The sequence below is a fragment of the Aethalodelphis obliquidens genome, unplaced genomic scaffold (genome assembly GCF_003676395.1).
Source record: "Aethalodelphis obliquidens isolate GAN/ISIS:26980383/991018 unplaced genomic scaffold, ASM367639v1 scaffold12, whole genome shotgun sequence".
Classification (NCBI taxonomy): Eukaryota; Metazoa; Chordata; class Mammalia; order Artiodactyla; family Delphinidae; genus Aethalodelphis; species Aethalodelphis obliquidens.
In genome coordinates, this window is record NW_020837956.1 from 15,154,449 (window position 1) to 15,226,537 (window position 72,089).

The window sequence follows — 72,089 nt, forward strand, 5'->3', positions numbered from 1 at the left end:
AAAAAATGGTTACAAATTTGAAAAAGCAGGCATATTTTCTTTACCATAATAATTATGGGAAAATCTCTCTTACTAGTAATGTCTCAAAATTTGCTTCTTAAACCATTCAAGAAGATTATTTTTATACCTGCCTTCTGGAGTGATTTATTTTTGAAGGGTGGTAAATTGTATATTTACGTGTTTGTTACCCGAACAATGAACAGTTTCTCCACATTGTGTTTTGCTGCCAAATTAATTTATTTAGTAATAGATAAACTTTCTGTGTCAATTAGGAATCCTGGTTGAAGGATCAGACCCTGACTGGGGAATTTACTGGAATGATACTAGTGGGGAGGGAAATATTCATGAGAAGGGGCAGGTGGTAGGTAGGTAGGGGTGCTGTCTAAAGAGTCAGGGGCATAGCAAGCTGTCCACAGCCAGAGTGACCAGAAGCAGCCATGAATGACCGCCAACTGCACCTCTGTCTTCTCACCCTCCTCGGGATGGAATTCAGTGTCTTGAGAGTTGGCTTCTGATTGGCCAAGCTTACATCATGAGCTTTCTCCCAGCTATATCATGGAGAAGAATCTGTTCCTCTTTTCTTTCATAGTGAAGCCCGATTGTATTAATTTTCCAGGGCTGCAGTAACAAAATACCACAGACTGCGTGGCTTAAGCAACGGAAATTTATTTTCTTGCAGTTCTAGAGGCTAGAAATCCAACATTGAGGTGTCAGGAGGGTTGGTTCCTTCTGAGGGCTGTGACGAAAGAATCTTTTCCAGGCCTCTTTTCTTGGTTTGTAGATGGCCAGCTTCTCCATGTATCTTCACTTAGTCTCCCCTCTCTATGTGTCTGTGTCTAAATGTCCTCTTACAAAGACAGCATTCATATTGGATTAGGGCTCACTCTAATGATGCTATTTTAATTTATATCTTTAAAGGCCCTATCTCCAAATATAGTTACATTCTAAAGTACTAGAAATTAAGACATCAACACATGAATTTGTGTGGGTGTGTGTCGGAGGGGCATAATTCAGCTTATAACACTGGCATTGCTCTTCCATTGACACAGTACAATGTGCAACTTACCCCGAACAAAAACTGGGTTGCTCTTACAAAGAGGGATGGCTTCGGAGCAGCTAAAAAATGGTAAACATCATTCTACGTTTTTTTTTTGTAACCATATTTATGGAAATTAATTTTTATTCCTTTAAATTGCAAGAAAATGCTATGTACAGAAAACTTGAAAATCTAAAAGAAATCAACCACATGTAATATTCAAGGTTGGTAAGGGTACAAGAAAATGAACATGTCCTCTCTACTGGTGGGAATGCAGGCTTTTATATGCCTTGCTATCATTCTACTTTTATACACTGCTGAAGTGGAGTTGTGTCACTTAAACCTCTCTTCAAGAAAAAATTTGCTGTTCAGGTGCAATAAGTGCAGTTAGCAGACAATTTCCTGCTGTTATTGGCTTCAGCTTTCAAGCTATGGCTCTGCTCTTTTCGGGCAGCCTCCAGCCAATGAGTGAGCATGGCAGGGGGTACTAGGGCCTGGCCATTTCTGTCCAATCCTGACCTCCTCTAATGGGCACTCTTTGCTTCGGAGCTGCCTTTTAGTTTGTCTAAGACTTGGTCAAATCTACATAGTGATCTGAGCTTTGTTTTCTCGCTGTCTTTATTTTTCATAATTCTTTGTTACTCCGTTCATGGGTTTGCAAATCTTTGTGCTTTTCAGTGATGTAAACCTTGTGGTTTTAATGTAATATTTGTTTTCTTTCATTATCTTATCCTTAATGACATCATGGAAATTTTGTTGTATATTTTTCTGAAATCGGTTAAGTTATATTATTGGCAGTTCACTATCTTCAAGCCTAATTTGGGACTCCTTAAATTAGTGACTCATTTAATGCCCAGATAGAAAGTAGGGGAGAGAGATAGAGACAGAAAACAGGGAGATGTCTCCCTCTGAGTATTTGTATGGTAGAATATAAAACTGAGGGACTATTGGTGACCGTGGTCTGTGCTATGAACTTACGAGCAGAAGAAGGACTGAAGTTAGAAGAGTCAAGCAGATAGAGAAAAGTAGACTGAGAGAGGGAGAGTCTGTTCTGGCTCCTTACAGAAGGACTAAAGGACTCTTTGGTCCGGTCAGGGATAGGGCATCCGGTCCCAGCTCCATTTCTGAGTCTAGGCTGATCTTCACTCTGGCTTTGGTGCAACCCTCTAGAAGTCTTCTAATGAATTCCCTTGACTTTGCATCTATTAGTTTAAATTGGGTTGCCATGTTTCGCAACTCAGAAAGTTCTCTCTATCACAGAGCGTCAGCACTTTGCATAACATAATAGGCACTCAGAAAATTTTAGTAAAATCTACACCTTGTTGCATTTTTTAGGTCTTTCAACTATGTCTTCTTCGTGGTCACAAAACTTCTTTTATTGTTTGAATTTATACAGTCTGAAGCTATAGATATGTGATAATGCTAAGCGCAGTGTTCTGCAATCTGTTGTCACTTATGAAATATTACTTAGCAAAAATAATGACAGGGATGGGGGAGAGAGACTATTGGACTACTATTGGACTAAAGGAAAAAATTTCCTCTTCATTAAAGAATTAGATTTTAGGTAAAGAATTTTTGTTTATCTGAAGAGTTCATTTTCCAGTTATTCTTTGGTAGGGCAAGGTTTTAGGTTTACAGTGGGGCAGGGGAACTAGACAGAAACAGCTTCCCTAACTGAGCTCTGAATCTGTACATAGACCAGCAGAGAAATTGTCAATGGAGTTGACAATTGTCAATGGAGTTCAAACTATCTGAGAAGAAGGGTGGCATTCTTTTATTTGGATGTGGTCCCTAGGTCACCTGAGAACATGGGTTTCTTCATGTAGTCCCAAAATGGGACGTAATATTCCACGCTAGAGGCAAAAATTCAGAGGAATTAAAATTGGTAGACATGGATGAGTCTGTTCTTACAATGATCTAATGGTCCAAATATACTGAAACCTAGGTGTCTGAGGATAAAAGTGCTTAGTTTGACCTCAGACACCATGAGAGCATCTTCTGTCCTAGGTAGCAATCCAGGGTATCTTTCCTTCCCTAGCCAATATCAGGCTAGATTTCCTCTTCACTAAGAGATGAGCTTTGATTTTCGCCCTGCTTTTTCCAGGTGTTTCACACTCATATGCTGATCTGGAGCCTTCATGTTGATCCCTGAGGGCAGGCCTCATCTTGAATATGATTTAGGGGATTGACTGGAAGTCCATGCTCTGACCATAGGTCTTGGAGTCACCTTCCAAGTTCTCTGAGATGGCTCCTCAGCATCTTGGCAGCAACATCTTATCCTTTTTAATCTTGTTACTCTGTGCAACGAGGCATAGGGGTCCTGAACTTGTTCTCCTGATCATTTTGTTGCAATTAGGAAATGAGTGAGCTCTGCCTTTCTGCCTTTTTTCAGCTGTTGTTTTTAATGATTCCCGACTTCCTCTCTGATCCTGGAACCTGTGAGTGGAAGATGTAAGACTATGAAGAATAGAAGCTGGTGGTGTTTTCCAAGTGCATATGCAGGCTGTATTTCATCTATTAATTCATGATGATGGTGCCCACAAGGGCCAGAGGGATCTTCATATCATCCCCAAGCCCTTTTAACAGCTGACAAAAACCAGATCTTATAATTAACAAAGAAGATAGGGTTTTCCATATATAGCCCATGCAGCTCATACCCAGGGCCTGTGAGATTTCTGATGGAATTCTCTCTCAGTTATTATAATGAAGCTACATGGTTAATGCTGTCACTTGGACATTGATAGAAAAAAATGTGTGCTTGACTAGACTCTTAAGTGTAATGTCTAAGACAAGATAATTGCAAGCACATCTTACTAATTCTTGATTACCTATTAATGGAAGAGAACAAGTAGATGGTTTATTTTGGAAAAAAGTGAGTAACACATCATTCTGCAGTGCCAATAGCTCATACAAGCAATGGGAAAGAGTGGTGGACACAGGGCTTTGGAGATCCTTTCCTCTGACTTTCAGTGCCAGTTCTGACCCTTTCTGATGGTGTGACTCAACCCCTCTAAACTGGTGATAGTCTTACCTATCTCATAAGGTTTTTTTGCTAGAATTACATATGATAATACCTATAATTTAAAAATATTTATAGTATTACATTATAAATCCAAATATTTGTAAAAACATCTTGCATATTGTTTGGTGCCTGATAGAGGGTAATTTATTCATAAAAACTTCTTGAGCACCTACACTGTATACAGGCAGTTTGCTAGTGCAGGGGATGAGAGGACAGATAAGTCACAGTTCTTGCTTCCAGAAGGTTACAGTCTAATCAGAGAGAAAGATATATAAATAGACATTTTTAGTGCAATGTGGTGAGGGCAATCACAGAGAAAGACATAAGGAAGTTAGAAGCACAGATGAGAGACGTGTAACAAGGCTGGAGGTGGAGGTGGGATCAGGGAAGTCTCTGGGAATAAATGCCTGAGCTGATAGTGAGCCAGAAAATAATGAATAAAGATGAGATATATCCATTTTCAAGATGATATCACATTCAATATTATATGAGTTTACTTTTTATTTTCTTTAATTCACATTGAATCACCAACATTTTTCATATTTTTGGTCAATTATTGGTGGTTCCAGGACTCAATTTGTTGGTGTTAGGGAAGGAGGAACCAAATTTATGGACCATTGTGGGTTTATAATTGCATATTAAAATTCTTCACATTGGTCTTTAAAAGACCAGCCAAAAGACTAAGAAGAAAAAAATAAGACTAGAAAGACATTAAAAGTGGGAAATACCAGGTGTTATGAAATTAGACTCTGGGAAGTATAAACTGGAGGGAAAATTAAGGCAGTAAATATTACTGGTATGTCCACATACCAGTAATCTTGCTTTCTTGGGGTGGAAGCTGCCTAGCAACAGAGGCACCACTAGGCCCACTCTCCACAACTGGTCAGCCGTTTAAGGCTGGAGTTGTTGAGATCAGGGGTTACAGTTTAGGCCCTCCCTGGTTTAGAGCAGTTTACGGATTATTTAAAACTAAGTGCTTTAAAGTCCTGGGACACGCAGGACCCAGAAGACTCAAGGCAGAGAGCTCTGGGAGTTGGTTAATAGTATGCAGCTTTGTTGCCAGTTAAATAGATTTTTGTGGACTAACCTTGGAACTTTACCATCTTTATAACTTTTGACAATGGGTAAATTCATTCTAACTACCAACAGGCGTTCAGAACACAATCCAGCCATAAGATAGAGTAACTTAACCATGTCTTTTTCAGGCCTTGAGGTAAGTCTATGGAAGTCTGGAGTTTGTACCTAAAATTCGTAAATGCCATTTAGTGATTGTTTCTTCATTTTTGTGCTCTGTTGTTAATACATTTCCTGAGTATTGCATCTCTAGAATCCTCTCAATGCCTTTTCAATTAACAATTTGATTGAATAAAAAATCAAGTAGCATTTATGGGATTAAGTGTATAGGGCATTTTGCTGAGTAGGTTTATAAAATAGAGTTCTGAATTTCAAGATGCTTGCACCATAATATCATTCCAAGAACAAACCAACCCTTGGGCCAGGCCTTCAGGAAATCCAAACATCTGGATTAAAAAATATGTCAGGAACAATCAATCATCCAGTTTTGTCAACATGATGCCAAAGACCTAGATTATTGAAAAGATTTCCAATCAGATGTTATATAGTCTGTGGATGTACCTAGAATCAAAACTAAAAACACACACCAAGGAATAACATGCATCAACAGTTTTCCATTTGAGCCCATTGCATACATTTTTGCTTTTTGAGCTGGAACAAGGAGAAAGTTAAGTTCAGAATTTATGCAGATGATGGAGGTTTTTTTCCTTACAGTGACCTGTAAGATAGTCACTAAAGAATAACTAAGATAGTCATTAAAGAATAACTAAATAATTAAAGAATATTTAAATAGTATGTTGAAAACATACTAGGTGTTAGCAGAAAGCAATATAGAATTTTGGCGGACTCTATGTAGACTGTTTATTTGGGATTGTACAAACTGAGAAGCATTTAGTCTTTTACAGGAAACAAATGGAATTTTTTGGTGTTGTTTTAGTTTAAAAAAGCTCTATTTTTGAAATGTTTTAAAATGTATTTATTTTATAATAAAGCAAAAATACTTTTAAGTGCTAACAGCTACCATTTATTGAGCACGTACTAAGTGGCTTGCTCTGTACTAAGTACATTTCCTGAAATAAACTCAGGAAATATGTACTGTTGTTATCCTTCTCTTCCAGATTAGAAAACTGAGGCACTGAGAAGTTCAATAATTACTCAAGACTTCACAACTCTTAGATAGTAGAGTTGGGATTTGAAGTCAGGCAGTTCATCTCCAGAGTCTGCCTTATCCACTCAAGTAGACTGTATTCTAGCAGCCCTGCCCTGGGAATCTGGGGCAAATCTGAAGTAGGTTAACAAGGTCTTCAATAGAACAACAACTGGCAACAACAATGGCAATAATAATGGTAAATAAATATTGAGGACTTAATATGTTATAGTGATTTTATCTTTATCTCTAATTTTTAATACTCCTCTTACATTAATACATTGTACAGATAAGGACGCTGCAATGTGGAGAGGTTGGGTAATGACCAATATCACCATGTTCTTACGTGGTGGAGCCAGGAGTGATTCCTGGTCCGGGGTCAGATTATTAAAACACTAGGCTCGTGTCTTCACTCCCTGCAGTTGTCACAGTGTTTTGGGGTCCTCTGTGATGCAGGTACCCAAGAGATGTTCTGGGTATCTCCTTTGGTCACTCTTCTCAGTCCTCCTACATCCCTTTTAGGCAGCTCTTTCTCTTGGTCCCGTTCATGGTCTAATTCTTAGCAGTGTCTTATTCCATTTCCTTAGGGCTCTGTTCTCGAGAACACTGTGGTTGCCTGGGCTTGGATTTTCCTTCAAGATAGAACTTGATGTTTAGCTATGGGGAGTGTGGTCACTTGACAGCCTCCAGCTGCTAATGCCTTCAGGACCCACTTCAGTTTTCCAGATGAAGCTATGCTCTTCCTGGGCAGTGACTAGCCAGCTACTGAGCACAGAGGTGCTAGGACCCGGCCGTTTCTACCTGATAAAGCGTTGTTCCACTGCTCCTCATTGTGTTGGCAAGACTTGGTCAGATCTGTGTGGTGATCTGATCTTTTCCCCATCCCATCCTGCTTCCTCTCCCTTTTTATTTCTCTCAAGCATTAAACCACCCTTTCTCCAGTCACAACACAATAAACCTCTTGCACTCCTAACATCATCTTAATGCCCACTTCCCAAGGGACCCATTGGTACTACAACTGAGTGGGTGATCTATCCAAGGCAGAAGATGAGTTTAAGTGGGGGTCGTGTGCTATCCATCTGTGGTAACACATTATTCACTGACAGGAGGTATCTGTCATTAAGCATAGAGTTGGAAATATGAATGGGAACCTTAGGAGTATGATAGGGGGAGAGAGAGAGAATGAGAGAGAGAACGAGAGACAGAGAATAAACACATGTGGGTGGTGAGCTCAAAGGAAGACTTTTAGGTAGATATTTAGTCTATTCTGTTTATCCATAGGTCTGTCATTTAGCCCTTCTTTATTTACTCTTACGCTATAGTGTTGAAGAACATTGTAATTCATAGGTTGAAATAAGCACAAAAACCCCATCAAAAGCACTAATTTTGGTTTTATTTTATTATCAATCTATAGTCAATTTTCAAGTACTCACAAAGTGCCTAGAACAATACCTGATGCACAGTAGTGAGTTCTCAATAAATATTTATTGAATAAATGAAAGAATGAATAAAAGTTTAAAAAATTCAACACATATACTTTTGAGCCAGTAAAAAGAGTTCTTCAGGATGGCTAATCATGACAGTTGTCAATAGATAGAAAATTTTCAGGCCGAATAAAAGGAAAACTTCATTTTGTACACAAAACCATTTGCCCTAGCCAGACAGTATCCCACAGCATAGTTAACATCTGAAAGCCTGTATAAGGAAGTGGACTTAACTCCCACCCTCTGGGACTTGGATTGTAATAGGACTTCCTGGTCAAATGAAAAGTCAAGTCACTGTTGCGGCTGAGAAACCAAGGGTTGGCTTATGACGAGGGGAACCCCCAAAATAATCTGAATGTTCATACAATCTAAGAAAAATAGCAAGTTTTCCATGTATCTGGCTTCAAGTTATATAACTACTTCTTCAAATCAGAGAGCTGCCCAGAAGCCCTTCCTATTCAGAAAATCTGGAGATGCCCCTGCATTCTTCTAAAAAGTGTATATGACCTGAATGGGTTAGAGGTTGTGTTGGCAGATTAGAGAACTCTCAGGGAAGCACCTTGAATTCTCAAAGGGAGGCAGTTATGGGATTGCAATTAAAGGTGGGAAGGGCTATGATTGGCTCACTTGGGAGACTCAGCTGACATTGGATTGAAGTTCTGAGACACAGCTGATACTAATGCTCCTTGTAAATTGTAATTGGTGTAGGAGTACTGCTATGCAAAATTCCTCATATAATCTCACTTTTAGTGTTTTGTGGTGTAACTTGGCGATGCAGTAGAAGACATAAGTATATCTTATCCTATTTGAGAAAGAATTTGGACAGCAATACAGTTTCGTTAAAAATTGGAGCAAATTGCAGTTTGAGGAGGCCAATATAAAATGGTAGAGAGGATAAAAGAAAATGGTGAGGGATTTCCCTGGCGGTGCAGTGGTTAAGAATCCGCCTGCCAAAGCTAGGGGACACAGGTTCGAGCCCTGGTGAGGGAAGATCCCACATGCTGCGGAGCAACTAAGCCCGTGCGCCACAACTACTGAGCCTGCGCTCTAGAGCCCACGAGCCACAACTACTGCAGCCCATGCACCTAGAGCCCGCGCACAGCAATGAACACCCAACGCAGCCAAAAATAAATAAATTTAAAAAAAAGATAGTGGTGAGTAAAATAAATTGGAACAAGTGTGTTTTCATTGTATCAGATTGAAAAATCACTAACGTAATACTAGTTCTCCTTATGCATAATTAAATAAAATGTTCTTATATTAATTTATCAAATTGTAAGATTATTTTATGCAGTTTGAATGCCAGTGAAGGGTCTCACTGGTGAGGAAAAATGGAATATTTCAAAAGAAAAACATTGGATAAAGAATATTAAAAAAGGATATGTGAAAAATAATGAGGGATAGTCAACTATGGCAAATATTTCATTCCGATATAATACAGCAAAGTTGATTTAAAGGAAATTGATAAGAATAAAATAAATTTAAATCTGAGATGTCAATCTCTAAACACTGTAACTTTTAAGGTAATGCCAACTAAATCATTTGTTACTGATGTCAGAACATTCAGGTACTTGGGGAAAATGTCATTTTAAAAATTATGCTTCTACTATGTACTGGTTATGAATTATTCAGTAAATATGTGGGGGTAATATTATTTACAGCTCATTTCCTGCCAACTTCTGTTTTTCACTAAATTTTTCTTTTTTAAACTTGAGGCAGCTTCACAATGTAATTGGTAATAGAAGCAGATGGCGCATCTTTGACCCTTCTAGGCAATCAGTTATTTTCAAGATATGGGGACAGACAGCATGCACTAAAATCAGCCCTATCTTCTTTAGCTGTCAAAGAGTAGACTTGGTCATAAAATTTGAGTAAAGAACCTGAGAGATCTTCTAGTACAATTCTTGTATTTTACAGGTGAGAAAATGCTTGGTTAGAGAGGCAGTAAATTGATCAGCTCAAGGTCATGTAGGAAGTAAATAGGACCAGATCTCAGCCACTTGACTTAGTGTTAGAGTTTCCTTGCCCCCACTTCTAGTATCAAGGCTGTCTTTTCTGTTTGGGGAGATTAGAATATTTATATATTATATAAAATTATAAAACATTTTAAGCATCCTGAAAATTAGCAAAAGTAATATAACTCTGGAGTACTTTCTCACTCAGTTCTGTCAAAACTTAAAACACTGCCATATTTTCATCAGCTTTTAAAAAATATATCTTGATAGCCTTTGTCTTCTTTTATAGATCAGAACAACTACATTCAATTTACACTGAAATGATAGCCGTGGAGTGTTTTGGTAACTTTAAAAATCAATTACATAAACACTCTCAATTCCCTAAAAATAATAAATAATGAAAATGAAATATTATTACTGATATTAGTAATAAGTAGACATCATTGTTCTGCTTACTGTACGACAGGCACTTATTTACATGTATTGTATTATTTTATATAAAGTCACATTTTGTTATTCTCTGAGGGTTCAACTCATTTTCTTCTAGACAAAATTATCTATCTTTTGTTATTATTCTTTCTGGCTGAAATAGTAATGTGTTACGTAGGCCTGTTTTTTCTGTTGGGCCAAAAGGCCGCTAATAGCCTAAGCAGTTTATTTGTATGGGAAAAAAACAAGTGCTTTATTTTTTGGGTGATGCCACCTCCTGTTGAGCTCTTCAACTGCAGGAGCAGAACTGGTGCTAGATTTCTGTGTCTATTAGTCCCCTTAGTTGGCCATTCTTGTTTAGGGCCAACCCATACACTTTATGGTGGTGACTCTGATAGCCAGAAAGAGCACTCTCAAGGCTGGTGAGAAGTATTGTGAAAACATTTGAACCTGCTTTTGGATGGGTTTATTGAAATTATGTTTGAATATTGATTACACCCAATGATGTTCTGAAAATTCACATCAAAGAGAATGAGGAAAGCATGCTGTGAATGAAGGCTGGGCAGAGGAGAAGCTGGGAACCCATCCAGATTTTTCTCACAGAAATCAAGCCTTCCTTGAAACAGATCCTGAATCAAAATGTTTGGTTGTCAAAGCACATTCCTGCTGAGAATGAGATGGACTGAGAGCTAAAGCGACTGAGATGAAAGAAGTGTAATGTAAGGTAACAAAAAGTCTTGTCTGCCTCCAATAATTTCTACATCTTCTCCCTCCTGAAGTTTCCCCCACAGAGTACAATAAAGATGGTGACTTTGTCATCCTCACCCACCATGTCCATCACCTTATATTTCACCCATCTTATACTTCTCACCTTTCCCCAAATCAGGTAAAGACTTTCACATTTCCTGTCATTTATTCATGCCACTTATTTCCTGGCCTGAATTTCCTTTCTTTCCTTTACCTGGAAAACTTCTACTACAGTCAAGTTTCAGGAACGCAACTCAGGAATAGGGTAGTTAAATAGAGATAAACAAAACTACATATTTAGACTATTCTAATTTGGATCTCAAAAGTCTAAACTCAAAAAAGTGTCTGCTACATAGTATGAACTCAAGATGTGTTAGTAGTTTTTCCTTATGGCAGCACACGGCGGCAAGATGGTGGTGCAAATTTCCAAGGAGAGGAAGTTTGTCACCGATAATATCTTCAAAGCTGAACTGAATGGGTTTCTCACTCAGGAGCTGGCTGAAGATGGATACTATGGAGTTCTGAGTTACACCAGCCATGACAGAAATCATTATCCTGGTCACCAGTATGCAGAATGTTCCTGGTGAGAAGGGCCAGCAGATCTGCAAACTGACTGCTGTGGTTCAGAAAAGATCTAGCTTCCCTGAGGGCAGTGTAGAGCTTTATACTGAAAAGGTGGCCACAAGAGGTCTGTGTGCTATTGCCCAGGCAGAGTCTCTGTATTACAGATTCCTAGGAGGACTTGCTGTGTGGAGGAGGGCCTGCTGTGGTATGCTGCCGTTCATCATGGAATGTGGGGCTAAAGCCTGCATAGTCATGGTACTGGGAAACTCTGAGGATATAGCACTAAATCCATGAAGTTTGTGGATGGCCTGATGATCTGGGACTCTGTTAACCACTATGTTGACACTGCCATGTGCCACGTGCTACACAGTCAGGGTGTGCTGGGCATCAAAGTGAAGGTCATGCTGCCTTGGGACCCAAGTGGTAAGATTGGCCTTAAGAAGCCCTTTCCTGACCTTGTGAGCATTGTGGAACCCCCAAATGAGATAACACCCACCACTCCCATCTCTGAAGAGAAAGGTGGGAAGCTGGAGCTACTTACCATGCCCCAGCCAGTACTCCTAGCATAATAGGGTATCCTTGGCAGCTGGATCTGGAGTCTGGATGTTACTCTGTAAAGACCTTTAATAAAATAAAATATTTTTTAAAGACCTGTGGACTGACTAGACTGTACATTCAGTGTTCAGACTGAGGGTCATGTTGCTCCATGGGAGCATTACTTTTTTTTTTTTTTTTTTGCATCAGCTTTTATTTTTTTATTTTATTTTATTTTTTTAACATCTTTATTGGAGTATAATTGCTTTACAATGGCATGGGAGCATTACTTGATTGATTCTTAGAGCTGTCTGGCTCACAATGTTTCTTTGCTTTCCCTGAAATCCTCTTGGTTTCAATTGTATCTGTGAGGCAAGGGCCAGAACAGGAGGACCCAAGCAGAGGTAACCAGAGAAGTATCCTGTTGAGGGGTAAATCTGGTGATGGTGTAAGCTGATTGCTAACAGGAAAGCACCTTGATTAACTCATCTGTAGTTCAGGGTTATAGGTTTAGAAGAGGGATATGTTTAAGATGATTTTCTGTATTGCACATAGAAAATGAATACAGCAACCATTTTATTTGGGGGTTATTCAGAAAAAGATTAGTAGAATGAATGAAGTAGATAATGTTTTTTATGTTTAAGAGTCTTGATAATTTTTGTTGGACTATGAGGTCTTCTTCCACAATATTTTACCTGCAGTTAGATCCTTGTGTAGTTTCATCCAAAAGCTTTTGAGATGCCATGAGCAGCACTTTACCTGAAGTGTAAACTTTACCACCATTGACCTGTGGATCACAGATTATATGTTTACCAGGCTCTGGTATACTTAGCTAGGCCTGGGCGCACTTGCTTGTGTCCTACTCTTACCTCAGGGTGTAGATCATGGCCCTTTTCTGTCTAGCCATGAACCAAAGGTCCTGCTTCTACAGACTGGCACTGGAAATTGAGACACTCCTGCCTTCTCTGACGTGGAATGCTCCTGTCCTGTACCATAGTTCAGTGGTGAAGGACATGGGCCCTGGAGTCAGATAGACTTGGGTGGGATTCTAGTTCCTTTATATCTAAGCTTAGTGAAGGTTTTCAACATCTCATTTGTAAATTAGAGCTAACAGTAAATTCCCGTATTGTGAGCATTAAATAGTAATGTAGAAACCACTCAATATGGTGCACAAGGAAGTGATTAATACTTCTTTGACTTCTAAGATTCCCAATAGCCAATGTCCAGAGCCAGCTGAACATTGGCTGTTGGGATGCCCTACTAGGATTCTGGTTATTGACCTTTACATGTCAGACCTACTGTTGAGTAAGCAGTTCTCCTTGCAGTCTATCTTCCTTTTGTTTCTCTGTTCTCCTCTAGCAAGATCTTAACAAGGAAGGGATGGGAGGAGCACAGAAGCATCTCTCTGTCTCATAATTTGTCTTGGTTTTGGCCTCGGTAAGACAAAAGACATTGATTATTTTAGAACACAGTAATTAAGTAGGTAGGGTACAGACTGCCAATAATATCAAGAAAGCAATTCATTAAGCAGAGTAGGTGCTGTTGGTTAATAAACTGGCTTTAAACAAAAATTTGCCATGAGTGAGCCAAAATCTTGTATAATTTGTCTAAAGATAAGGAGGAGTTGACCTCATTTCTCAAGTATTTCCAGATATTGTCCATAAATGAGCATAAAATAAATATTCTTGAAAATGAATCTAGGATTTTTTTTTTTTTTAATAAACTGTGACCCTTAAAATGATGCTCAGATCTTGAGGAAATAGCACTTGTGTTCAGCATACTTCATTGTCTCGCTCCAGTGATGGGGTAAAATGACCATAAATTTTACAGTCAGACAGGCATGGTGTTTAATTCTGCTCTGGTATTAACTTATTATCACTGAACCTTTGTTTTCTCTTAGGTGAAATAGCTTTAGTTTTCTCTATTTTACAAGATGGCTGTACAGATTAAATGTAGTAATGCCTGTCAGGTTCCTTGTGTCATGCCATGCCCAATTTCTATCTTTATCTTTGTCTTCCAGACCTATACGGAGAGCATACTTACGTTAAATGAACTTAGTGAAAACACACAACTTATCTGAAAACTACTCTGCATTCATCCCCTCATACAAGAAACATCAATGTGATATAATGTTCTAAGATAGGACTTGCTGACTATCTGATCTTTTTTTACTTTGGGCAGTGCAACTCAAGTTATGAATAGGAAGGAGGGAAGTGAAGTGATTGAATTCATTGACTTGGATAAATGGGAAAAGGAGTGTTACTGAGCATATGCTATCATGAGTGAAGTTGTTACCATGTACTATTCATGGCACAAATAATTATTGAATGGCTAGGGCAAGGAAGGCACTGTCCTAGGTGCTGGGGGTATAACAGTGAATGAAACAGGTCAAGTTCCTGGCTTCATGAAACTTAAGTGCTAGTGAAGGGATACAGAAAATAAATAACTCAGTAAAAGATAGTGCTATAGAGAGTGATCATGATGTTAAGAAAAATAAAGCAAAATAAGAGGGGCAAGAAGTGCTGGGGTAGGTGTGGGATTTCTATCTTATGTAGCGTGGCCAGAGAAGGACTTTTTGATAAGGTGACATTTGGGCAGGGGTATGAAGGGAGTGAAGGAGAGTTTGGAGATGTTAAGCCTCAGAGTGTTCATCCCAGAGAAATAAGTTGCAGAGACGCTTGAGGAAGGAGGAAACATGGACTGTTAAAAGCTTTCATCAAGAAGAGTGGTGTGATTGGTGCAAGAATGAGAGCTTAAAAGATGAGATCAGAGAAATGAAGAATGAATGCACTGTTGTTCCACAGGAGCAGTTTGTAAGTTTGTGGAGTGTTTTGTGTTGTCAGAATGATTGAGGTGTGCTACTGTTATAGAATGGGTGGAGGCCACAGATGCTAGATAGATGGGATGGTTCCGCACAGTGAAGAATTGTCCTACATCTTACCCACTTTTCACATATCTGAATGGGTATTTGTAGAGTGTAAGGCTGCCACATACAGTTGTGTGAGTTGTGGACTGCAAAATTTTTGGAAGCACCATTGACATGGACCTGTTGGCATGGTGTCCCCATAGGACTGTGTTGTGCACAATCTGTACAGCTGTAAGTGACATCCCTGCACATAGTAAAACACTGTTTATAGTTTCTGGAGTCTAAAACCTAACTCCGTTTTACGTGTAGACATTAACCTGGAACGGAAGTTGTAGAGCAGATTTAAGTTTTGGGTGTGTGGTTGACCCTATGATCGTCCCGAAATGATGCTATGCTCTGCAAGTGAAGGTGTTTAAAATCATGACTACCTTGCTCAGTATTGGCATTTGCTGCTGGTTCAGCTGAAATGGAAAGGAGTTGAAGCTGAGAGCGGGGGAGGTGTGGAGAGGGAAAAGTTAGGAGGAAGAAAAGCAAGAAGGAATTCATGTTTCTGCACATGTGGGGTTGTGTTTTACTCATTTAAAACATAATTAAGCGACAGGACCAAGTTCTTTTTATTAGGGATACCTTTGGATTTGGGGCCGCCTGCCCTCCCAGGTCAATGGGTTTGAGTGGTGGCCATGAAATTCACACTCATCATGTACCAACACTACAGCTTTGCAACAATGCTTCCTGTCATCTAACTTTGCCCATTCCAAACTCTGTCTGAGGACTTTCCTCTTACATCACATTTTCTGGGACATTGTATTAGTTTCCTCTTGCTACTGGACATATTACCACAGATTTAGTGGTAATCTAAACAACACAATTTTATTCTCTTACTGTTCTGGAGTTCAGAAGTCTGAGACACACTAACTGTGCTAAAATCAAGGTGTAGGTAGGGCCATGTTCTCTCTGGAAGCTCTAGTAGAGACTCTATTTCTTTCCCCTTTCCAGCTTCTAGAGACTGCCTGCATTCCTTGGCTTGTGGCCCCATCCTCTATCTTCAAACCCAGCAGTGTAACATCCTCAAATCTCCTTTTTTTCTTTAACGTACACTCCCGTCTCCCTCTTATAGGGGCCCCTGTGATTCCATTGGGTCCACCTGGATAATCCATGATCATCTCCGCATTCCAAGATCCTTAACTTACTCACATCTGCAAAGTTACTTTTGCCATATAAAGTAACATATTCATAGATTCTAGGGATTAGGGCATGTGTGTTTTGGGGGCACCATTAATTCACCTATTACAGAAATTGACACCTAAAATACCCAGGTCAAGGAGAGGACGGAGGTGGGGGTTTGGTGGTGATGGTGGCAGTGCTGAGCTAGCGCCACATATCCAGCAAACTGAACTGTTCAGACACACCATCATTTCAGACCAACCCCCTCCCTTCCCATGGTCATGATACCATCTTAGTGATGTGGACATTTTGGTAATCATTAGTGCTGATCATGAAATATTTTTAGTCCTCCCTTTGGGCACATGGACAACTTGCACTTCTCTGCCCTCTTAGGGTTAGGTGTGACCACGTGACTTGCTGTAATCAATGAAATGAGAACAGAAATGACAAATGTCAACTGTGGGCTGAGTTTTAAGGGCTGGTGCATGATTTGCTGTGTTCTCATTTTCCTGCCAGAGCAAACATGGCAGCACACAGATTAAATCTCCCTTGGTGTGGATTCCTGAGTGAAAGTAAATGGAGTAGGGCCCCCAGTAGATCCCTAACGGACAAACACCCTGAATGATAAATGAAATTTCTTCTTTTAAGCCATTCAGATTTGGGGGTAATTTTTACTGCAGCATAACCTAGCCTTCCCTGACTGATATAGGCATCCTCCATAAGAAACCAATTTAGGGCTTACTCCCTATCCTGATCCTTCCCACCAAGGCACCATTCCCTGATACCCTCCCTATTTATCAAGGAAGTCTTTTAGGGCCTAATATAACCCGACCACTTAAATCCCAGTTTGGAGGAGGCTGTTCATCTATAGCTCCATTCACCTTTCCAGAATTTATAGACCAATGGTCAGAGTGAGCATGTCAGTCTGGTCTGAGAGAAGTACACTCATAATTGTATCTTTTAAAGACCACACAACTGTTCTACTCAGTAGCCACTGTGGATTTCCCATATAAAACTCCACTGCTTTCCTCCACCTAAAGCACTGAGTCACTTCTTTCTGCACCTCCTGGTACCACCATTATTCTAGTAGTTGGTAGAATTTCAGCTTGCCCTCTGACCTCTTTCTTCTGACCTATGGATACCAGCTGCCTGGGAGGAGAACAATGGGATGAACTTGTGGCAGCCGACTCCATCAGTCTTCCTCATGTGTGTCCACACCAGCCCTGGCCTCTCTGCTGAAATTCCACCAACTACACTAGAACCTAATAATTAGTGCTGATTTCCCTGAAACAGCCCAAATATGCTTGAAAGAGTTCCTCAGCTCCATTGGCCCCATTTCATGTATCAGCAGTAAAGGGTAGAGCCTGAAGAACAGTCATGAGGATGTACCTCTGACTTAGGAGTGCACCAGCCTTGGAAAACTCAGACCCAGCCCTGCTAGGGGAGGCATTCTCATGTGGTGAGGTCAGCTCCATCCATGGACTTTTAAATAAATCCTGCCCATCCACCCAATGCATTACTGAGGATGTATAAAAACCTGTCTATGCAATTTCTCCGAACACCCTCCTGCTTACCTTGCTCTCTTTTCAATCCAGGCTCTGCTTCCTACCTCAGGATCTCCTTACATCAATGACCTATTCAGATGCATCTCTTTAGTTTTAACCTGAGTCATTTTACTTAGGATAGGAGCTTAGACTACTCTTCTGGCTCATGCACCTGCAGCTTTAGTAGAGAGGGGCTTTTGTCTCTAACCATCAGCCTGGGCGACCAGCTTGTGTGGACTCCTTCCTAGTGCATGGGTACCAGCTAGTGCCGATCTCTGAACTTAAAAACTCTCCTCAGTGGTGTCAGACCCGATCAGGGCTCACAAATAGGACAAGATTGAATTTCTCATTTTTTTAGGTTAGCTTGACCTGAAGTCAAGAGTTCAGACATGTACTCAAGCTTACACTCAGAACTATTAGCTTTTAGATGCATCCACCCTTTCTAAGAAAGTAAATCAGGACTTCCCTGAAAGAGAGGCAGGGAGACTAATACCTTCTGAGAATATCGAGGTCATGATGCTCATGTTTTAAATCATGTTGGGGCAGGGGGATTCTTACAAACTAATGGGTAAGAAATTGCTCTGCTTCTCAGTGACTCTCCAGTGTCTTCCTAAAGCAAGCGCATAGAGGGAATCATGAGCAGATGTAACCACCCAGCACAGTTGTGCGTTCCTCATTTATTACAGAGCTTCCGTGCAAGGAGAGGGGGACAAGCAGGCAGGGATAAAAAGGGCAGCTTTTGTGTCCTTGAGCAACTCCTGGGAGTCGCTACCAACAAATTGGATAAAATTACAATTAAGACACTTGGGAAATTGAACCAGGAAAGTTCATCCTCCCATATTGAATTTTAAGGTGATTTCCAGTCATGGGGCAGGATAAAAGGAGGTCATTTTGAAACTGTGATCACGTGGGAATATTGGTGTGAGGTTTGGGAACTTCTAAGAAACAACAGGATGCCTTGAAGAATTGTATTAGTTTCTCCAATATTTGTTTTCTGTGAAATTTATTCCATTGAACCTTTGAAACAAAAATAAAGGGAAATATATTTTTGCTTCATTTTCAGTCAGTTATCGAGACAGAAAAATTCAGATTTCAATAATTCTAGACTCTTAACATCCAGAAATTCAGAAGTAATTTTGCTAGCCTCTGAATATAGAGAAACAAAATAAAATAATAAAATAAACTAAATCGCTAACTCGCCAATACACTGACTTCTGTTTTATCTTGTGATTTGCCTGGACTCCAATAAACTACTTCTTTCCCCCAATTTTGTGTGTGTTGATCCAGAATCATTTTTTGATTATTGTTAGATTGACTGAAGGCATGTGAAACATTTTCATTTAAAACACAAGAAAAAGAAAAGATGTGAGGATGCAGCAGGGGTGAGAATAGAAAGCATGTGTACGGTGGTGCATTTTGTTTCAATTTAAAATAAAAAATTGAAAACAGTTTAATTCTAGTTTATATCTCTTGTCTTAACTACGTGGAGTGTAACTGAACAAATAGAGATGAGATGCTTTATTCATTATTAAATGACACTTTGGCTAAATTAAACTCTTTATAAATAACTTGTGTGTGTGTGTGTGTGTGTGTGTGTACAGAATTCAGTGACTTTGTACCATATGACCATGATGACATCATCTCTCCATCCCCCCAGCAAATTACTCAACAAGGTGGGGATTTTCTGTTGATAACAATTTCAGCTCTAATGGAAAGAAATATTTATCTGACAAACCACAGCACGTTAGGATTGCTAAAGGAGTAACAAGGATTTGTAAAGAGCCCTAAAACAGACTCGAGATCAGGATTTGTGGGTTCAAGTCCCAGCCCTGACATTAACTGCTGCTAACCTTGCCCAAATCACTGAGACCATTGAACCTCAGTTTCTTTTTTTTTTTTAACATCTTTATTGGAGTATAATTGCTTTACAATGGTGTGTTAGTTTCTGCTTTATAACAAAGTGAATCAGTTGTACATACACATATATCCCCATATCTCTTCCCTCTTGCATCTCCCTCCCTCCCACCCTCCCTATCCCACCGCTCTAGGTGGTCACAAAGCACCGAGCTGATCTCCCTGTGCTATGTGGCTGCTTCCCACTAGCTATCTATTTTATATTTGGTAGTGTATGTATGTCAGTGCTACTCTCTTACTTTGTCCCAGCTTACCCTTCCCCCTCCCCGTGTCCTCAAGTCCATTCTCTACGTCTGCGTCTTTATTCCTGTCCTGCACCTAGGTTCATCAGAACCATTTTTTTTTTTAGATTCCATATATATGTGTTAGATTACGGTATTTGTTTTTCTCTTCTGACTTACTTCACTCTGTAAGACAGACACTAGGTCCATCCACCTCACTACAAATAACTCAATTTCATTTCTTTTTATGGCTGAGTAATATTCCATTGTATATATGTGCCACATCTTCTTTATCCATACATCTGTCGATGGACACTTAGGTTGCTTCCATGTCCTGGCTATTGTAAATACAGCTGCAGTGAACATTGTGGTACATGACTGTTTTTGAATTATGGTTTTCTCAGAGTATATGCCCAGTAGTGGGGTTGCTGGGTCGTATGGTAGTTCTATTTTTAGTTTTTTAAGGAACCTCCATACTGTTCTCCATAGTGGATGTATCAATTTAAATTCCTACCAACGTGCAAGAGGGTTCCCTTTTCTCCAAACCCTCTCCAGCATTTACTGTTTGTAGATTTTTGGTTGATGGCCATTCTCACTGGTGTGAGATGATAATCTCATTGTAGTTTTGATTTGCATTTCTCTAATGATTAACAATGTTGAGCATTCTTTCATGTGTTTGTTGGCAATCTGTATATCTTCTTTGGAGAAATGTCTATTTAGGTCTCCTGCCCATTTTTGGATTGGGTTGTTTATTTTTTTGATATTGAGTTGCATGAGCTGCTTGTAAATTTCTGAGATTAATCCTTTGTCAGTTGCTTCATTTGCAAATATTTTCTCCCATTCTGAGGGTTGTCTTTTCATCTTGTTTGTGTTTTCCTTTGCTGTGCAAAAGGTTTTGAGTTTCATTAGGTCTCATTTGTTTATTTTTGTTTTTATTTCCATTTTTCTAGGAGGTGGGTCAAAGAGGATCTTGCTGTGATTTATGTCAGAGAGTGTTCTGCCTATGTTTTCTTCTAAGAGTTTGATAGTGTCTGGCCTTACATTTAGGTCTTTAATCCATTTTGAGTTTATTTTTGTGTATGGTGTTAGGGAGTGTTCTAATTTCATTCTTTTACATGTAGCTGTCCAGTTTTCCCAGCACCGCGTATTGAAGAGGCTGTCTTTTCTCCACTGTATACTCTTGCCTCCTTTATCAAAGATAAGGTGACCACGTATGCGTGGGTTTCTCTCTGGGCCTTCTATCCTGTTCCATTGATCTATATTTCTGTTTTTGTGCCAGTACCAGACTGTCTTGATTACTGTAGCTTTGTAGTATAGTCTTAAGTCAGGGAACCTGATTCCTCCAGCTCCGTTTTTCTTTCTTAAGATTGCTTTGGCTATTCGGGGTCTTCTGTGTTTCCATACAGATTGTGAAATTTTTTATTCTAGTTCTCTGAAAAATGCCATTGGTGGTTTGATAAGGATGGCACTGAACCTGTAGATTGCTTTGGGTAGTAGAGTCATTTTCACAATGTTGATTCTTCCAATCCAAGAACATGGTATATCTCTCTATCTGTTTGTATCATCTTTAATTTCTTTCATCAGTGTCTTATAATTTTCTGCATACAGGTCTTTAATCTCCTTAGGTCGGTTTATTCCTATATATATATATATATATATATATATATATATATATATATATATATTTTATTCCTAGATATTTTATTTGTTTCATTGCAGTGGTAAATGTTTTCTTAATTTCACTTTCAGATTTTTCATCATTAGTGTATAGGAATGCTAGAGATTTCTGTGCATTAATTTTGTATTCTGCTACTTTACCAAATTCATTGATTAGCACTAGTAGTTTTCTGGTAGAGTCTTTAGGATTCTCTATGTATAGTATCATGTCACCTGCAAACAGTGACAACTTTACTTCTTCTTTTCTGATTTGGATTCCTTTTATTTCTTTTTCTTCTCTGATTGCTGTGGCTAAAACTTCCAAAACTGTTGAATAATAGTGGTGAGAGTGGGAAACCTTGTCTTTTTCATAATCTTAGTGGAAATGGTTTCAGTTTTTCACCATTGAGGACGATGTTGGCTGTAGGTTTGTCATATATGGCCTTTTTTATGTTGAGGTAAGTTCCCTCTATGCCTACTTTCTGGAAGGTTTTTATCGTAAATGGGTGTTGAATTTTGTCAAAAGCTTTTTCTGCCTCTGTTGAGATGATCATGTGGTTTTTCTCCTTCATTTTGTTAATATGGTTTATCACATTGATTGATTTGCATATATTGAAGAATCCTTGCATTCTTGGGGTAAACCCCACTTGATCATGTTATATGATCCTTTTAATGTGGTGCTGGATTTTGTGTCCTAGTTTTTTGTTGAGGATTTTTGCATCTTTGTTCATCAGTGATATTGGCCTGTAGTTTTTCTTTGTGTGTGTGGCATCTTTGTCTGGTTTTGGTATCAGGGTGATGCTGGCCTTGTAGAATGAGTTTGGGAGTGTTCCTCCCTCTGACATATTTTGGAAGAGTTTGAGAAGCATACATGTTAGCTCTTCTCTAAATGTTTGAAGCCGTCTGTGAAGCCGTCTGGTCCTGGGCTTTTATTTGTTGGAAGATTTTTAATCACAGTTTCAATTTCAGTGCTTGTGATTGGTCTGTTCATATTTTCTCTTTCTTCCTGGTTCAGTATCGGGAGGTTGTGCATTTCTAAAAATTGTCCATTTCTTCCGTATTGTCCCTTTTATTGGCATATAGTTGCTTGTAGTAATCTCTCTTGATACTTTGTATTTCTGCAGTGTCAGTTCTTACTTCTCCTTTTTCATTTTTAATTCTAGTGTTTTGAGTCTTCTCCCTTTTTGTCTTGATGAGTCTGGCTAATGGTTTATCAATTTTGTTTACCTTCTCAAAGAACCAGCTTTTAGTTTTATTGATCTTTGCTATCGTTTCCTTCATTTCATTTTCATTTATTTCTGATCTGATTTTTATGATTTCTTTCCTTCTACTAACTTTGGGGTTTTTTTGTTCTTCTTTCTCTAAGTGCTTTAGGTGTAAGGTTAGGTTGTTTATTTGAGATATTTCTTGTTTCTTGAGGTAGGATTGTATTGCTATAATCTTCCCTCTTAGAACTGCTTTTGCTGCATCCCGTAGGTTTTGCGTCATCGTGTATTCATTGTCATTTGTTTCTAGGAATTTTTTGATTTCCTCTTTGATTTCTTCAGTGACCTTTTGGTTATTAAGTAGTGTATTGTTTAGCCACCATGTGTTTGTATTTTTTACAGATTTTTTCCTGTAGTTGATATCTAGTCTCATAGCATTGTGGTCAGAAAAGATACTTGATACGATTTTAATTTTCTTATATTTACCAAGGCTTGATTTGTGACCCAAGATAAGATCTATCCTGGAGAATGTTCCATGAGCACTTGAGAAGAAAGTGTCTTCTGTTGTTTTTGGGTGGAATGTCCTATAAATATCAATTAAGTCCATCTTGTTTAATGTATCAGTTAAAGCTTGTGTTTCCTGATTTATTTTCATTTTGCATGATCTGTCCATTGGTGAAAGTGGGGTGTTAATGTTACCCACTATGATTGTGTTACTGTGGATTTCCCCTTTTATGGCTGTTAGTATTTCCCTGTGTATTGAGGTGCTCCTGTGTTGGGTGCATAAATATTTACAATTGTTACATCATCTTCTTGGATTGATCCCTTGATCATTATGGAGTGTCCTTCTTTGTCTCTTGTAATAGTCTTTGTTTTAAAGTCTATTTTGTGTGATATGAGAATTGTTCCTCCAGCTTTCTTTTGATTTCCATTTGCATGGAATATCTTTTTCCATCCCCTCACTTTCAATCTGTTTGTGTCCCTAGGTCTGAAGTGGGTCTCTTATAGACAGCATATATATGGGTCCTGTTTTTGTATCCATTCAGCCAATCTATGTCTTTTGGTTGGAGCATTTAATTCATTTACATTTAAGGTAATTATCGATATGTATGCTTCTATTACCATTTTCTTAATTGTTTTGGGTTTGTCATTGTAGGTCTTTTCCTTCTCTTGTGTTTCCTGCCTAGAAAAATTCCTTTAGCATTTGTTGTAAAGCTGGTTTGGTGGTGCTGAATTCTCTTAGCTTTTGCTTGTGTGTAAAGGTTTTAATTTCTCTGTCAGATCTGAATGAGATCCTTGCTGGGTAGAGTAATCTTGGTTGTAGGTTTTCTCCCTCATCACTTTAAATATGTCCTGCCACTCCCTTCTGGCTTGCAGAGTTTCTGCTGGAAGATCAGCTGTTAACCTTATGGGGATTCCCTTGTGTGTTAATTTGTTGTTTTTCCCTTGCTGCGTTTAAATTTTTTTTCTTTGTATTTAATTTTTGATAGTTTGATTAATATGTGTCTTTGTGTGTTTCTCCTTGGATTTATCGTGTATGGGACTCGCTGTGCTTCCTGGACTTGATTGACTCTTTTCTTCCCCATATTAGGGAAGTTTTCAACTATAATGTCTTCAAATATTTTTTCAGTCCCTTTCTTTTTTGCTTTTCTTCTGGGACCCCTATCATTTGAATGTTGGTGCATTTAATGTTGTCCCAGAGGTCTCTGAGACTGTCCTGAGTTCTTTTCATTCTTTTTTCTTTATTCTGCTCTGCAGTAGTTATTTCCACTATTTTGTCTTCCAGGTCACTTATCCGTTCTTCTGCCTCAATTATTCTACTATTGATCCCATCTAGGGAATTTTTAATTTCATTTATTGTTTTGTTCATCACTGTTTGTTTGCTCTTTAGTTTTTCTAGGTCCTTGTAAAACGTTTCTCGTATTTTCTCCATTCTATTTCCAAGATTTTGGATCATCTTTACTACCATTACTCTGAATTCTTTTTCAGGTATACTGCCTATTTCCCCTTCATTTGTTTGGTCTGGTGGGTTTCTGCCTTGCTCCTTCATCTGCTGTGTGTTTCTCTGTCTTCTGATTTTGCTTAATTTACTGTGTTTGGGGTCTCCTTTTTTCAGGCTGCAGGTTCATAGTTCCCGTTACTTTTGGTGTCTGCCCCCAGTAGCTAAGGTTGGTTCAGTTGGTTGTGTAGGCTTCCTGGTGGAAGGGACTAGTGCCTATGTTCTGGTGGATGAGGCTGGATCTTGTCTTTCTGGTGGGCAGGTCCATGTTTGGTGGTATGTTTTGGGGGTGTCTGTGGCCTTATTATGATTTTAGCCAACCTCTCTGCTAATGGGTGGGCTTGTGTTCCTGTCTTGTTAGTTGTTTGGCATAGGGTGTCCAGCACTGTAGCTTGCTGGTCATTGAGTGGATCTGGGTCTTGGCGTTGAGATGGAGATCTCAGGGAGATTTTCACAGTTTGATATTACATGGAGCTGGAGGTCTCTTGTGGACCAATGTCCTGAACTTGGCTCTCCCACCTCAGAGGCACAGCCCTGATGTCTGGCTGGAGCACCAAGAGCTTGTCATCCACACGGCTCAGAATAAAAGGGGGAAAAAGAAAGAAAGAAAGAAAGAGGAAGATACAGTACAATACAATAAAGTTATTAAAATAAAAAAAATTGAAAAAAATTTTAAAGTAATAAAAAAAAAGAAAGAATGAAAGAAGGAAGTGAGCAACCAAACCAAAAACAAATCCACCAATGATAACAATGCCAAAAACTATACAAAAGAACAATCAAACAAAAAAATGGACAGAGAGAACCCTAGGACAGATGGTAAAAGGAAAGCAATACAGACAAAATCACACACAGAAGCATAAACATACATACTCACAAAAAGAGGAAAAGGGAAAACAGTATATATATCCTTGTTCCCAAAGTCCACCTCCTCAATTTGGGATGATTCGTTGTCTATTCATGTATTCCACAGATGCAGGGTACATCAAGTTGACTGTGGAGATTTTATCCGCTGCTCCTGAGGCTGCTGGGAGAGATTTCCATTTCTCTTCTTTGTTCGCACAGCTCCTGGGGTTCAGCTTTGGATCTGGTCCTGCCTCTGTGTGTAGGTCACCTGAGGGTGTCTGTTCTTCGCTCAGACAGGATGGTGTTAAAGGAGCAGCTGATTCGGGGGCTCTGGCCCACTCAGGCCGTGGGGAGGGAGGGATACGGATGCGGGGCGAGCCTGCAGCAGCAGAGGCCAGCATGACCTTGCACCAGCCTGAGGTGCACTGTGTATTCTCCTGGGGAAGTTGTCTCTGGATCATGAGACCGTGGCAGTGGCGGGCTGCACAGGCTCCCAGGAGGGGAGGTGTGGCTAGTGACCTGTGCTCGCACACAGGCTTCTTGGTGGCTGCAGCAGCAGCCTTAGCGTCTCATGTCCATCTCTGGGGTCCGCGCCGATAGCTGCGGCTTACCCCTGTCTCTGGAGCTCCTTTAAGCGGTGCTCTGAATCCCCTCTCCTCGGGCACCAGGAAACAGAGACAAGACAGAATCTCTTGCCTCTTCGGCAGGTCCAGACTTTTTCCCTCACTCCCTCCCGGCTAGCTGTGGCGCAGTAGCCCCCTTCAGGCTGTGCTCACGCAGCCAACCCCAGTCCTCTCCCTGGGATCCAACTGAAGCCCGAGCCTCAGATCCCAGCCCCTGCCCACCCCGTTGGGTGAGCAGACAAGTCTCTCGGGCTGGTGAGTGCTGGTCGGCACCGATCATCTGTGCGGGAATCTCTCCGCTTTGCCCTCCGCAGCCCTGTGGCTGCGCTCTCCTCTGTGGCTCTGAAGCTTCACCCCTCCACCACCCACAGTCTCTGCCCATGAAGGGGCTTCTTAGTGTGTGGAAACCTTTCCTCCTTCACAGCTCCCTTCCACTGGTGCAGGTCCTGTCCCTATTCTTTTGTCTCGTTTTTTCTTTTTTGTTTTGCCCTACTGATGTACTTGGGGAATTTCTTGCCTTTGGGGAGGTCTGAGGTCTTCTGGCAGCGTTCAGCAGGTGTTCTGTAGGAGTTTTTCCACATGTAGATGTATTTCTGGTGTATTTGTGGGGAGGAAGGTGATCTCCACGTCTTACTCCTGTGCCATCTTGAAGTTCCTCCAAACCTCAGTTTCTTCATCTGCAAATTGGATGTGATGACATTTACAGCCTTCCTAACTGGTTCAGGCTGTCATGTGTCTAGCCTGGATTTCCTTTGTTTCCTCTTCTGTTCACACAGAGCGGCCTTACTGCCCTCCTGCGTACTTCTGCCCACAGACTTATTTGCAGCAGTAAGACCCTGATAAAGAAGCTCCTTTTTTACCCCAGCTTCCCAAGTAAACTTGCTTGTGCCTTTCTTAGAGGCGGTAGGGGCTTTCCATATTTTTTGATAGAGATTTCCTGACGTCCTGCGGCTCTCTTTACAACCACACTCCCGAGGTTAAGGGTCATGCCCTGCCCTACCCCTTTCTCTCCACAATGCCCAGCAAGGCACCTGGCCCACAGTGGCACTTGCTACATTTTTGAGGGTTGAATCGTTGCGTACCCTGCTTGTCCCAGGCCTGCTGTTGTTGTTTTGAAAACCACAAGAAAAGAGAGTTTGATATTTACAGAAATAATACTAATACTTTGAAAATTTCTTTGCTGTTTCTGGATTTCTGCTTGCAGGGCTGTATGGATGGGTGATGGCAAATCTCACCGTCTCTCAGTTTCAGATACAAGAATCTGGTGCAGTCATGTAGCTTTTTCTTTCAGGTTAACTAAGCTCCAATTCTTGTAGTCATGATTTATAGGCCCCATTTTCCATCTTTTTAATCATTTTCATTGCTTTTCTCTGGAACTACTCCAAGTTCTCCATTCACTTAAGTTTCAGGCTCCAAACTGGACATGGTATTGAAATACTGAGTGAAACAATTATCCGCATGTTCCTATAGTCAATATTCTTATTTATACATAAATACTTTTTTCCCCTAATCAGTCTGCAAATATTAACTAGGCACTTATGCTGTTCCTGGCATTGGGCTTCAAAGCTTTGGGCAATTTCCAACGATGTGATTCTTCTCTGTGAGATAGGCTTTCTTTGGTGGTATTACATGAAAAACATTATACTTATAAGCATCTGTATGGTAGTTATTTATATAACAGGAAGTGGCTTTCCATGTCAGTATACTTGCTGCCTCTTATCTGGTTTGTTTACATGAAATTAATTTAATAGCTCACCTGTTCCATGAGTATAACAAGTTTACTCCTCATCCCACATTACACTGTAAATTAAAGAAGCAGAAAATGATCTAGTGATTTTTTTTTGCAGTATACACTTTTTTGTGTGTGTGTGTGTGGTATGCTGGCCTCTCACTGTTGTGGTCTCTCCCGTTGCGGAGCGCAGGCTCAGCGGCCATGGCTCATGGGCCTAGCCACTCCGCAGCATGTGGGATCTTCCCGGACCGGGGCACGAACCCGTGTCCCCTGCATCGGCAGGCGGACTCTCAACCACTGCGCCACCAGGGAAGCCCAGTATACACTTTTAATATGCTCAAATTTTATTCTAACTTATCTATATTATTCTAATTCAGCTGTCCATTAGGGTTTTCTCTCTATTGTCATTAGAGAGATTTCAATTAATACTAAAATATTAATAACATTCAACAAAAACACTAAAATTTTATCACTACTGTATATTGCCTTATTTTTGAAAACATTTTTCATACCTCTTATCTCACTTGGTCCTCATAAGAGTCTTATTAATAAGGAAAGTTAGGAATTATCACCATCTTTGTACATTTGGTTACTCTGAGACACAAGCGGAGTCAAGGTTCAACCAGGATCATACAAGTTAATGGGGAGATACGTGTTCTGACATATGCAGGTGTTTCCATCAGAGTTTCTCAAAGCTTGAGAAAAAATCAAACCATTGCTATTGCATAAGACCCCTATAGATTAAAACTTCTAGGGAAGGCAAAGTAAGGTTACAGACATTGTAGTATATAATTTGTAAGGATTGTGGTCTGACAGAACAGCACAAAATTAAAGATGTGTATTAGTCAGGAATATCTATCTATCTAGTATCTCTCTCTCTCTCTCTCTCTCTCTCTATCATCTATGATTTATTATAAGGAATAGGCTCACATGATTATGGAGACAGAAGTGACAAGACCTGCAGCTGGTAAGATGGAGACCCAGGGAGCCAATGGTTTAGTTCCAGTCTGAGTCCAAAGGCCTTAGAACCAGGAGAGCTGATGGTGGTATATGTTCCAGTCTAAAAGCCAGCAGGCTAGAGACCCACAAAAAGCCAGTGTTTCAGCTGGAGTCCGAAGGCTGGAAAAGACCAATGTCCCAGCTAAAAGAATCAGACAGGAGGAAGTTCCTCTTATTCAGCCTTTTTGTTCTTTTCTCATCAATTGATTGGATGAGGCTAATCATAACCTTAATTGATTAAGGGAGGGAAATCTGCTTTACTCAGTCCCCTGATTCAAATGTTAATCTCCTCCAGAAACACCCTCACAGACTCACCCACAATAATATTTGGCCAAATGTCTGGGCACCCTATGGCCCAGTCAAGCTGACACATAAAATTAACGGTCACAAAATACACAATGAACATTTTTTTAAACCCTAACAGTATGCCTGTGTACCTCTGTGACTGGGTTATAAGCTCACCTGGAAGTAATGTCAAAATTCTCACTTTGAGGCCCTCTAAGAACATTAATCATGGGCCAACTGGTCTTTCGGATCTTGTACTCTGAAAGGCCCTGCTTTTCACTATACTATCTGGGGCCAAGTGATTCATTTCTCAAGATGGAGGTATAAGGAAGCTACAAGAAGTTTGACATAAACCGGGCATTGTTGTTAGCCTGCTATTTGCTGGTGTCACTGTGGGATCAGTTTTCTTTGAATTATGTAACTCCTTTCATGAACTGAATCAAATATGCTTAAATATTTAAGAAATAAAAACTAAAGTTTTATTTTTGTAGTCAGTTTGCAAAAGATAAAGCCAATATATATTCCTTTCTTTGGTCTTCTGCAAAATTACTACAAATTTTGTTCATTTCTTTGAACAAGTATTTTTAAGTTGTATAAAAAATTTACATCCTCAGATTTAAAAATTTTTTTAATATCCCAGATTTAAAAAAATAGCTTTATTGTGATGTAATTCACATACTATAAAGTTCACCAAAGTATACAATTTAATGATTTTTAATATATCCACAGAGTTTTGTAGCCATCATCACGATCAATTTTAAAACTTTGTCATCACTCCAAAAGGAAACCCCATATCTGTTATCAGTTCACTCCTCATTTCTCCCCATCCCACCCACGAATCTATTCTATTTCTCTCTCTGTATAAAGAGCGCCTATTCTGGGAATTTCATATAAACCTAATCATAAAATATGTGGTCTTTTCTAACTGGGTTCTTTCACTTAGCATAATGTTTTCAAGATTCATCCATGTTATACCATGTATCAATACTTAATTATTTTTTACTGCTGATTCCACTGTATGGATATACCACATTTCATTCAACCATTCATCAGTTGATAGACATTGGGTTGTTTCCAGTTTGGGGATATTATGAGTAATGTGATTATGAACATTTGTGTGCAAGTATTTGAATGCATGTATGTTTTAATTTCTGTTGGGTGCATACCTAGGACTGAATTGCTGCTTCATATGTTAACTCCATGTTTGACACTTTGAGGAACTACCATACTGTACCATTTCCACATTCCACCAGCAATGTATGAGGGTTCCAATTTCTGATGTCCTTGTCAACACTTCTAATTATCTCTCTTTTTGATGTAGCCATCTTAGTGAATGTGAAGTGGTTCCTCGTGGTTTTCAATTGAATTTCATTACGGCTAACAATGTTGAGCATGTCTTCATGTGCTATTGGTTATTTGTATATATTTTTTTGAGAAACGTCTGTTCAAATACTCTCTCCCTTTTCATTTGAGTCTTTTTACTGTTAAGTTGTAAGAGTTCTTTATAGATTCTGGATATATACTTTATCATACACTGTATGTGATTTACCATTCTGTGGGTTGGCTTTGTTATTTCCCCCAGGTCAGTGCTCTGAAGTATTCAAGGTTGATCTCAATCCTGCCAGGTCAAGCCAGCTGGGGATATCTGTGTGCTGTCTGCAGGGGTTTGTACTTGCCCTCTGCAGAGGCTCCCAAAAGCTGTCTGTGGAGGCTCACATCCACCATCTTGGGCGTTCACAAGTAGAGTGCTGGGGGCACGTGCCATCCAGTGGGGGGGGGGCGCTACCAGTGAGGTGTCCCATGGGATTTGGGGGCAGGCCCCTTGGTGAAGTCTGCAAGCCAGTTAGTAGGATCTGAAGCCAGTTTTTGAGCTCTGCACAGTGGTTGCTGTGACCCCTGCCCTTTTGCCCTGCTTCTACTCCCCCCTCCAGATTATTCAGCCATGCTGATCCCCCCACTGCTCTGGATATGGTAAGGCAGAAGCAGGCTTCTGGGGGCAATGTCCCACCAGGCTGGGGAAGTTGAGCACTCACTTGGTTCTCACTTTCCCTTGTGGGAAAAATTGTGGGCTCAGGGGGTCTCTCCTGGCATTGAGCTGTGCTGCTGTGGAGGAGGGGTGACACAGGTAAAGTGAGACTCATATTCTTCAATGCATCTATTCTTTTTTAAAAAATTTTTATTGGAGTATAGTTGTTTTAAAATGTTGTGTTAGTTTTTGCTGTACAGCAAAGTGAATCAGTTACATATATACATATATCCACTCTTTTTTAGATACTTTTCCCATATAGGTCATTACAGAGTAGTGAAAAGAGTTCCCTGTGCTATACAGTAGGTCCTTATTAGTTATCTATTTTATATATAGTAGTGTGTATAATGCATCTATTCTTGTTTGTTTGTTTGTTTGTCTTCTGAAATGAAGTGCTGTAAACTCTCCACTCAACTTCCAGGTTCCCACAGGGGTATTCCTGTCCGTGGATGGTTGTTAAAATTGATGTTTTGGTGGGGGTATGAGAGCTTGAACCTCCTATTCTGTCATCTTGCTGACATTCTGCATCTGTATTTCCCCAGAGCAAATTTGATACGCTTCTCCTCTCCCAAACTGGTTGAGAATTGCTGGCTTTATCAAAGGCCTGTTAGTTCTTCCCACATGCGTGTGGGCTCAGGGTGGGAAATTGTGGCCCTTTCTTCTAAGAGATGTGGCTGTAGTGAGATCAAGATTCTCTGGTGAACCCAGAGAGAAAAGAGGCCCCTCCCTCTGTGATGACACAAAGTGTAGAACTCTCTGGACATAAGAAGGAATGATGCAGACTTGCAGAGCTGTCCAACAGAACTTCCTGTGATGATAGAAATGTTTTATACCTATGGCATAGGATACTGTAGCTTCTAGCCATCCATGGTATTGAGCTCTTGAAATGTAGCCAGTATGAGTGCAGAACTGAATTCTTAATTTTAATTATGTTTGAATTATTTAAATTTAGATAGCCATAGGTGGATAGTGGCTACTGTACTGGACAGTGCTAATCTAGAGAATCTTTTTCTTTGTGTGTATGTTGTAAGCAGTGGGTAACAGTTTGTATTGTTGAGTAAATATCTAGGTAAAATATTCTCTCAGGCAATTTAGTCCTCAGTGTCTTAAAAAAAGTTCTGGTGGTTGATCTAAAAAAAAAAGAGTATTTTAAAAGATGTTCAAAAGAATTTTAAAAGCACAGATCCTTATAAATCTATAAGCCTGATTTAATCTAATCATCAGTTCTCAAAATAAGTGAGCATAGCATTAAACTTATTTGATTATACCGTCTTGAGTTTCAGGTGTGTTGTCTTTGAGAGAAGGTTGGAAGTCTGGAAATTTTGTCCTCTTTTTAACATTTAACGGAGGTAGTCTCCAATACCGTTTATTTCCCCCATTTTGCCTTGAGAAAACTGTGTATAAATCTTATTTTTAATATTAGTTAATGGTTAATTTTTGATAAAGTTTTCAGAGATTTTAGTAAAAGAATTTTTGAATAGCCTCTTAGGGGGAATGAACACTGTGAGTTGATTTTTTTCCCATTTCTAAATTCCCTTGAGCATCTAAGGAGTGGCATTGCATGAGAAATGCCTTCCTTTGCAGGCAGTTTTTAGTCATTGGCCAATGTGAAGAGTTAAATGTCTACCTGGCTTTGGCAGCACAAGGTGGCGATCTCCTCTGAATTCTGCTATTCTTTGATTTCATCAAAAGGCATATTTGCATATGGACTGATTAGGCACCTTGGCACCGAGATTCTGGATTTCATACAGGCACAGATTTGGCACAAGACCGATGAAAATTCAATTATGATTTATGTCTATGCTACAGAATTTCCTATTGATTACCTGCCAGAACCATGATAAAAGCAATGTTAGGCCTGAAGCCAATTCTTCCCAGCCATAATCTTTCCTTAGGTTGTGTACTCTATGCCTTTGCTGGAATTTTCTGAACATTTGTGAACCATAATTGTTTTCAAAAACGATCCTTGGATGTGCAAACTTGCCTGAAATAAAGGATTCTCTTCTTAGTGTTCAGGTTTACTTTGTATTTACCTTTCAACCATTTGGGGTTTATCCAGCACCTGCTTATGTGTGTTATATTGTTCTGAGTTTTATAGGATGTAGAAGAAATGGAAAACGTGGAACTTGCTTATAGTAACCTGGAGGAGGTCAGTTGTCCAGAGATGAAGATAGTCCAAGAAGCAATTGTCTTCTATTATTGATACGTTGGTGAAATTGAACAACATGAGGCAGTGATCAAAGTGAGCCAAAACTAGACTGAGATTATTATTAATTGAGGAAAGGCATTAAAAATAGAAGAAATTACAACTAGACAGAGGGAATATGGAATGAGGGTCATAAAGGGGGTTCTTGTGGAAAATCTAGCTTCCTTGATAATCAGTCTCATGTTGAGCATTTTACTCCTCATACTTAAAAATAATACCTTTATTTTAAATATCTAACTTTAAAACAGCTTAAAATACCTAACATTAACATAGTGCATCTGGGTGCTTGGCCCTGTTCTAAGTGCTTCATGCATATTGGCTCATTTCAATCTCAAAACGTCCCCATGAGGAAGTTCTATTATCATCTCCATTTTACAGGCTAGTTAACTGCAGACAAGAGACAGTGAAAGACTTGTCTACAGTCCCACAGTTACAGGGGCTGGTGCTGGAATATGAACCCAGGCAGTGTGGCCCCAGGTTCTGTGCAGTCAAGCACCACCCCATATGGCCTCACATCTGGGGAGACCAACAGAGGGACATATGCCACGGTTTATGTCCTGGCTCCTCAAAGAGTAAGAGAACTGTCCCTTTCTCATGATGAGGAATAGAAAGTTTACTTCTTTAGTTTCAAGGTCACTTACAGTTGGACGGGCAAGGTTACCCTCATTACTACTTAAAGCAGCCAATTCTGAAGAACCTTCAATTCTGCAGAATAAGTTGTTAGGATTGTGTAATGGGTTGAATTGTGTCCCCCAAAAAAGATATGTCGAAGTTGTAATCCCCAGGATCTCAGAATATAACCTTATTTGTAAATAGTGACATTACAGAGGCAATGAAGTTACTTTGTTATGGCAGCCCTAGGAAACTAACACAGGTTGATGATGGTTTTCAGTTGTGTGAGGTGGCATCCTTTTAGCTAAGGACTGTTTAAACTCTCAAGAGGGGATCTACTTTCTGCATATCAGAGAGTAGAACAACTTAAACCCTCCACTGTATGGTTAATGAGATATCACATGAAACAAACAATCTCATGTGAATACTTAGAACTTCATCCACTTGAAAATTTATTTCAAATTTATCACTACCTTAAAAACATAATTCGCATCAGAATCTGAGATAGGGTACTGTATTACATAATGTAGTTAGATTCTAGGGAAATATTTTTTCCCCTCCAAAGCTAGTCAAGTATCTCTCTCACCAACTTTCCCACCATTATTTATACTTCAGGTACAGCCTCACTTGATTGGATGAATAGTATAATTCTGTATTCTAAAAGGGACATACTTCCTATCCTAAATTATAGCCTTCCTTTATTGGACAATAGCCCTAAACTGTATGCCAGGTATTTGATTATCAAATTAAGAGTATAGTTTTCATAGACCAATGTTTTATATGTGGAACAGTAAACATCAAGCAAAGTTTATTCCTTTAAAGACCACTGCTAACTTCTTCATTCTCTGCTAGAGGAATATGTTAGAGATATCAAATTGTTGCTGCGCTTCTTGAAAATTCCTTGATCTTTATCCTTGTATGTAAGATTTAACTGTTTGAAGAGCTCAATCTAGACAGAGCCTCGGGAATGGATGTTCTTACAAAACTGGCCCTATTATGGTTCTGCTCAAATTAGAGCCAGTAGGAACAGTCTTTTGACATGGCAGACCATAGCCTTTGGGGTTTTAAAGGATTGTGTTTAGCTTTCCCTTCTTTAAAACTTGGCTCTTAATGATCTGGTTGAGATGACTTCAACCCCTCTTTCTCCTGGCTATAGAGAAAAAAAGCACAAACATTCTTACATGAATATTATGGCTCTATTATTTCAAATAAGGAGTGGCCTGAACAAGCCTCTGACCCCGCTGGCCAATTATTGTCCAAAAGAAAGGCCACCGATAAGCCTTTTGCCTTTTCTTATTTTTTTCTTTTTCCAAACAAGTTATTGTCTTTGCTAGATAGTCTTCTAGCTGGCTTGTAAATAAATAACAATCCCTTACAACTTGTTGCTGTTTCGTAGATGTGCATTTCATTATGCTTTGTCTTGGAATACACAGTAGGAAGTAGTCTGCTCAAAGCTAAAAATGCTTTCAGGGCTTTGTGGCTGTTTTATTTTGCCTGAAGTGGGTGTCTGGTTATCTTCGGCTAATTCAGACTAATACTATTTTGCCCATGCTAAACGGAGTAGAATTAGGGCCTCAACTGCCTGTTCGTCTGTGTCTACAGTGGGTTCAAAATAATTTTCTAGGAATCATCCTGGCCTTTCTTGCTAGTGCCTCCTCTGCTCACCTTGTTGTCGGGGAGGGTGGCCTGGCCATGCATCAGACATTTGCCTTGATGGCAAGTCTGCAAAGTGCCCACCTTCTGCAAAGGAAAGGAACTCTAGCCCATCTCTGGGCTCTGCTTGGATACTAGAGGATGATCTCAGTGGCACAGAGAATACTACTCTCAGTGCATTTGCTGTCACCACACAAGATTGATCAATAACTAGGAGGAACAATGTTTAGAGAGGATTGCCAGGTTTATCCACCTCCTGAAACTCAAAATTAAATCCCTGGGTCAAAGCTGATCAGCAGAGTCTGGAACACTGCTTTTGTTCTGTCGGTCATCCCTGCCTTCTCTTTCTCCCTCCCCAGAAGGGCACCTTTTCTCTGTATTGTGTCTGTGCATGTGCCACTAGCCTACATCGAGTCATTTTAATAAGCAGCCCTGTGGATCTTGTTGTATGAATTGTAAGAAAGTTATAGTCATTGCTCATTGCACCACCTATTTGTGAAGATCCCAGGGAAAGTTTCTGTCTGGTCTGAGTACCAAGAACAGTTAGACTTTGCCGGGAAATTTGGATTGTTAGTATCTCAAGGACACTGTGAATTGAGTGACTGATAAGGTTTCTCTTTTCATGTTGGCTGCCAGAAAATTTAGGGCCAGATTTATGCCCACGTGTTGCACATATGCAGGTTGTTGTGATAAGCATTTTAAAACTCATTCCTGGCTATGCCTCATCTTCCCTCTTGTTTTACTTTCTTCTCTTGACTCACTTTTAATTGTTGCTATTAGGTCATCTTCTATGTGTCTTGTTATAGGCTGCTTCAAATCTTTTCAAGAATAGAGAAAAATATGAAAATAAATACATATACATAAATGAAATAATCTCAAATAGGGTTTTGAAGGAGGGTTACAGATTGGTTAGTGGAGAGAAAATAGGTGTTTTCAGATGCAGAGAGAAACATGAACAAACATATAAAGGTAGAGTGAATGGTTTTATCAAGGGATCTGATAAAAAATCTTCCTTATTACAGTTAACGTGATGTAGCAAAGCTGCTTAACTGAGATCTCTAAACTAGAACATGGATAAAAGATGCATGATATAAAAATGAAATTGCTTTTAAAATCTCTTTCAGCCTGATGTATTTTATTTCAGGAATAAATTTGTGGAAATATTTCAGTTACTATACACTGGAATGAAACCTAGAAGCTCTCTGGGAAAATAAAGGGCATTGAGATAAGAAAATTCTGTTAGTATATTTTAACCTAATACATCTTTCTATGTTATTTAAATACTTCAGAAAGAGTTAGCTGGTGGCATTCTTCATTATTCATGCCTTCCAGAGGTCATGCCTACATCTATTTGAAAAATAATGGGAAAACACTAAACATTTTTTGGTGAGATTAGGTGTAAATTGGAAATTCGGATGAATAATGATGGCAATAATTCAAATAATTTAAAGCTAAGAAACATTATGCCTACTTACTTTACCTGGAAATCTTCTAATCTCAAGGCTCTGTTTTCATTGATTAGTTCCATGAGGTTAAGGAATTTGTGTCTAGTTGATTACTGCTATATCCCAGGGATTCAACCCATTTACCAGAACATGATAGATGATCAGTACATATCAGTTGAATGAATGAATGAATGAAATGCGAGGCTTAGACTGTATTTGTATAATCAGGATGAAATTCCTTTGACCTTGGGGAGACAATGACAGGTCGACTTTTGACCCATTTAGAGAATATAGTCTAAGGTAAAATTCCTTTTAGAGTTAATATCCCAGATATCTATTTAAATGTTACCATTTCTATGAGTATTTGAAGACCTGTTTTCCCTCCACAGTGTGGAGCCGACCCCAAGATGTTTGTTCTGTGAAATAATTGTCCTGTTGGTGATAGAATATTGAATACCGGTGCTGTGAGGACCTTAAAGATCATGAGCCCCTTCCTCTGGAGGTGAGGGGACAGTGATTGGGAGGTGATACCTCTGGTCCAAACACTCAGCCCCATCCCCACGGAGACTACATGGCATGGCAGTTATGCATACTCACTCTGGAGATAGGCAAGTCCCCACTAGAATTAAGATGAGAATAGTAGCTCCTACTTCATAGGATTGTGTGGAAAATATGATGAAATAATGAATGTAAAGTATTTAGAAGAGTGCTTGGTATTATTTATTTTTTAACATCTTTATTGGAGTATAATTGCTTTACAATGGTGTGTTAATTTCTGCTGTATAACAAAGGCTTGGTATTATTTAAATCAAGAGTTCCAAACTATGGCCAAGTTGTTGTACTAGAAAGTAAAGCACAATTAGCTTGAGAGTTCAAAGTCATCTTCCTATATTAAATTTTCCCTGACACCCAAGTGTAATGGATTACTTCTTTCTCTGTAACACCTCTATAGTGTTTTACAGGCCTGCCACTCCTCACCTCTCAAATAATAACCCTTGTAAAGGCAGGGTCTGCCTGCATGGGAGGCAGTTTGAAATTGTTAATTTTACTTGAATAATTATCAATATTATCCTTTTCAATGAAATTAATGCAGTGATCTGAAACCAAGGCATTGTATACTGAGATGCCTTTAATGATTAGTCCAACTATTCAAATGACAGATCTTTTCCCTTTGCTCAGCTGTTTCAGAAAGAAATAATTTAGTCACACTGGCTATTTGTCTAGCTAAGGGATTTTCAACCTTGGCACTGTTGACATTTTGGGCTGGATAATTTTTTGTTGTGTGGCAGTGTCCTGTGCGTTGTAGGGTGTTTAGCAGCATCCCTGACCCCCACCTACTAGACACCAGTAACACCTGCCTTTCTTACCAGGTGTGACCATAAAACATGTCTCCAGACATTGCCACAAGTGTCCCAGGCATCAGAATAATCCCCAGGTGAAGACCACTGGGATAGATTATAACAAATAATCGCTTCTCTTTATTACATTTTATAGTAAATTTCTGGAATATGCTTTGAAATAAGGCCATGGAGTCTTCTTTCAGAGGCAATTAAAAAATAGAGAATGGTAATTCTCAGCTCTGGAATGTGTATAGGGTTGGAACATTTTGAGGTAGCTCTCGGTTCTCTGAAGTGAAGATACAGAAGTCCCACAAGACCCTGGGGCAGCCCTGCTTATGTGCCTATTTAAATACTTAGTGTACGATCTTCATGTTTGCCCTTCTGTGATGTATTATATAAAGACTCTCCAGTCAGAATTACTGGAGAATAGTTACAAATCCTTGCTTCCTTTAAAACATTTTTGCTTTGTCTGTCCATCAGTTTCCAGCTTACCATATTTGCCTTGTCCTTCCCAGGGGCACAAAGCATTCATTCTGGGTCATTTTCTAGGTCTGCTGAGTAGAGTAGGACAGGAGGTTTGCTGTGACTATACCTGTACACACATCTCAGGGCCTCTCTGCACATCAGCAGTGGCTGACACACCCGGTGCTTGGTACATATCCTAGCGCGGCTGCAGGAGCAACCCTCAGCACCCACTCCAGCGCTCCTCAGCTGCGCTGCCCCACAGACAATCAGAGCATTGTGCAGAACAATCCCAGAGCTGCTCAGAGAGCATAGCCCAGGGCCCAGGGGTTGCTGTTTATTTGTGGCACTAGATCAAGAGTGATATGGTAGTAGCTTTGTGGATGTGCTTAGGAAAGACTTCTATCAACAGCACCTGAGGCTCTGGCCTCTCTCTCAGCCCTCTGTTTCTGTTTCCACTGAAAACAATGCCATATGTTTCTGAGGAGTTGGACCTGTTCTGGGAAAACATGCATTAGGAGTACACCCAAGCCCACGGTGGCCTCTGGGTCTGTTGTCACATCCCTTGGTATTCCTCTGTCTCACATGAGGGAGAGTAAGGTTGTGCATGCTTTGTTAGGTGCCAGTTGGGCTTATTGATCAGACTGGGGATGGGGAGTGATGGGAGGGTATGAGGAAGCTAAGATGGTTCTAAAAGAACCAGATGCCCCCTGTCTCCATAAAGTGCCCCCTAGCTCCATCCAAAACATGTTTGAGTGAAGATTCTTTCCAAATTCTGATCATCCTTCAATCATACATGTGATCGAATTAAAATAAATCACACTTAAGTGGTGGAGGTACAAACTTCGGTCTATCCAAACACAAAATATAAGGTGGAAAAATACTAGTAACAAGGAAGATTGGCGAAAGGAAGGGGCAACAGTAAATGAACCATAACTTTTTCCAGATGCATGGTTCTGATTTAAACACAGACAAAGCAGAGTTGTGAACAAGGTTTAGGAAAAACGTACAAAAGAAGTGTTCTCGCTTATTTAAGTGTTTTTTTTAGCACTAAGTTTATATGAATCATGGAAGAAAATTTATTCTGAACATTAGTGACTTGTGTTGGCACAGTGTTTTTATTGACTATTATTCCAAGCTATGGCTTTTATATTTTCCTGTTCTGATATTTAATGAGCACATTTTAAAGAACATTTTTGCTATTTTATGGCCAGGGCGCTAGCTCTGGCAACTGGAAATTTGTAAAACTGTATGATATAGCCCTTCCAACGTGGATCCATCAGTTATACACCAATAAATAACAGTGATTTCAAGGATGATTAATCATAATCATTATAAAGCACTTTGGCCAAGCCAACATCTGTTTCCATGGATACAGCAGCCGGCCATCCCGGTTTTGTAATTTATATGTTTTAGTTATTGTTCCCAGATGACTATGAGGACCATTCCACACAATATGACCTTTTAACTTTAGGCCCCAGTGGACTCTCTGGTTTACATGCAGCCTGTAGTCCTTTTGATAATTTTTTGTTGAGAATTTGTGGAGCTCTGAGGAAATGAAGCAGGATTTCAAATGTCTTCCCATAATTGCTTCCTTGAGGTGGCAAAGTGAAGCAAAGTACAGTGGTGACAACATCAGTAACAAGCAACTAGTAGTGCTGATGATATTGTCAGTGAATCAGAGATGTAAAGACTCACCAGGCATCAGGTAAACTAGGCGTTGGAATGGCCCCTCCACGTCACACTGAAATTGAGTGGAAAGCTGGTTCACAACCAGATCTCCTGACTCTCAGGCCAGGGCTTATTTTTTCCCTCAATTATTTTATTTTTTCCCTCAAATATGTTTTATTCAGTTCTTTATTGAATGAATGTTTATTGAACCATACTATGTTCAAGGCTCAGTGCTGGCAAGTTAATGGCAAGTCAACAAAAAGTCAAAACTTGCTCTGGTTCCTGCCCTTGTGGCTCAGAAAGAGGCTAGTGAAGGAGGCTTGCATTGAACTAATAGTCACAGAGGCCAATGGACAGTTAGGCTATAACAAGTGTTGAGTAGCTGAGAGTTATCATACCCTGGGGGCCTGCCATCAGGTATTAGGTCTTGTTACAAAGGTAAGGACAGGCTTCTCTGGGGCAATGTCACCTAAGCTAACATCTGAGGAAGGAATTAACTGTGTGAAAATTGGAGGAAATAATATGTCAGGGGCCAGCATGTACAAATGCCCCATGGCAAGAGGAAGCACGGTGAATTCCAGCACTAAAAGAAGGTTGTGACAGGAGTGTAGAAATATGGAACAAAATGATCAGGGACTGGATCATGCAGGTCTTGTGTAGCCCATAATGAAAATTCTGTCTATTCTAGTTACAGAAAGGACTCACCTGCCGTAGCCTAACTTGATTGGGTTGCATCAGAATCAGGAAGAGTAGCTGGGGACTAGTGGTTGGAGTCTCTCTAGCTTGAAGGGTAGAACCATGCTTTGGTCCTTTGCCCCTCTAAATACTCTACTGTGACTTTTTCCCCACTTATCTCTGCTGTGAAGTCCAGATGCTGAAAATGGCAGGAAAGCCCTGAAGTTTGTCTGTCATTGGCTAGTCTGGTTTCATACCCTGCAGGCTCAGGTGTCCAGGGTTCTGATCGCCTCTCAGCAGAGGAGAGAGGCCATGACCTGAACTGTTGTCATGGGGCTGAAAGAATAGGCTTCGTGTAGACTTTTTCTGTGCATAGGATTCAAATTATTTCTCCCATACTGAATGTATAAAGTACCACATATGAAGTGAATCTGCCTGGGTTAGTTTTACATGCTATGTACCAAATAACCATATATAAAGCAGTATATATAAAACAACACACATCTATTATCTCACAGCTTTTTTAGGTCAGGAGTCTGAACACGGCTTAGTTGAGTCCTAAGCAAGGCTTTGATCGAGGTGTCGACCAGGGCTGCATTCTCATGTGGAAGCTTGACTGAGGAAAGTTTCGCTTCCATGCGCATTCTGGTTGTTGGCATAATTAATTTTCTTGTGGCTGTAGGACTTACAGCAGCTTGCTGCTTCATAGCCAGCAAGGAAAGCAAAACCCTAGAGCAAGTTGGCTAGCAAAGTAGAGTCTTGTGCAACATAATATAATCCTGGGAGTAACATCACATCACCTTTGCCATATTCCATTGGTTAGAATAAAGTCACAGGTACCTACCTGTCCACACTCAGAGGGAGGGGATTATATGAGGGCATGAACACCAAGAATCAAGGATCATGGAACCAGTCTGTGTGCCACACTATCCATGCCCTAGCTTCACAGACATATACTCAGGGACTGTCTGTGTAATGCCTGGGTGAATTTTGTGCTCTACCTGACTCACTGTATCAGAGAGACCCCTGGATATGGTTTTATTGCCACCTAAGAGGAATATGGAAGCCCAATAGCAAGTGAAATTCCTCTGGTAGAAATCCCCTATCCTGGTTCCTTGTGGAATGAATGACAGGTGGAGCACCAACTATTGTGAGTGACGAGGGGATGGAGGGGTTTTTCTCTAGTTCACCCTTTAGAAGGGAATCAGCATTTAGGTGGGTAGACTGACACCAAGGAAGGAACAGGGAGCCTGGCTGTAAAGACAGGAGAAGGCAGGTTTGGGTTGGGAAAGGGCACTGGCTGAGTAGCATGCAGTTCTGGCTCTGCTGCCTCTGGTGGGTCATCCCCCTCCCATGGGATGTGCTAATAAAATGAAACAGGCAACTCAGAACAAGTGATTTCTCAGTCTCTAGAGTGGTAGTGTGTGTGTGTGTGTGTGTGTGTGTGTGTGTGTGTGTGTGTGTGAGAGAGAGAGAGAGAGAGAGACAGAGACAGAGACACAGAGACAGAGACACAGAGATACAGATAGAGAGAGAGATGGGGTGGAGGTCAGACAGAGCCAAATCCTAAGCTTCACTAGAGACTAAGGAAGGGAAAGCTAGAACATGAGAGGCTTCAAATCCTAGATTATGGCCTTTGGCATCACTTATCATCCTATAAGAAAGATAAGACTCAGCAGAAAAATGATTTGCCCAAAGTGTTGTGTTAGTTACCAGCAATGCTGGACCCAGAGTTGACATCTTCTGATTTCCAGTTTGTGCTTTATTACTTCATGATGAATTGCTAGGCTAAGGATGGAGGAGGATTCAGGATGCTTTCAGGTGGATAGAAAAAAGGGTAAGAAGACAGGAACTCAAAAGAAAATTATAAGACCCCTAATTATAGACTACACCCATTCAGTGGGGCATGATATGGCCTTACTGCTTTGAACAGAAAATTTCTATTTTTAAAAATGTGACTCTTAGATAAACATTCTGTCATACTTAGGCTGCTCTTTACCATGTCACGTAAGAGGCAAGGAGTATTTTGCTTTGTGTTATTATGCAATACTGGAAGGCTTGCTAAGCATGGTGTATTGTGCAGGCCTTTTGCGGGGAGTTGAAGATTTTACTCTGACCCCTCTTTGAGCCTTGTGAGTGGTGGTTTGCAACACTACCACAGCAAAAGTCCCTGCCAAGACAGGGCTGCTGACAGTGCTGTCACTTCTTTGTAGCTGAGGCCAGCTCCCCCATGTGTCACAGCTGGGAGAATTTCACTTAGCCTTCCTTGCTTGTAATCTTGGGGATGCAGATGGAAACAACAATTAGTCGCAATTTTCACCCAACAGATTAGCAAAAATGAAAAAGACTGAAATAACCAGTGGGGTATAAATGATACAGCCACTTTGGAGAGCAATTTGGCAGTTTCCCAAAAAACTAACAGTGCACACACATTTCATTTCTAAATCTAAAGCCCCAAAGAGGTAACTCTTCTAACTGCACAAGCAGACCCGTGCAAACTGCTTCTCATTCTGCATTGTTTGTGAAAGTAAAATATTTGAAACAACCCAAATGAAAAAATACAATGAAATAGTCTAACAGAATAAATACAATGAGGTTTGCTTACACAATGGAACACAATCCAGTGGTAAAAAATGGACACAATCAGAGTAAACGTTGATAGATCTCAAAAACATAATATTAGGTGGAAATATTGCAGAACTATATGATTTTATGATACAGTTTATTTAAATGTGAAAAGCAACACAAAAATAACAGTGTGTATTATTTATGGATAGTTGTATATATATCCACGTATCACAGTGGATTGGAAGGTTGAATAGCAAAGTGCTGGTATCAGTTGCTTCTGAGAAGGAGAGAGAAAACTGAGTCAGAGGATAGGAGATTAAGGGAACTTTAACTTGACTTATAATAAAGCATTATTTCTTTAGAAAACACAAATTTAAAATGTCAACATATCAATTTTTGTGTGTATGAGGTAGGAATAGGGTTTTTATTTTAGCCTTTGAGATTTTTCAAAAGTTCTCAAAAAACATCACTAATGAAGAAGATCACCATTCTTACCAACTGGAGGAACTTGAAAGATTGCAAATCTGCCTTCCTGTATGTCGTATGATAGAGGTACCCTGAACTGAAAAGGGTAGCTTCAGTAGCAGAGGGTACTGAGGTAGTCAGAGGGCTAGCTTCAGTAGCATTTGGGATAAGGGCATGCAAGTGTATATAATATGAAGCTACAAATGGGCAACAATGTCCAGAAGTGACCCCTTTGCAAACACATTCAAATTCATTTGGAACAGCAAAGCTTTAAAAAAAACAATGTGCCCAAAGAAGGTTTTAAGTAAACACTTGCTGAATTGGATATGCATGATGATCACAGCTAATTGCATTTTTAATAGAATTATTCTTTGGTGTCTAGGAAAAAGAAGTTGATAAGCAAGAAATAAATTATTTTTTTTCATTAAGTTTAGATTTCAGATTGGTTCCAATTGTGGCAGAAATAGTCTTGTTGAAGGTTTTTCTGCTGTTCAGGTGGGGGGCTGTGGAGCAAAAGCACTTAGTGAGTTAGAGGGGAACTAATAAATGTATAATTTTGAAAACAAAGGCAAGATTTGCAGAAATAAACATTTCCACTCTAATGTTCAGAAAACCAGACCCCTTGCTGCTTCAATTGCTAGAGTAAAGAAATCCAAAGACACTGCTGGACATCCTCTTTGATTTCTTTTAAACTGAAGTGATTGAGATGGTTAAATAATGGTGGGATCATAGATTTTTGTATCACAGAAACCCATTATGGTTGCATATCATTAAAGCTAAGTTTCACTAGTAACTTATTCCAAGAATTATTAGCAGTAATTCTGTGTGTGACTGTATCTGTAGTGTACATAATCAATGTAGATTCAACATTTGCTGTTCAGTAACGAGGTGTTAAACTAATAGAAAACAGGATTAGTTATTTGTTTTTCAACTACCTCTTCCTCCCCAGCTCTAAATCCATCACTCATTTTGGCTCCAGATTATGCCTGTCAAGGAATCTCTGATGCCATCACTCCCCTTCTTGGAAGTGTTCAAGGATGACTCCCTTTCCACTGAATTAAAGACAAATTTATCAGCCTATGCTAATGTTCTTCCCTAGTGTTATTGCCCACCACTCTACAGTATGCCAGGCCAAGTGGTTTTGTTTTTGTTTTCTTTTGTTTTTATCCCAACTTTATTGAGGCAGTCCAAATGGTTTACCTTTGGCACTGTTCCTGAATATTTTTTACCATTTGCTCATTCTTTTTTCCTAACCAGTCATACTTCTGTTCAGTTTACTTGCCAATATGATCTAGACATTACAGGAATTGTCTCAAAATTCATGGTCTCCATGAAACCTTTCTTAATTCCACCCAATAGGAGCACTTTGTATTTCTTGTATAGCATTTAGAGAATGGGTTATTGGCATAATATTGATGGACTTTTGAGTATTTTAATTAATTTATTTTTAAAATTAATTTTTATTGGAATATGGTTGCTTTACAATGTCGTGTTAACCTCCACTGCACAACGAAATGAATCAGCCATACACGTACAGATAATCCCCTCCCTTTTGGACTTCCGTCCCATTTAGGTTACCACAGTGCATTAGGTAGAGTGCTAATGCAGTATGTTCCCATCAGTCGTCTATTTTATACACAGTATCAATAATGTATATGTGTCAATCCCAGTCTTCCAGTTCCTCCCTCCCCACCCCTTTTCCCCTTGGTATCCATACATTTGTTCCCTACACCTATGTCTCTATTTCTGCTTTGCAAATAAGATCATCTATACCATTTTTCTAGATTCCACATACTTGCGTTATTATACGATATTTGCTTTTCTCTTTCTGACTTACTTCACTCTGTATGACACTCTCTGTGTCCATCCACATCTCTACAAATGACACAGTTTTGTTCCTTTTTACGGCCGAGTAATATTCCATTGCATGTATGTACCACATCTTCTTTATCCATTCCTCTGTTGATGGATATTTGGGTTGCTTCCATGTGCTGGCAATTGTAAATAGTGCTGCTGTGATCATTGGTGTGCATGTGTGGACTTTTGAGTATTAATTTAGCTTTTCTCACTTTATTGCAAGCTTCTCAACCATTGGACTTTTCAATGCTTTCAAGACTTTCAACATTGACTAGTTCATATTTATGTCCCTATACCAGCAGCTAGCACTGTGCCTTACAAATAGTAGTTGGCTTATCTAATGTTTAATTAATTATTACCTGATTGAGTACACAGTTGTATGGAAAAGTTGCCCTTAGTCAGCTATTAACTGACCTGAATTCAATTGTCAACTTTTCAATTGTCTTAACAAACTGAAAACTAAGCAAGTGACTTTATAATCTGGTACCTACATTGTATATGACAGTCTTCCTGGAATAGGCTCAGGCACAAATGTGTGCTTGTTTTCTTGCTGCAATGACGTGGTGAAGCCAGAGGTCAATGACCTCCAAGAACTCCATGGGATCCTTCCAGTTTCCTTGGGAGAAAAGGATTTTCTTTCCAACCAATGTTTCTAACTCCATGGAGTCAGGGAGATTCTACAAAGTGTTTTTTGTACAGGATCTGATTTACTGTGGCTTGGGAAGACCATATGCCTTGAGGACTGTTGTATCTGGATAGGCAGGTATGGTGTAGAATGAAATGGCCTTTAGACTCAGGGTCCTTAGAATACTTCAGATGTCCACACTTTGCCTGAATTATATATAATTTGGACCCTTATTTATTAATTTAATTATCTATTCTTTGTCTTCTTCTAGAGCTCATTTTAAGTTGCTTATGTTAACTCATATATCAAAACAGTGAGACATAAATAGGAGAGAAGAATGATAAGACCAGAGCAAATATGAATTGGAGTCAGAGGAAAGTTAAGTCTGGGGTTGGGAGATGAGAGGAATGAGAAAACCACAAGTGTTCACATTATCTGAGTCTTCGTAGTTGCTAGAGATGAACAAGAAATGGGCTCACCTTGGCAACCAATGTGAAAACAAAAATTGGTCTGGAACATAGTTTTAAGGTCTAAGGAAAAAAATCATCAATTTTGGTGAGAAACAAATACTTCATTAGATTAAAATCTAAACTAAACTGCTCACATGGAACTTCCCTTAAGGGCAGTGGAAGAAATTCTCAACACTATATAAAGCTGTGTGAAATTAGTATCATTCCTCAGTAAATGCCAGGCACAATTCTATACAAGACCCATCTCAAGGGCCAATATACCTCAGGACAACTGTGCACCTTTCTGAGGGATTAGCTTGATTTGAGGGTAAAACCTGAAATGCTAGGAAAAATGGAAAGACTATCAAAAATTCCTTCATAAATAGCTCGTTCTTCAAGTGAGCTTTAAAAAGCATGGAGTTCATGATTGCATTTTTATGAGCCCATGAGGGATTCTTCATTATTAATTGAGGATACATTATTAATTATTAATTGGCCCTTAGTCATGTTGTATGCCTAATGATTTTATTATTACTATCTCCACCAACCTCACCACCATCCTCAGAAAGTATCTTTTTAATGCCCACAGCAATATGCACATAGTTGGTGTTTAACGAACATGAATTGAATTAACTGTGCTAGCAGCCAGTTGAAAGTAAACACCAGGTTTATTTCTCTTTGGAAATTGACCATTAAGGAAGCATGAAAGATGCATCGGAGATAAACAGAATTTTCCATAATCAAATGCATCAGCATGGAATACCTAGTTTGGAAGCCAATGGGATAATGGTCCTAAGAATTGTATCCATGAGATAAAACTTCAGGAAATGTTAAAGTAAGGATGAAGGGATGGTTAGAAAATATATTCTAGACAAAGAGTAGTGTTTGGGAAAAGATTCAGTAGGGAAAGCAATTCTAACCTTATTTCCAGAAGCCCAAGGCCACAAAAATGATTAAAATGGACATTTCTATGAGGATTATTTTATTTTATCCAAAGCTGTCCCACCTAGTAGAGACTAGTATATTGCGATCTATGGAAAGAGCCCAGAGTGGCTATAGAAAGACCTCAGGTTCACAGGGCCAGGACTAATGTTTTCTGACTTCAAACCCAAGCTTTAAAAGATCTGTCTTCTGCCTTACAAGTCTGCGAAAGATATATTTAAAAACTGATGAATGTTAGACAAGGAAGAGCAAACCTTCCACTTGCCAGCTCTCCTCCTCCTCACCATCTTACCCAGCTTTGTCATTTTTATTTGGCAGTTCCTTCTCATCTTTGTTTTTTCTTCATGCCAATCCATAAAGTAGAGCACAGGATAGAACATGTAGTGGGTGTTGGTAATTATGGATTAATTCTTCAATTTGGGGGATGAGGTAAAGAAACCCATGCGATGGAGAATATTACAACAGTTCCTGACAAAGCAAGAATGATGTAACATAGATTTACTTGATATATCAGTTATGACTTGGCTTCGACTGTTAATGTCCAACACCAGAAATAATTATAGCTTAACCAGGATAGAAGATGTACAGTGGACGTCTAGGGGTGGCCATCCAAAGCTGGGAGAGTAGACCCACGGTGTCATCAGGTTCTAAGATTTTCCCTGCTTCCACCAGTCTTAGCACCGGCTGCTAGTCTCTGTATACTATGAACTGAGATGGTTTTTGAAGGTCCAGGTCTTCATTACATCCAGTGAAGGTGGCAGCAGAGGGAACTGAAGGAGGATGAAAGGCTGCTCATTTCTCTTTGTGAAGAATGGTCTTAAAGAGGGATCTAGTTGGGTAGTATAAGGCTTTGATTTACATCGCATTGCAGAGAGCTTAACCACAGGCTGCAGAGGAGCTGGAAAATTAAGACCATTCTGGAGGCAATGTGCCCCACCGAAAGTGGAAGTTCTGCTACTGATGTGAGTAAGACAGGGAAGATGCCATAAATGATTCACAATAAATTATTGTCACTAGAATTTCTAGTTTCTGATGATTACAGGTTTAAGACTTTTTTTTCCACCTCAATTTGATTTCTCACTAAGGTCACTCTTTCTGGGTTGCATCTACTATTGATCTCAGATCTAAATAAATCTCATATCATACGTTCTTATAGAAAAAATAAAAGAAAAAGAACCAATTAACATCTCATTTCTTTTGTTAACTCTCTAACTATAGTTGATTAAAAAAATCTCAAAATGCTTATACTAAATTTTACTTTTAATATTATGATATTTATTTCTTTCCTAATATTGCTTCCCATTTTTTGCATTTATAGTCTTCACCATTTACTTGTAGTTAAAAAAATGAGGACTCTTTCTGACCTCATGTAAATTCATATCATTGTTTTGCTTTTGGCAAGAATTTTTGTGTAAGATTAAAACTACTTACCTTCAAATTATTCATGCCAAATTTACTTATGTCTTAATTCAGAACCACTTTTAAAATATTTATTTATTTATTTATTTATGGCTGCGTTGGCTCTTCGTTGCTGTGCTCGGGCTTTCTAGGAGCTAATCTTCGTTGCAGTGCATGGGCTTGTCACTGTGGTGGCTTCTCTTGTTGCAGAGCCCAGGCTCTAGGCACACAGGCTTCAGTAGTTGTGGCACACAGGCTCAGTAGTAGTTGTGCCTCATGGGCTTAGTTGCTCTGCGGCATGTGGAATCTTCCTGGGCCAGGGTTCGAACCCATGTCCCATGCATTGGCAGGCAGATTCTTAACCAGTGCGCCACCAGGGAAGTCCCCAGAACCACTTTTAGTGAAAGATGGTAAAAAAGACAGCTACTTAGCTATTTTCAGTTTCTAAATTTTACTCCATGGCACTGAATTCCTGATCCTTTTGAAGTTAGACATAAAAGAAAACTGCATCCCACAAATCATAATGTAGATTAGGAAACATTTTGAACCCCTTTCCCCTTCATTCTTTTTCTTTTTTTTCTTGTGGCAATCTTTAAAAAATTTTAGTGAAGTGTAGTTGATTCACAATGTTGTGTTTAATTTCTGTTATACAGCAAAATGACTCAGTTATACATATATATTCTTTTTCATTATGGTTTATCACAGGATATTGAATAGTTCCCTGAGCTATACAGTAGAACCTTGTTGTTTATCCATCCTATACGTAATAGTTTGCATCTGCTAATCCCAAACTCCCAATCTTTCCCTCCCCCAGGCAAACACAAGTCTGTTCTCTATGTCTGTGAGTCTGTTTTTGTTTCACAGATATGTTCATTTGTGTTGTAATTTAGATTCCACATATAAGTGATATCATATGGTATATTTGTCTTTCTCTTTCTGACTTACTATGCTTAGTATCTCTAGGTCCATCCATGCTGCTGCAAATGGTATTATTTTGTTCTTTTTTAATGGCCGAGTAGTATTCCATTGTGTATATATACCACATCTTCTTTATGCATTCATCTGTCGATGGACATTTAGGTTGCTTCCATGTCTTGGCTAATGTAATTAGTGCTGCTATGAACACAGGAGTGCATGTATCTTTTTGAATTATAGTTTTGTCTGGGTATATGCCCAGGAGTGGGATTGCTGGATCCTATGGCAACTCGAGTTTCGTGAGGACCTCCATACTGTTTTCCATAGTGGCTGCACTAATTTACATTCCCACCAATAGTGTAAGAGGGTTCCCTTCTCTGGGTGTGGCAAGTTTTGAGGGTTACCTCTAGGAAGTCAAGAAGTAAAGCGTGGTGCTTTGTAATGCGGCCTCCAGTTAGCCAGTGGTGGCCTTTGATCTCTAGAATCCCTTGTAACTTGATGTGGGGTGAGGCATCCAGATTTCCAGTGACTGTCCAAAGGTAAGCTTGTTAGCTTCTTCCATTAATAAAGTGGTGGCAGCTACTGCCTGAAGGCAGCCAGGCCAACCTCTGGCCGCAGAATCTAGTTGTTTGGAAAAATAGCCTACCTTCTGTATTAGGATCCCCAGAGCTGTCACCTGCTTTTCAGCCATGTACAAAATGAATGGCTTTTTAAAACTGGGGAGACCCAGAGCAGGAGCATTAGTGAGGGCCTGTTTGATACTATTAAAAGCCTTTTCCTGTTCCCCAGTCCAAAGTAATGGTTCTGTATCTGGGCTTTTAGTGGTTTCATACAGGGGCTTACCCATTAGCCCAAATCCTGGGATCCAGAGTCTGCAAAACCTTGCCATGCCTAAAAATGTACGGAGATGTTGCTTTGTCTTTGGGACACTGAGGCCTAATACAGCTTGTGTTCCATCTAGAGACAGCTGTCTTCTTCCAGAGTTTATAATTAACCCAGGTATTTAACTTGTTGCTTTGAGATTTGTACCTTTTTCTGGGAGACACTGTAACCCTGGGCCCAAAGGAAATTAAGAACTTCAATGATGTTCTCATCTGAGACCTCCATGGTGGGGCTACATATTAAATTCTATCCACATACCGTAGAATAGTCCTTTCTTTTATTTACTTATTTATTTTTTTAATAGATCTTTATTGGATAGATCTTTATAACTGCTTCACAATACTGCACTAGCCTCTGTTGCACAACAAAGTGAATCACCCACATGCATACATACATCCCCATATCCCCTCCCTCTTGAGCCTCCCTATCCCACCCACCCCTCTAGGTGGTTGCAAAACACTGAGCTGATCTCCCTGTGCTATGCTGCTGCTTCCCACTAGCTAGCTATTTTACATTCGGTAGTGTATATATGTCGATGCTACTCTCACTTCACTCTAGCTTCCCCCTCACCCTACCATGTCCTCAAGTCCATTCTCTAAGTATTTATTCCTGTCCTGCTGCTAGGTTCTTCAGAACCTTTTTTTTTTTTTAGATTGTATATATATGTGTTAGCTTACTGTATTTGTTTTTCTCTTTCTGGCTTACTTCACTCTGTATGACAGTCTCTAGGTCCATCTACCTCACTACAAATAACTCAATTTCGTTTCTTTTTATGGCTGAGTAATATTCCATTGTATATATGTGCCACATCTTCTTTATCCATTCATCTGTCGATGGACACCTAGCTTGCTTCCATGTCCTGACTATTGTAAATAGTGCTGCAATGAATATTATGGTACATGACTTTTTTTTTTAACATCTTTATTGGAATATAATTGCTTTACAATGGTGTGTTATTTTCCTTTTTTTAAAAAACATCTTTATTGGAGTATAATTGCTTTACAATGGTGCATTAGTTTCTGCTTTATAACGAAGTGAATCACCTACACATATACCCCATATCTCCTCCCTCTTGCGTCTCCCTCCCACTCTCCCTATCCTATCCCTCTGGGTGGTCACAAAGCACCGAGCTGAACTCCCTGTGCTATGTGGCTGCTTCCCACTAGCTATCTATTTTACATTAGGTAGTGTATATATGTCCATGCCACTCTCTCACTTCATCCCAGCTTACCCTTCCCACTCCCCGTGTCCTCAAGTCCATTCTATACATCTGCATCTTTATTCCTGTCCTGCCTCTAGGTTCTTCAGAACCATTTTTTCTTTTTTTTAGATTCTATATATATGTGTTAGCATATGGTATTTGTTTTTCTCTTTCTGACTTACTTCACTCTGTATGACAGACTCTAGGTCCATCCACCTCACTACAAATAACTCAATTTCATTTCTTTTTATGGCTGAGTAATATTCCATTGTATATATGTGCCACATCTTCTTTATCTATTCATCTGTCGATGGACACTTAGGTTGCTTCCATGTCCTGGCTATTGTAAATAGAGCTGCAATGAACATTGTGGTACATGACTCTTTTTGAATTACGGTTTTCTCAGGGTGTATGCCCAGCAGTGGGATCGCTGGGTCGTATGGTAGTTCTATTTTTAGTTTTCTAAGGAACCTCCGTACTGTTCTCCATAGTGGCTGTATCAATTTACATTCCCACCAACAGTGCAAGAGGGTTCCCTTTCTCCACACCCTCTCCAGCATTTATTGTTTCTAGATTTTTTGATGATGGCCTTTCTGACTGGTGTGAGGTGATACTTCATCGTAGTTTTGATTTGCATTTCTCTAATGATTAGTGATGTTGAGCATCTTTTCATGTGCTTGTTAGCAATCTGTATATCTTCTTTGGAGAAATGTCTATTTAGGTCTTCTGTGCATTTTTGCATTGGGTTGCTTGTTTTTTTGATATTGAGCTGCATGAACTGCTTGTAAATTTTGGAGATTAATCCTTTGTCAGTTGCTTCATTTGCGAATATTTTCTCCCATTCTGAGAGTTGTCTTTTCACCTTGTTTATGTTTTCTGTTGCTCCATTTGTTTATTTTTTATTTTATTTCCATTTTTCTAGGAGGTGGGTCAAAAAGGATCTTGCTGTGACTTATGTCTTAGTGTGTTCTGCCTATGTTTTCCTCTAAGAGTTTTATAGTGTCAGGCCTTACATTTAGATCGTTAATCCATTTTGAGTTGATTTTTGTGTATGGTGCTAGGGAGTGTTCTAATTACATTCTTTTACATGAAGCTGTCCAGTTTTCCTAGCACCACTTATTGAAGAGGCTGTTTTTTCTCCATTGTGTATTCTTGCCTCTTTTATCAAAGATAAGGTGACCATATGTGCATGGGTTTATCTCTGGGCTTTCTGTCCTGTTCCATTGATGTATATTTCTGTTTTTGTGCCAGTACCATACTGTCTTGATTACTGTACCTCTGTAGTATAGTCTGAAGTCAGAGAGCCTGATTCCTCCATCTCCTTTTTTCTTTCTCAAGATTGCTTTGGCTATTCGGGGTCTTTTGTGTTTCCATAAACATTGTGAAATTTTTTGTTCTAGTTCTGTGAAAAATGCCACTGGTAGTTTGATAGGGATTGCATTGAATCTGTAGATTGCTTTGGGTAGTAGAGTCATTTTCACAATGTTGATGATTCCAATCCAAGAACATGGTACATCTCCCCATCTGTTTGTGTCATCTTTAATTTCTATCATCGGTGTCTTATAGTTTTCTGCATACAGGTCTTTTGTCTCCTTAGGTAGGTATATTCCTAGGTATTTTATTCTTTTTGTTGCAGTCGTAAATGGGAGTGTTTCCTTAATTTCTCTCTCAGATTTTTCATCATTAGTGTATAGGAATGCAAAAGATTTCAGTGCATTTATTTTGTGTTCTGCTACTCTTCCAAATTCATTGATTAGCTCTAGTAGTTTTCTGGTAGCATCTTTAGGATTCTCTACGTATAGCATCATGTCATCTGTAAACAGTAACAGTTTTACTTCTTTTCCGATTTGATTCCTTTTATTTCTTTTTCTTCTCTGATTGCTGTGGCTAAAACTTCCAAAACTATGTTGAACAATAGTGGTGAGAGTGGGCAACCTTGTCTTGTTCCTGATATTAGTGGAAATGGTTTCAGGTTTTCACCATTAAGAATGATCTTGGCTATGGGTTTGTCATATATGACCTTTATTATGTTGAGGAAAAATCCCTCTGTGACTACTTTCTGGAGAGTTTTTCTCATAATCGGGTGTTGAATTTTGTTAAAAGCTTTTTCTACATCTGTTGAGATGATCATATAGTTTTTCTCCTTCATTTTGTTAATATGGTGTATCACATTGATTGATTTGCGTATATTGAAGAATCCTTGCATTCCTGGGGTAAACCCCAGTTGATCATAGTATATGATCCTTTTAATGTGCTGTGGGATTCTGTTTGCTAGTGTTTTGTTGATGATTTTTGCATCGATGTTCATCAGTGATATTGGCCTGTAGTTTTCTTTTTTGTGGCATCTTTGTCTGGTTTTGGTATTAGGGTGATGCTGGCCTTGTAGAACGAGTTTGGGAGTGTTCCTCCTTCTGCTATATTTTGTAAGAGTTTGAGAAAGATAGGTGTTAGGTCTTCTCTAAATGTTTGGTAGAATTCGCTTGTGAACCTATCTGGTCCTGGGCTTCTGTTTGCTGGAAGATTTTTAATCACAGTTTCAATTTCAGTGCTTGTGATTGGTCTGTTTATGTTTTCTATTTCTTCCTGGTTCAGTCTCAGAAAGTTGTGCTTTTCTAAGAATTTGTCCATTTCTTCCAGGTTGTCCATTTTATTGGCATAGAGTTGCTTGTAGTAATCTCTCATGATCCTTTGTATTTCTGCAGTGTCAGTTGTTACTTCTCCATTTTCATTTCTAATTCTATTGATTTGAGTCTTCTCTCTCTTTTTATTGATGAGTCTGGCTAATGGTTTATTAATTTTGTTTGTCTTCTCAGAGAACCAGCTTTTAGTTTTATTGATCTTTGCTATCATTTTCTTCATTTCTTTTTCATTTATTTCTGATCTGATCTTCATGATTTCTTTCCTTCTGCTAACTTTGGGGGTTTTTTGTTCTTCTTTCTGTAATTGCTTTAGGTGTAAGATTAAGTTGTTTATTTGAGATGTTTCTTGTTTCTTGAGGTAGGATTATATTGCTATAGACTTCCCTGTTAGAACTGCTTTTGCTGCATCCCATAGGTTGGGTCGTCGTGTTTTCATTGTCATTTGATTCTAGGTATTTTTTATTTCCTCTTTGATTTCTTCAGTGATCTCTTGTTTATTTAGCAGTGTATTGTTTATCCTCCATTTGTTTGCTGTTTTTTACAGATTTTTTTCCTGTAATTGATAGCTGGTCTCATAGCGTTTGTGGTCTTAAAAGATACTTGATATGATTTCAGTTTTCTTAAGTTTACCAAGGCTTCATTTGTGGCTCAGGATATGACCTATCCTGGAGAATGTTCCATGAGCACTTGAGAAGAAAGTGTATTCTGTTGTTTTTGGTTGGAATGTCCTATAAATATCAATTAAGTCCGTCTTGTTTAGTGTATCATTTAAAGCTTGTGTTTCCTTATTTATTTTCATTTTGGATGATCTGTCCCTTGGTGAAAGTGGGGTGTCAAAAGTCCCCTACTATGTTTGTGTTACTGTTGCTTTCCCCTTTTATGGCTGTTAACATTTGCCTTATGTATTGAGGTGCTCCTATGTTGGGTGCATAAATATTTACAATTGTTATGTCTTCTTCTTTATCCCTTCATCATTATTTAGTGTCTTTCTTTGTCTCTTGTAATGGTCTTTATTTTAAAGTCTATTTTGTGTGATGTGAGAATTGTTACTCCAGCTTTCTTTTGATTTCCATTTGCATGGAATATCTTTTTCCATCCCCTCACTTTCAGTCTGTATGTGTCCCTAGGTCTGACGTGGGTCTCTTGTATACAGCATATGTATGGGTTTTGTTTTGTATCCATTCAGCCAGTCTGTGTCTTCTGGTTGGAGCATTTAATTCATTTACATTTAAGGTAGTTATCGATTTGTATGTTCCTATTACCATTTTCTTAATTGTTTTGGGTTTGTTATTGTAAGTCTTTTCCTTCTTTTGTGTTTTCTGCCTAGAGAAGTTCCTTTAGCATTTGTTGTAGAGCTGGTTTTGTGGTGCTGAATTCTCTTAGCTTTTGCTTATCTGTAAAGGTTTTAATTTGTCCGTCAAATCTGCATGATGTCCTTGCTGGGTAGTGTAATCTTGGTTGTAGGTTTTTCCCTTTCATCACCTTAAATATGTCCTGCCACTCCCTTCTGGCTTGCAGAGTGTCTGCTGAAAGATCAGCTCTTAACCTTATGGCGATTCCCTTGTATGTTATTTGTTTCTTTTCCCTTGGTGCTTTTAATATTTTTTCTTAGTATTTAATTTTTGATAGTTTGATGAATATGTATCTTGGCGTGTTTCCTCTTGTATTTACCATGTATGGGACTCGCTGCAGTTCCTGGACTTGATTGACTATTTCCTTATACATATTAGGGAAGTTTTCAACTATAATGTCTTCAAATATTTTCTCAGTCCCTTCTTTTTTTCCTCTTCTTCTTTTGAGACTCCTATAATTCGAATGTTGATGCATTTAATTTTGTCCCAGAGGTCTCTGAGATTGTCCTCAATTCTCTTCATTCTTTTCTCTTTATTCTGCTCTGTGGTAGTTATTTCCACTATTTTATCTTCCAGGTCACTTATCCATTCTTCTGCCTCAGTTATTCTGCTACTGAATCCTTCTACAGAATTTTTAATTTCATTGATTGTGCTATTAATCATTGTTTGTTTGCTCTTTAGTTCTTCTGGGTCCTTGGTAAACGTTTCTTGTATTTTCTCCATTCCATTTCCAAGATTTTTGATCATCTTTACTATTATTATTCTGAATTCATTTTCAGGTAGACTGCCTACTTTCTGTTCATCTGTTTGGTCTAGTGGGTTTTTTCCTTGCTGCATCATCTGTTGTGTATTTCTCTGTCTTCTCATTTTGCCTTACTTACTGTGTTTGGGGTCTCCTTTTCACAGGCTGCAGGTTCGTAGTTCCTGTTGTATTTGATGTCCATCCCCAGTGGCTAAGGTTTGTTCAGTGGGTTGTGTAAGGTTTCTTGTGGAGGAGACTGGTGCCTGTGTTTTGGTGGATGAGGCTGGATCTTGTCTTTCTGGTGGGCTGGACCGAGTCCAGTGGTGTGTTTTGGGGTGTCTGTGACACTATTATGATTTTACGTAGCCTGTCTGCTAATGGGTGGGTTTGTGTTCCTGTCTTGCTAGTTGTTTGGCATAAGGTGTCCAGCACTGTAGCTTTATGGTCATTGAGTGGAGCTGGGTCTTAGCGTTGAAATGGAGATCTCTGGGAGAGCTTTTGCTGTTTGATATTACGTATGGCTGGGAGGTCTCTATTGGAGCAATGTCCTGAACTCGGCTCTCCCACCTCAGAGGCTCAGGCCTGACACCTGGTCAGAGCACCAAGACCCCTTCAGCCACACGGCTCTGAAGAAAATGGAGAAAAAAGTTAGAAAGAAAGAAAGAAAAAGTAAATAAAATAAAATAATTAAAATAGAAAAGAATTATTAAAAATAAAAAAATGAAAAAGTAATAAAAAAAAGAAAGAGAGAAAGAAAGAAGATAGGAACTAAACCAAAAAACAAATCCCCCTATGATAACAAGTGCTAAAAACTATACTAAAAAAAAAAAAGGACAGTCTGAACCCTAGGACAAATGGCAAAAGCAAGGTTTTACAGAGAAAATCACAAAGAAGCATACACACATACACACCCACAAAAAGAGAAAAAGGAAAAAAAATCTGTATATATATAAAAAAATAAAAAAAAGGAAGAGAGCAGCCAAATCAATAAACAAATCTACCAATGATAATAAGCTCTAAATACTAAACTAAGATAAACATAAAAGCAGAAACAGATTAGATGCAGAAAGCAAACCCCAAGTCTACAGTTGCTCCCAAAGTCCATAGCCTCAATTTTGGGATGATTGGTTGTCTCTTCAGTTATTCCACAGATGCAGGGCACATCAAGTTGATTATTGAGATTTATTCCACTGCTCCTGAGGCTGCACTGAGAAATTTCCCTTTCTCTTCTTTGTTCGCACAGATCCTGGGGTTCAGCTTTGGATTTGGCCCCGCCTCTGCATGTAGGTCACCTGAGGTTGTCTGTTCCCCACCCAGATAGGATGGGGTTAAAGGAGCGGCTGATTAGGGGCCTCTGGCTCACTCAGGCTTAGGGGAGGGAAGGGTACAGAATGCAGGGTGAACCTGCGGCGGCAGAGGCCGGCATGACATTGCAATAGCCTGTGGCATGCCGTGTGTTCTCCCAGGGATGTTGTCCCTGGGACACGGGACCCTGGCAGTGGTGGGCTGCACAGGCTCCCGGGAGGGGAGGTGTGGATAGTGACCTGTGCTTGCACACAGGCTTTTTGGTGGCTGTAGCAGCAGCCTTAGCATTTCATGCCTGTCTCCGGTGTCTGCGCTGACAGTGGTGGCTTGCGCCCACCTCTCGAGCTTGTTTAGGTGGTGCTCTGAATCCCTTCTCCTCGTGCACCCTGAAGCAATGGGCTCTTGCCCCTTAGGCAGGTCTAGGCTCTTTCCTGGATTCCCTCCCAACTAGCTGTGGTGCACTAGCACCCTTCAGGCTGTGTTCATGCAGCAAATTCCAGTCCTCTCCCTGGGATCTGAACTCTGAAGCCTGAGCCTCAGCTCCCAGCCCCCACCTATCCCAGCGGGTGAGCAGACAAGCCTCTCAGGTTGGTGAGTGCTGGTTGACACCGATCCTCTGTGCGGGAATCTCTCCACTTTGCCCTCTGCACCCCTGTTGCTGCGCTCTCCTCTGTGGCTCTGGAGCTTCCCCCCCCCCCCCCCCCCCCCTTACCCCCTCCCCCCCCCCCCCCCCCCCCGAGGTGCAGGTCCCGTCCCTATTCTTTTATCTCTGTTTTTCCTTTTTCCTTTTCCCTACCTAGGTACGTGGGGAGTTTTTTGCCTTTTGGGAAGTCTGAAGTCTTCTGCCAGCGTTAAGTAGGTGTTCTGTAGGAATTGTTCCACATGTAGATGTAGTTTTGATGTATTTGTGGGGAGGAAGGTGATTACCACATCTTACTCCTCAGCCATCTTGAAGCCTCCCCCATGTCTTTCTTTGGCTGAGTAATATTCCATTGTATATATGTGCCTCATCTTCTTTATCCATTCATCTGTCGATGGACACTTAGGTTGCTTCCATGTCCTGGCTATTGTAAATAGTACTGCAATGAACATTGTGGTACATGTCTCTTTTTGAATTATGGTTTTCTCAGGGTATATGCCCAGTAATCGGATTGCTGGGTCGTATGGAAGTTCTATTTTTAGTTTTTAAAGGAACCTCCATACTGTTCTCCATAGTGGCTGTATCAATTTACATTCCCACCAACAGTGCAAGAGGGTTCCCTCTTCTCCACACCCTCTCCAGCATTTATTGTTTGTAGATATTTTGATAATGGCCATTCTGACCACGTGAGGTGATACCTCTTTGTAGTTTTGATTTGCATTTCTCTAGTAGTTAGTGATATTCAGCATCTTTTCACATGCCTCTTGTCCATCTGTATGTCTTCTTTGGTGAAATGTCTATTTAGGTCTTTTGCCCATTTTTAAATTGGATTATTTGCTTTTTTGATATTGAGCTCCATGAGCTGTTTTTATATTTTGGAAATTAATCCTTTTCCGTTGTTTCATTTGCAAATATTTTCTCCCATTCTGAGGGTTATCTTTTTGTCTTCTTTACAGTTTCCTTTGACATGATATTATACATAGAAAATCCTAAAGATGCCACCAGAAAATTGCTAGAACTAATCAATGAATTTGGTAAGGTTGCAGGCTACAAAATTAATTCATAGAAATCTCTGGCATTCCTATACACTAGAAGTGAAAAATCAGAAAGAGGAATTAAGGAAACAATCCCATTTACCATTGCAACAAAAAGAATAAAATACCTAGGAATAAACCAACCTAAGGAGGCAAAAGACTTGTACTCAGAAAACTATAAAACACTGATGTAAGAAATCAAAGATGACATAAACAGATGGAGAAATATGCCATGTTCTTTTGTTGGAAGAATCAATATTGATTCTTGTGGAAATGACTGTACTACCCAAAGCAATCTACAGATTCAATGCCATCCCTATCAAACTACCAATGACATTCTACACAGAATTAGAACAAAAAAATTCACAATTTGTATGGAAGCACAAAAGACCCTGAATAGCCAAAGCAATCTTGAGAAAGAAAAATGGATTTGGAGGAATCAGGCTCCCTGACTTCAAACTATACTACAAAGCTACAATAATCAAGACAGTATGGTACTGGCACAATAACAGAAATATAGATCAATGGAACAGGATAGAAAGCCCAGAGATAAACCCATGCACATATGGTCACCTTATCTATGATAAAATAGGCAAGAATATACAATGGAGAAAAGACAGACTCTTCAATAAGTGGTGCTGGGAAAACTGGATGGCTACACGTAAAAGAATGAAATTAGAGCACTCCCTAACACCATACACAAAAATAAACTCCAAATTGATTAAAAACCTAAATGTAAGACCAGACACCAGAAAACTCTTAGGGGAAAACATAGGAAAAACACTCTTTGACATAAACCACAGCAAGATCTTTTTTGACCCATGTCCTAGAGAAATGGAAATAAAAACAAAAATAAACAAATGGTGCCTAATTAAACTTAAAAGCTTTTCTCCTTCATTATTCTTTCTTATTTACTAAAAATAGATTCTTTCCTTAGAATTCCTTCCATAGTCTCCCACCTCTTAAAATCTGGCTTATTCATTGCATATGAAAATTCTTTATAAATGTATCTACCCTAGAATTTTCCACCGTTCATCAAAGCTCTTGTAATTTGTTATTTTTTTAAAGTTAGTATTGAAAAATAGTTTAGGGCTTCCGTGGTGGCACAGTGGTTGAGAGTCCGCCTGCCAATGCATGGGACACAGGTTCGTGCCCCCATCTGGGAAGATCCCACATGCCGCGGAGTGGCTGGGCCCGTGAGCCATGGCCGCTGAGCCTGTGTGTCCGGAGCCTGTGCTCCACAACGGGAGAGGCCACAACAGTGAGAGGCCCGTGTACCAAAAAGAAACAAAAACAAAAAAAAAACAAAACGGAAAAAAAAAAAGAAAAATAGTTTAATTGTGAACATAGACAAAATGAAACACCTAGAATCTCTCAATGTTAACACAGTAGTTTCATATTGGCATAGTTTCTAATAGTATCACTTTTATTTAATCTAAGATCTATCATTATTTTATGTACCTGTAAAAAAAGGGGGGCTTCTAATTGAGATGCAAGACAGTATTGATTAAAGGTGCATCCTGATGTTACAACTGTTGATATGTTAAAAATGTGCCTTTTAGAATTGAAAAGATTCTAAATTTACCATTTTAATAACTGCATTGTTTTTTGTCAAATTGATTTACTATAATTCACTAAATCATTTTGTTATTGTTGTGCATTTAGGGTGTTTCTAGGTTTGTGATAATAACATGTAGATTTTTTACAGTGTTGAGCAATTTATTTGTCTCACTTCCTGGATTGTGTGCATCAAAAGATTCATGAAAATTCATATGGTTCTATTTTTCCATTGCTTTCCAAAAATGTTGTCCCATTGCCACTAGCAGTAAATGAGTATCCCAAATCCACAGGAAAATGTTGAGAGCTATTTAAAATACCCCAACTTTTTGAAATTCTAAAATCTTCATAAATATTTCTGTAATTTATATGTATTTGAAATAGTAAGGGTAAACATCTATCCTCATGCTGTTTATTAAATTTTTCCTTAGTAAGGCTTATTTAGCAGCCAGCTATAGTTTTGGTTTCTTTAATTTACTTCAATTTGTCACTAGAACAGTTACTCTTTTGGTGTGATAGGAAAAAAAAATTTCATTTTTATTTTGAATAAGATCAAGATTGTGGTGGTAGCAGAGTGGGTGATATGGAAAGAGAGGTGCTGAGCCCCTTTTTTTAGCAGAAAGACTAGGAATTTCTTGAACCTTCATTTCCAGCATTTATGGGAACCCAGTGGTCTTTGCTTCCTTTTGTCTTTGAAGGATATAGGGTGATGGCTGTAGAGAGCACCCCTACTCTCTACAAAGAATAAAGACTTTGGTGTTAGGTCTACCAAGTTTTAACTTTAATTTTGATACTTAGTAGCTATATGGCATTGGGCAAATTACTTGAAGTCTAACCTAAATTAAGTGTGATATTAATGCTCACCTAGCAGGGTATTAAGAACTTTGAATAAGTTAATGTATGAAAAGCACCTAATATGCAGCCTGGTCTGCAATAGTGCAGTTAATTCTCCTGTGGCCACTGTGGATGCTTGAGCAGATCATACACAGCATGAGGATACCACATTTCAGGGGATGCTAGTTGTATAATAGTCATTGTGGATTTATATATATATTTATTACCATACAACAGACATTGTAGGTTTTTATGTACTACTGTCTTGTTGTAACTAAATCAATATATTATGACAACGTTTCATCAGATGGGAGTAAAGTTCCTTGAGAAAATGTACTTTTTCTAATTTGCAGAGCAGAATACAGTTACTGGTTAGATGAAAATTTTCTGAACAACTATTTTATCATTACTTACGTGTTTTTCTTGTTACCAAGAAATTCACATTTGTAATAGGCAGACTAATGTTCCCTCAACCTGTCAAAGATGTCCAGGTCCCCAGAAACTGTGGATGTGTTACCTTACATGGAAAAGGGGAATTAAGTTTGCAGATGGAATTAAGGTTGCTAATCAACTGTCCTTAAAAGTAGGGAGATTTTCCTGGGTTATCCAACTGGGCCCAATGTAATCACAAGGATCCTTAAAAGTGGAAGGAGGAGGCGGAGCAGAGGTCAGAGAGTTGCAACATGACAGGAACCTACCCATTGTTGCTGGCTTTGAAGATGGATAAAGGAGGCAATAAGCCAAGGAATGTGGATACTTTCTAGAAGCTAGAAAGAGCAAGAAAGTAGAGTCTCTCCCCTGGAGTCTCCAGAAAGGGACACAGCCCTCTCGACCCCTTGACTTTGACCAGTGAGACCCATTAGGTACTTGTAAACTACAAAATGTAAGATAAAAGATTCGTGTTGTTTTAGGCACTCAGTTTGTGATAATTTGTCACAGCAGGAATAGAAAATGAATACAACATTGTTAGCAGGAAATTTAGAAAATATGGACAAGAAAAAAAGAATAAAATAAAAGTCCCTTGTATTATTTCCTAGCTCTGTCTTCTGACCAGGTCCAGAAGCAGTGACATCCCAATAGCAACAAGCACCCCATCCCCAGATTTTGGTACAAAAAGAGACCAATAGTAACTTTACAGTGGAGACACCTGGCAGACTGTACTTTAACCAAAAGGTTGAGGTTGACATCACCAGTGATGTCATGTTGTTGTCGTATACACCCTGATCTAATGTAACAAGAAAGGCACTTTTACCTCCATGGTATTTTTCTCAAAAACCTATAACCTCAGTCTAAGCATGAAAAATAAAATCTTAAACATCCAAATTGAGGCACAGTGTACAAAATAACTGGCCAGTGTACTTCAAAGCTGTCAAGGTGTTGATAAACAAAGAAAGACTAAGAAAGTGTCACAGACCAGGGACACTCAGGAGACATGATGCCTAAGGGCAAAGTGGAATCCTGGAAAAGAAAAAGGACATCATTAGAGAAAGCTGGTAGAATCTAAAAAAGTCTGGAATTTAGTTAATAGTAAGGTAGTACTATCAATCTCTCAATTTTAACAAATGTGCCATAGTTATATAAAATGTTGACTTTAGGGAAAACTGGATGACAAGTACATGGGAGCTCTCTCTATCTTTCCAATGTTTCTATAAGTCTGAAGTTGTCTTGAAATAAAAAAGTACCTTTCACATAATCCCATTGCTTAAAAATGGCTATTAATATTTTATAAAAATGAGATTAAGCCCTATAACTTTGGTTCACCAGCTTTTTTTACTCATCAGCATATTAAGACATTATCTTTCAGGTCCTTTGGCTACTTAAAGGGGGACAGTGATTGGTCAGCAGCATCTCAGATTGTACTGGCCATATGACATTTTTCATATCATGGGAGGCAGGCTCTGCCGGCCTTGGTTTGGTCCAAACCTCAGTCCACCTGTGAAAGACAGAAGCTTTCACAAAGATTTCACAAGCTTTAATGTTCATAACACTTTAATATATTCTTGACTCTGTACCTCTTCTAACACTCACAGAACAAGAAAGGCACGAGGAGAGGTTCCTTGTTGCTTTAACACAAGAGCACTGTCTGCCTTTATAATCCATGATTTATGATACCACCAATAGATTTGACATTGTACTTGAAAGGAAAAAAAAAACCCAAGTGACTATTTACTGCTTGTCAGTCACTAAATGTTTTTATGTGCATCATTTTATTTAATCCTCAAAGCAATGCTCCGAGGAAGGAAATATTCTCATCCCCATTTCAAACATTTATAGAAAGAGGGTAAGTAACTTGCGCAGGGTCACACAGTAAGTGGTAGAGCTAAGTTTCAACCCAGGCAGTGTGGCTGTAGCCAGAATATTTGATCATTGTGCTGTACTGTCTTCTCAAGGGACAGTTACCTAAATTGTGATTTTGGGGAGAAATCACAGAATTTATTCTATGAAAAGCTATAGTTGTGGAACAGCAGCAACAGCAACAGCAACAACAAAATTCTTCTGCAACTGTCTTGTGTTACCAAGGCGTTCTGCTCAGAGGAGACAATGTCAAAGCAGGCAGTAGGAAAATTTGAGAAAGAGTAAACTAGAGAGCTCTCTACTACTCTAAATGTCATTCCTACTCTAGTTGGTATTAAACCTCTGTATGATTGATTTTATTTTCAATATCTGTCCTATTTTTCTACAACATCATTTTTGATGACATCATCATGTATCACATCAGTGTAATAGACCCTAAAACTTTTGCAAGTTCAGAAAACAGTGTGGAAATATCTTTCAAATGCCTGTGAAAACTGTAAAATGCTATGTGAATATTAAGCATTGTATTACAACCTATTTTTAAAATTAGAATTCTTTTGTATACAAATATTCCTATGTATCCATCTAGTTAGCTAATGCTAAAACTAAACAAAACTTACATGCAATTTTCCTTTTATCATTGTTTCTGTCTTTCACATTTCTTTGTGAGTAGAATTAAATTACAACCAAAAATAGAAATGCATTTGTTAGCACCTGGTACCATTGTTCTGAAAGAAAGATTTTTTTTCCATGGTGGCAAACCTTCCCCACACAGAGTTATATAAATTGAATTTGCATGTTAAAAAAAGTGTGTGCACTGTTGTTTTATAATTAAAGATACGATTAACCTGTGTGTTGAATTTTCCTCCAACAACTTGAGACATTTTCATGTTAATTTTACTGAAAACAGGGTGAGAGTAATGGGTTAATTATTTTCTGCTGACATTCTCTCCCGTTAGATTAAATGTGCATTTTGGGATTGAGCTGTCAGTTTTGATGTCAGCTTAGTTTTCATGCAGAATTGGTGCATGGAGATTATTTCCCCATTATTGTTTAATATGTGCTTTTTTATGGGAGTAGAAGTAATTTGCGGCCATCCTGTCAATCATTTCCTCACAGTTTGGACACATACATGAGAAATATAGAAGGAAAGTCTTGAACCAACTGTTTCAAGCAGTCTAGCTTATTTACATATTTAAACCCCCTGCTTTTGTACCCTTTTTAGAACTGACCATGGTTTAAGTTAAATAATTTAATGAAAATCTATATGGTGCTAGCTAATGTCACAGACAAAAAGTCATTTTATTTGTTTATACAAATTAATCCATTCATTCATTTTTAATGCCACGCTCCTATGTATATTACATTGACAGGATGATATTTATTTAGGTAGCTCAGCATATAATTTCAGCTGATCTTTTCTTAGTCTTTTTGAAAATCTGAAGTTTTGGATCACTTGAAGAAATTCTGATTAATATAATTATTAATTAATAAGGAGAACTTTATTTTTATTTTATACACTGATGGTTTAGTAACAATGTTTTTTATTTGTTATTCATTCTTCAAACATTTATTATGTGCCTACTATCTATAATCACCCTGTTAGGTGGAAAGAGGGGTCTTAAGATATATGACACGTTCTCTGAGTTCAGGCATCAACGATTCAACAGCCTGTGAAGGTATGTTTGGGTTTTATTTGATAAGTTTTGGGGAACTAACAAATGTTTTTGATTAAGGGCATCAACATGGGGATTTAGAGAATTTAATTGACTGTGGTATATGGACTATACAACTTAGGGGAGAGACTGGGACACCTTGTGTGAGGATGTTACAGTGGTACTGGAGGCAGATGAGGATGGTGGCATTTAGAAGCATGGGTAAAAGAGAAACAGGTGTACTTGAGGAGAGTCTAAATAACCTGACAGCTGACTGGCTACCTCTGAAGGTTTGCATCTGATTGAATGGATGAATTAATTTAGAGACATAGTCAAGTCTGGGAGAGACTCTGTTTAGCTGGTCAAATTACCTTCCTGCTTCTACCCTTAGCTTTAAAATCTGGTATTCATACAGTGGCTAGAATGATCTTTTAAAAAATTTAATCAAGTCACTTTCTTTCTTTGCTTAAAACCATTTAAGGCTTCCCATCATAATTAGAAGAAAATCCAAAACAAATTTCCATGACGATGCTAGTCCTTCATGATTCTCATTTTTTACTATCCTTTCCTCAGCCCCTCTCATGTTCCTCAAACACAACAAACTTGTTTTGGGCCATCATGATTAACTTTTTCCCTCACAGGGATGCTTTCCCCCCATATCCTCATTTCTTTCAGATCTTTCCTAGAAGGTCATTTTGTCAGAAAGGCCATTTTTTTTTTTCTGACCTCTATATCAAATAGCAGACTTCCCACCTCCTGCCAGTGCTCTCTTTCTCCTTAATTTGATTCTCTCTCTCTTTTTTTAAGAGCATTTATTTGCTGCTGCAACTGTAAGATATATTGTTAGTCATTTTCTGTTCTTCTCACTCTCCACACCCACCCAAACCCAGAAAGCAAGTTCATGAAGGCAACAGCTTTATCTATCCATCTGTATCTGTAGCATCTAGAAAAGTGGTGCCTGGCATAAAAAGATGCTGTAATATTTGTGGAATTAAAACAAGTTAATTTTTAAAAGAGAATATCAATACATTGGAGTCTTATCATAGTTTGGTCTTCCCTATAAGACCCTTCCATGTGTGCTTATCCTTGAAGAGCACTCCATTCTGTTTATACCTAGAGCTTCTCTTTAAGTTTACTTCAACTATAGGGCAGTGCCAAGGCCAGTCTTGGAGCTAAGTCAATATGTGAGCATTTGGGAAAAATCTTGATTTATTAAAAAAAGTATTTTTGCATTGTGTTTCTTTCAAGTGAATAGAAAGATGAATTGCAGCAAATAAGTACAGATTCTGCCTCTGTCATTGAGTTTTACTGCTGAATGGCCTGAGACTGCGTAAGTTTTGCTGGCAGGAGTCGCAGAATGAGGACAGGAGTCAAGAAGATGTGCTTTCTAATCCTAGCACTAGTTAGAAAACAGCAGGAGGAAGGTGGGTGATTGCCTAATTTTATAATCTTTGGTGTTCAAGTTTCCTTTTCAAAATTAGGGTTTGCACCAGGGGCTGGATGATATCTTTGGTCCCTTCCTGCTCTAATATCATACAGTTCTTCTGTCAGACAAGACACTCCCAAGTGAGCCTTAGCCATTGTTGTCAGATATTCTATTCAGCTACTTCATGTATAATGCAAACATAGACACAATCCCTGTGAACCATTTAGCTTCTTCTGAGAGACAGCAATCTGTGTCACACTGAGTGATCCCTTGCTGCTGGTTCCAAGAGCTGTTGGATAAATGCAGCCGTGAGCTGGAGCCAGTGCCCAAAAACCAGTCCTGTGCATCTCTTCCCAACTCATTGTTCAGTCACATCACTCTGTGTTGGTAGATTGAAATTGGCCATGGAGGTAGTATTTACACCTAGGGAGTGCTACAAATCAGAGTTTCTTTCCCCCCTGCTACTCCACTCCCTGACCAAGAGCCAGTTGTTAAATTTATTTATCAGCATACCACCAGATAAGTGTGAATAGGTATCACCATCGTTAGGTGAATAAATCAAGGGAATTCTGATCTATAGTGGTACATGGGGTACATGGGGTACATGGTACCACTATGGGACATAGAAAACCCACAGGTACAACCACCACAACTACCATCCTTTTAACAAACCTGATTGAGAAATTACTGATTGCGGCACAACAAGAAGGACTTTATATGACTTATTTCATACTGATAACGGTTCATGAAGTTATTATTATTACTATCATTTTTACCAACAAGGAAGCAAAACTGATGAGGGGTTAAATAACCTACCCAAGATCATACAACTGGTAAGTGACAGAACCTGAACATGTGCCCAGGTTTCTCTGATTCCAGTCGTGAGGCTATACTGTCTCCCTGACACATAATATACACACAGACACATTCTTTTTTTAAAAAATAAATTTATTTATTTATTTATAGCTACGTTGGGTCTTCGTTGCTGCACGTGGGCTTTCTCTAGTTGAGGCAAGTGGGGGTTGCTCTTCGTTGCGGTGCGCGGGCTTCTCATTGTGGTGGCTTCTCTTGTGGAGCACAGGCTCTAGGTGCACGGGCTCCAGTAGTTGTGGCACACAGGCTCAGTAGTTGTGGCTTGTGGGCTCTAGAGTGCAGGCTCAGTAGTTGTGGTACATGGGCTTAGTTGCTCCGCAGTGACACATTCTTATCTATACATACATTTATGGGTTTAAAGATACTTCTTTTCGCTCCACTGTGGTGATTGTTTCTCTCTTTTTTTCACAAAGGGCAAAAATATCATAAATACAAATATGACACCAGAGACTTGTTTGTTCTCAAAAAACACTTAAAACCTTCCGTAAGGACTAGTTCAGAAATGGGACTGAGGATCCCATCTGAGTCAATATCAGAAAGGCACAGTGACATGGAAGATACCCACATTTTTGATCTTGAAAGCTTTATCTCTTCTTGTTGGCAAAATAGCTGAAAAGGAAACTGCTTAACCTAAGACAGGCACTTTATCCTCAAAATAAATTGCTTCCTAAAAAGTGGTTGCATAATCCTTGAATTAAAGTTCCAAATCCACAGAGAAAAACATTACCAGCACTGTGTTAGGTTTAAAGGAAAGTGTCCATTAGCTCCCAAAACATGCTAAGGAAGCTAATCTCAGGACGGGATGAAAGTCGCAGGAATAATGGTTATGCCTTTGATCCATTACCCATATGGCATTCTTGACAGGATTATGTAAATGACCTTTAAAAAGTATTTTGGAGCCGGCAGACCTGGAAACATTTATAGATTTTCAAATCTGAGTATCTAATCAGATGAAAAGGAAATTAAGCTTTTCTCCATTAACTTCAACTAGAAGCTCCCTTTTCTAATTTTTCCTTACATAAGAATCTTTAGAGATGACAGTTGCAATGCTGCTAGACAAGCCTCCAGGAAGTAAAGGGGAAAAGAGAATAGCTGCCATTTAACTAGTCAGTTTAAGCAGATTGATCAACTCCTTCTCTCAGGGGATTTGGTTGAAGTAGATGGCAAGGGGTTTGAGAAATTAGGTCAGGGATTTCCACCAGGCAGTAGCACTTGGACCAACTGTAACGTCTGTGTCAAAGGGTTTATAAGAAATTAAATATGCTAATGAATCTGGCTATTGTTCTGGGGAAATATGTGAAGTATTGCTCATCTCTCTGCACCTCTGTAAGATGGAGGAGGGCCATTTTTAGTGTAATCTTGAGTTGTTTACAGACTGATTCTGCTGGTCCAGAGAGCAAACTTTTGAGAAACACTGGTCTGTGGTTTTCAACTCCAACTTTACACTAGAATCATTGCAGGTGAGAAGGAGAAAGAGAGAGACAGGAAGAGACAGAGAGAGAGAGAACAAGAGAGAAAGAGAGATTGATAGAGAGGTAGAAGCAAAGCTTGGAATCTATTTCAGACCAAAATCTCTGGGGTGGAGTTGGAACATCAGTGCTTTTTACAAGCTCCCTGGGTGATGCTCATGTACAGCCAGGGTTGAAAACCATGAATCTAGATCCACCTCTTCATTTTCAGGTTTAGAGACCTGACTTGTGCAAGGTTATACTTAATTTAGTTCAACTGAGTGAATGTTTATTCAGTCCCAGCTGTGAGTTGGACTCTGCCTCTGAGCTCAGGGGCACAGAGATGAGGGCACTGCTCATGTGGAAAGAAGTAGATCTGTTCTTCCTCAACCTGCCTTTCTCTGAACTCGCAGACCTCCCAGGGCTCTGTAGGATATTTTCATTATTTCAAAAATCCTATAGAAGGGCTTACCTGATGGCGCAGTGCTTATGAATCCACCTGCCAGTGCAGGGGCATGGGTTCGAGCCCTGGTCCAGGAAGATCCCACATGCTGCGGAACAACTAAGCCTGTGTGCCACAGTTACTGAGCCTGAGTTCTAGAACCCGCAAGCCGCAACTACTGAGTCTGCGTGCTACAGCTACTGAAGCCTGCACGCCTAGAGCCTGTGCTGAACAACAGGAGAAGCCACTGCAATGAGAAGCCCGCGCACCGCAACGAAGAGTAGCCCCCACTTGCCGCAACTAGAGAAAGCCCTTGTGCAGCAATGAAGACCCAACACAGCCAAAAATAAATAAAATTAAATTAAAAAAAAATCCTATGGAAGACTCCATGTTCTCCCATGATAAGTTGACACAGACTTACTACATGATCTAATTTATTTGCTATTCATAGGAATTCTATTAACTAGATGTGTGGCAACTCTGGTGTTGTGCTCACCAGGAGCTCTGATTCACGTAGTGGTTGTCAGTATTGACTGCTAGAATCAATCTGCTGCGTCAAGTCCCCAGCTCCTCTACTGACTAGTTTTTTGATTATGGTCAAATAATTTTTTTTCTCTGTGCCTCAGTTTCCTCAAATGGGGTGATGATATTAGGCGTAGGGTTGTTTTGAAAGTATCTGTAAAGAACTTACATTTTCAGGAAAAGAGCACACCATCAATGTCAGCTATTGTTTACTATTGTTCCTTTCTTCTGAGCTTTACTAAGCTGTGTATTGGCGCTATTGCTAGGGAATGAATGCATCCCTACACCTCTAACTTTCAATTCTGGTAATTATCAAGGTGGGCTAGAAAAATATGAGCCACACATTGTATTTTTTCTCTTTGTTGAAAGCAGTCAATTAACTGAAGTGGTAGGGACTTTCTGATGCTTAGGTGGAACTGTGCTGGGGCTGGGTGGGTGGGGAAGGGTGATTTGCAAGGCGAAACAGTGGATTCAGTGACAGTAAAAGTGTATGTACTTTCCTTACTTTAAAGAAATGCTTGGTAATAGACATCTCCAACAGAGTATAATTAACATAAGTGAAAACTGGCACAATAAATTGTTATTTTTATCATTGTCCCCATGCTATTGGGCAAATTTAAAAAAATATATTATTTAGAATTTTGCATTCAGAAAGGAAATCTGGTTAAAAAGGTTAATAGGAATTGGATCATTTTGAGCAGGATTTGTTTGTTTGCTGATCCTTTTTCAAATTGATGTTAAGATCACACAATATGCAGCATATTCTTAACTCAAATAGTCCTCACCAATAATTAGTGATTACTCACAATTCATACCTTCAGAATGAGGGAGTATAGTCTCAACTGAGAAATCTTTTATGTGCTATGCTGTATGTATATGTGTGTGTGTGT

The 72,089-nt window shown here is 39.3% G+C and overlaps 1 pseudogene; it reads left to right on the forward strand.

The window, feature by feature from the left end:
* Nucleotides 1–11,304: 11,304 nt before the first annotated feature.
* On the forward strand, nucleotides 11,305–12,027 carry LOC113624131 (40S ribosomal protein S3 pseudogene; annotated as a pseudogene).
* The last annotated feature ends 60,062 nt before the right edge of the window (nucleotides 12,028–72,089 follow it).